This window comes from Lolium perenne, chromosome 5 (genome assembly GCF_019359855.2).
Source record: "Lolium perenne isolate Kyuss_39 chromosome 5, Kyuss_2.0, whole genome shotgun sequence".
Taxonomy (NCBI): Eukaryota; Viridiplantae; Streptophyta; class Magnoliopsida; order Poales; family Poaceae; genus Lolium; species Lolium perenne.
The window spans coordinates 90,234,716-90,306,804 of record NC_067248.2 but is presented as its reverse complement, the minus strand read 5'-3'; positions in this window follow the sequence as shown (position 1 = coordinate 90,306,804).

Here is a 72,089-nt window from a genome sequence, read left to right as displayed (position 1 = left end):
GGCTGCAGGACTACTCCACCGCAGTCGGCATCGCCCAGGGCAACAAGCGCTGGGCCGTGCGCTACTCCCCCCTCATGCTGCTCGGCTCCGCCCGCACCTGGCTCAACAACCTGCCAGCCGGCAGCATCAACGGCTGGCTCGACTTCGAAGACGCCTTCATCAGCAACTTCACCGGCACCTACCGCCGGCCAGGTCGCCCCCAACAGCTTGAGATGTGCAAGCAGGGCGCAGACGAGACGGACCGTGCGTACCTGACGCGCTGGTGCGAGATGCGCAACTCCTGCGAGGGCGTGCACGAGATCCAGGCAGTCGGCTTCTTCATGGCCGGCTGCCGGCCCAACACCATGCTGTGGCACAAGCTGCACCGCAGCGACCCCAAGACGATGGCTGCCTTGATGGCCATCGCAGACAAGTACGCGCTGGCTGATGGAACCAGCAGCACGCTGGCTGAGATTTCGCCGGCTCCATCCAGGCGGGACAACAACAAGCCGGCTGAGCATAAGCCGGCCGAAGGCGGCCATCACGGCAGCCGGCGGGACAATTACCGCGGCAAGAGGCACAGCGACCAGCCGGACCGCCGGTACGGCTCCGCCCATGTGGCGGCAGTGTCAGACCACACGGCTGGCGCAAGCCGGCGCCAGAAGCAGACGGACCGGCCCTGGAAGCCGAAGTACACCTTCGAGCAGATGCTCGACTCGCCGTGCAAGTACCACAGCGGCAAGAACCCCTCCAACCATTCCACCCGCGACTGCCACTTCATGAAGCGGCTGACGAGCGGCGAGCCCCTTCCGCCTCCACCCCCACCACCAGCCGGCGGGCCGGGTGGCCAAGCCGGCGCAGAAGCCAACAACCTCGAGCACCACGAGGCTAACCAAGTGCACCATGGCGGCCGGTACCTGGCTGAGGATGCCACCTACATCATCTTCACCTCCGAGCCCGAGGACAAAACGAGCCAGCAGCGCCGTTCCCTCGAAGTCAACGCGGTCATGCCGCCGGTCCCCCAGTACCTACACTGGTCAGAGCAGGCCATCACTTTTGATCGCCGCGACACACCGGCTGTCCTACCAAAGCCGGGCAGCTACGCCATGGTCCTCGACCCCACCATCGGCACAACCCGGCGCAGCGTGCGCTTCTCGCGCGTCCTCATGGATGGGGGCAGCAGCATCAACATCCTCTACCGCGACACCGCCCGCAAGTTGGGCATCCAGGAGGCCGAGTTGCGCCCCACCCCCACCGTCTTCCATGGCATCGTGCCAGGCCACTGCTGCCAGCCGATCGGCCGGATCACCCTGGAGGTCATGTTCGGCAAGCCGGACAACTTCCGCACGGAGAACATCGAGTTCGAGGTGGTGGACCTCGTGAGTCCCTACCACGCGCTCCTGGGCAGGCCTGCCCTGACAAAGTTCATGGCGGTGCCCCACTACGGGTACCTGAAGATGAAGATGCCTGGCCCTAAGGGGGTCATCACCGTAGCCGGCGACTATCGCCGCTCCATGGACTGCGCCACGCAGAGCTCCAAGATGGCCCAGACGCTGGTCATCGCCACCGAGAAGCAGCTCATCCACGACGCCGTCGCCTTGGCTAAGGCCGCGCAGGCGGACATGCCGGCTGTGGGCAACCCGGCTGGGACGACTCACTTCCAGCCGGCCGACAACACCAAGAAGATCCTGCTCGACCCGGCCCAGCCGGACAAGTACGTCACCATCGGTGCCGGCTTGAGCAGCAAATAGGAAAGCGAGCTCACCAGCTTCCTCCGTGAGAATCGGGACATCTTCGCATGGTCTCCAAGGGACATGCCGGGTGTACCGAGGGAGTTGGCTGAGCACCACCTCCACGTCAGGCCTGAAGCCAAGCCGGTGAAACAGCCTCTCAGGCGCTTCGCCGAAGAACGAAGGAAGGCCATCGGTGAAGAAATTGCCCGGCTCCTAGCTGCCGGCTTCATCATGGAAGTACTGCACCCGGACTGGTTGGCAAACCCGGTCCTGGTTTTGAAGAAGAACGGCTCCTGGCGCATGTGTATCGACTACACCAGCCTCAACAAGGCGTGCCCGAAGGACCCCTTCCCCCTGCCGCGCATAGATCAAGTCATAGACTCGACTGCCGGCTGTGAACTGTTGTCTTTCTTAGACGCCTACTCAGGCTACCACCAGATTCCTTTGAATCCGGCTGATCAAATAAAGACTTCGTTCATTACCCCGTATGGGGCTTACTGCTACACGACTATGCCATTCGGCTTGAAAAATGCAGGCGCCACCTACCAAAGGTGCATGCAAAAGTGTTTGCAGGATCAAATCGGCAGAAATGTTCACGCATACGTGGATGATGTCGTTGTAAAAACCAAGGAGATGCCTACCCTCCTTGATGACTTGAGAGAAACCTTCACCAATCTGCGAAGATTCCGGATGAAGCTCAACCCGGCCAAATGCACGTTCGGCGTGCCAGCCGGCCAACTCCTGGGCTACCTCGTCTCTCAGCGAGGAATCGAAGCCAACCCGGAGAAGATCAGTGCCATTGAGAAGATGGAACTGCCGCAGTGCCTCAAGGACGTCCAGAAGTTCACCGGATGCCTGGCCTCCTTGAGCCGCTTCGTCAGCCGGCTGGGGGAGAAGGCACTGCCCCTGTATCAATTGATGAGGAAGTCGGACAAATTCGTCTGGTCACCGCAGGCGGATGAAGCCTTCCGTGATTTGAAGCGCGTGCTCTCAACCGCGCCAATCCTTGCAACACCGGGTTCAATGGAGCCGATGCTGTTGTACATCGCAGCCACCAACCGAGTGGTTAGCGTTGTCCTGGTGGTGGAGCGCAAAGAAGCAGCCAACAGGGAGCAGCTGGTTCAGCGCCCAGTCTACTACCTCAGCGAGGTGCTGTCCCAGTCGAAGCAAAACTACCCCCACTACCAGAAGGTCACCTATGGCGTGTACATGGCGGCCAAGAAGCTCAAGCACTACTTCCAAGAGCACCCCATCAGAGTGGTGGCCACAGCGCCCTTGGCGGAAATCATCGGCAGCAAGGATGCCAACGGCCGGGTTGCCAAGTGGGCCCTGGAGCTAGCCGCCCACACCATCCTCTACGAGCCGCGCACAGCCATCAAGTCGCAGATCCTCGCGGACTTCTTCGTCGACTGGGCCGAGATGCAATACCTGCCGCCGGTGCCCGACTCCACGCACTGGAAGCTGCACTTCGACGGCTCGAAGATGCGAAACGGCTTGGGAGCCGGCATCGTCGTCACCTCTCCCAAGGGGGACCGGCTGGACTACGTCCTGCAGATTCACTTCGCCGCATCCAACAACGTGGCGGAGTATGAAGCGCTCATTCATGGGCTGAAGCTGGCCAAGGAGATTGGCGTGCGTCGCATACTATGCTTCGGCGACTCCGACTTGGTCATACAGCAAGCATCTGGCGACTGGGACGCGAAGGACGCTAACATGGCCTCGTACCGCTTCCATGTCCAGCAGCTATCCGGCTTCTTCGACGGCTGCGAATTCCACCATGTGCCACGAGCAAACAACGAAGCGGCTGATGCCCTATCCAAGATTGGCTCGACCCGGCAAGCCATTCCGCCGGGCGTCGCCTTGGCGATTCTCAAGAAACCGTCCATCATACCGTCACCGGACTCGGATTCCATATTCGTGCCGGCTGACCCGGGGGCTTCTCAGCCGAACCCGGGGGCTTCATTGCCCAAGTCGGGGGCTCACCAGCCAAACCCGCCGGCTTCTCAGCCGAACCCGGGGGCTTATCGGTCCAACGCGGGGGCTTCTCAGCCAAACTCGGGGGCTTATCAGCCAAACCCGCCGGCTTCACAGCCGAACCCGGCGACCACGCAGTCGAAACCGGAAGCTCCGAAGATGGAGGCCTTGGTGGTTAGCGTGTTTGAAATAAAATGCGTACCATCATGGGCACAAGAATTCCTCTCCTACCTCACCGAGGGTGTGCTGCCCAATGACAGGGTTCAAGCTAGGCAGATTGAGAGAAGGGCCAAGGCCTATACAATCATCAACCACGAGCTGTACAAACGCAGCGTAAGTGGGGTGTTCCAGCGGTGCGTCGAGCCGGCTGAAGGGATTGAACTCCTACGGGAAATCCACCAGGGAGAGTGCGGCCATCACGCCTCCTCCAGAGCCATAGTGGCCAAAGCCTTCCGGCACGGTTTTTACTGGCCGACTGCGCTCAGGGACGCAGAAGACCTGGTGAAGAAGTGCAACGGCTGCCAGCGCTTCGCAAAGCAAAGGCAAACGCCGGCTTCCGCCCTAAAAACCATCCCCATCACCTGGCCGTTTGCCGTATGGGGCTTGGATATGGTAGGCCCATTCAAGACAGCTCGAGGCGGCATGACACATCTCTTGGTGATGATTGACAAATTCACTAAGTGGATCGAGGCAAAGCCGATCAAGAAGCTGGATGGCTCCACAGCCGTCACATTCCTCAAGGAAATAATCACGAGATATGGCTACCCGCATAGCATCATCACCGATAACGGCAGCAACTTCGCCGAAGGCGTTTTCAAGCGCTACTGCGGGGAAGTGGGGATCCGAATGGACCTGTCGTCCGTGGCGCACCCGGAGACCAACGGCCAAGTGGAGAAGGCTAACGGCTTGATCCTAGCCGGCATCCGGCCCCGGCTGGTGGAGCCGCTTGAGCGCTCAGCCGGCTGCTGGATTGAAGAGCTGCCCAGCGTGCTGTGGAGCTTGCGCACAACGCCCAACCGCTCAGTCGGCTTCACACCCTTCTTCCTCGTATACGGGGCCGAAGCCGTCCTGCCGACTGATATCGAGCACGACGCGCCAAGAATCAAGCTGTATACAGAAGCTGAAGCCAAAGAAGCTCGCGAAGATGGAGTCGACCTGGTTGAAGAGGTCCGGCTGATGGCCGAGTCCAGGTCAACCGTATACCAGCAGAGCCTCCGTCGCTATCACAGCCGGAAGGTTAAGTCCTTAGCATTCCGAGAAGGAGACCTAGTGCTCCGGCTGATCCAACGGACAGCCGGACAGCATAAACTAGCATCCCCATGGGAGGGTCCCTTCATCGTGAGCAAGGCAGTAGGCAATGATTCCTACTATCTCATAGATGCCCAAGAGGCTAAGAAAAACAAGCCAGATAAGGCTGACGAGGAGACTAAACGTCCGTGGAATGTCAGGTTACTCCGCCCATTTTACACATGAGAGGAGGAATGTATGTATCCCTTGTATCCCTTTTATGAGTTATGAAAAAGCTTGCGCCAAGAGCGCCGTTTCCGACAAGTTTTCGCGTACTTTACCTTGTTTCGCCAATTGGCTTGAACCCTCTCACGCGGTCGGCTCAGTAACGTGATCCGGTTTCCGACAGCCGGCTTCCGATCCAGCTACAGACCGCAACCCGGCTGTCCGGCTGGCGGGAGTAAGGCCTAGGGAGCCGGCACGCGAAAAGCGAGTTGACTTGCAACCTTTCATAAAAGTGCCGGATTGCCGAATTCAGCTCGTTCGACTGAAATACTGTCAGCCTCACCCAGCGGCACGCTCTTGATCCGGCGACGGACCGCAAGTCGGACGTACGACCGGCAAGGGCACAGCCAAAGAGTGGGGCGGATGGGAAAAAGCGAACGAGTCGGAAGAAAGCAACTCGGCACACAAATGATTAACAAACACATTAAAAGTGCGACATAATTAAAGGGCTATAATATTCATACATCTGCACCCGGCATCCCGGGGATTTAATAAATTGTCTTGGCAAGAGAACAACTGAAAAGCAGGAAATCTAAGCCAGAGGGGCATCAGTGGAGCCAGCTGCCGGGTCGTCCTCAGGCACGTCCTCCGCCTCCTCATCGTCCATATAATCTTCATCGGACGGAGGAGGGTTCGGGTCCGCGACGAAGACGGTCTTGTCGACGAAGTCGGCGATGGTGCTGGCTCGAGCAAGGCGGGCGGCCTTGAGATCGGCTGGAAGCTTGGTCTCCACGCCGGCTCGCCGGAACTCAAGCTGCCCCAGGTCCACCTCATTGTACCAGGAGAGGACAAAGGACAGCGCCATGTCGGCACCGGCGCGCGTGGCCGACTCCTTCCAGTCGAGGAAACGGTCCGGCGCCCGCTCCATCGCGGAGACGAGGCCGGAGATATCTTGCGGCACCGCCTCTTCAGGCCACAGCATGGGCACCAGCTCTTCAGCCGCCTTCCGAAGCTCCCAGCCGAGCTTGGTGATGGGATCGACGCGGGCAGCCATGGACGCCAGGTGGTCCTCCACAGAGAAATACTCCGAGATGGAGATTCCGAAGTCCTAAAGTAAGACTGGCGGCAGTCGGAGCGAACCGACTGCCCCCAGCCCGAAGATGGAGATTTCGAAGGATCAAAGCAAAAGCCTGGCGGCAGCCGGCACGAACCGACTGCCCCCAGCCCGAAGATAGAGATATTGAAAAAGATAAGTTTCTGCTGCCGGCTACCAACCTAGGCCGACAGCCGACAGCCGAAAGCCGGCAAGGGGGAGGAAACATAGACGCACTCACCCGCCAAGCCGCGATCAAGCGCGCCAAAACCTTCGGTCCAGCGTTTGGCGGTAGCCGTCAGCTCTGTGGACTTGGCGGTAACCTCCTCCTGCAGCGCAAGCCGCTGCTTCTCCACCTCCGTCAGCCGCCGGCTCAGATCATCCACCTTCTCCTTCTCCGCCGTCCTGAGGGAGTTGAGCTCGATGAGGTGATTCTGCTCCAGCTGGCGCAGCCGCGTCAGCTCCTGCTCAGCCAGCTTGAGCTTGCGGGCGGCAGACCGGCCCGCCTCCTCGCTCTCGCCGCACTGGGCGCGAGCGGCTCGGAGATCCGACTCCAGCTGCGGGACCTTGGCGGCTTCAACTACGAGGCGGCCAGAAAGAAATGTCAGACAACCAAGACTAGAAAGAAGATAAGACATCAAGTCGAAAGAAGCATAGAGCTTACCCTTCACGGCTTCCAGCTCGCGGGCCAAGTCGATCCGGTCCAGCTTGGCCTTGTGGTAATGGGTGACGGCGCGATTATACAAAGTAGTGCGCCGGTCCATCACAGCCTAAGGAGAAGAAAAAGTTAGTCGATCAGGCGAAACCCGTGCCGGCTCCAAGCAGCCGGCCCATGGGCTACCAAGATAATAATCAGATCAAAAACAGTCGAAGCTTACCTTGCCGGCCTCCTCTACCTTGGCGACGTTAGCCGCGGCCTCAGCTGCCCTGGCCTTGAGATTGGCCTGCAGGCTGGAGAAGAACATCTCCACCGACGTCTGGCCGGTGGTCCCCTCCCGGCTGGTCACCTCGTAGGAGTCGGCACTGAGCCACGCCTGCTCCATAGTGGCAGCCGAGCCGAGGCTGGCGTCGGAGGCGGACGGCACCTGAAGAAGAAGTGCGCCCTTGGCCACGTGCAGGCCCTGCGGCGATGCCGATGAGGCTCCCGTCCTCACCAACGCGCGCGAGTCGGCGCCCTCCGTGCGCGCCGGCTCGTCCCTCGCCGGCTCCTGCTGGGTCGGCTCCTCCGTCGTCGGTTGCGGCGGCGGCGTCGCTCCAGGCGCAGCAGATGGCCCGGCCGGCCCAGTCGTCTCCGGCGCCTGGGGTGCCCCCTCCGGGCTTTCGTCCAACACCACCGTGGGCGGCGCAGCCCTGCCGGCTCCGGTTCCAGTCGCGGGCGGTGCGGAGCTGTCGGCTCCAGCTCCGGTCGACGGCGGCATGCCCAGGCCAGCCCCAGCAGCCGGAAGACGAGTCCGGCCCGGGAACATGTCGTCCAGCGTCATCTGGCGGGCCGGCTCAGCACGCGTGCCGCGATCAGGCGCTGAGGCCAGCGGCACGGCGAAAGAAGGCGCTCGCGGGCAAAGCGGAGTACTCGCAGGCGGCGGCGGCGTAGGTGCGCGCGAGGAAGGCTGCGGCGTCTGCTCCCTCCTCTGGCGGGGAAGCGGCGACACAACGCGCGGAGCTTGCCGGGAGCCGCCGCCCTGGGCAAACCTAATAGGAACCCTAGCCGGATAAACAGAGAGATAATAAGCATAAAAGTAAGGAAAGAAAAGGAATCAAACAAGAAGGAGAGAAAGAGCTCACCCGGCCTGCTCCGGGACCGTCTTCGGCTGCTGCCGGCGCTGCTTCTTCGCCTTCGCCTCCAAGGCGGCTGTGGAGCCGCCTCGCTTCGTGCCCTTGGGCGCCGAAGTCGCCGTGGTGCTTGGCGGCCTCGTACGCAGAGGCACGGCGGGGATGGGCCCCGTGCCGGACGTCGCCGGCTCCTCCTCCTCTTGCTGCTCCGGTGAAGGGGGCGGATTGCGCTCCCCCTGGCCGCCTAGATCAGGCGCCTGCGGCAGGTCGTCGTCGCCGGCCGTCTCGCCGGTTTGGTCAGCCGGATCGACGTGATCCGGCGTCCACCTCCTCGTCGCCAGGTCGCCATCCTCGACGCCCTGGCGCTCAAAAAGCTAGAGAGACAGAAAAAACATGAACATATGACAAGCCGGAAGTCGGCCCAGCAGCCGCAAGCCGGAAAATGGCAAAGACACGAGGCTTACCCGCGCCGGTGGATGGTCCCTGTCGCAAGGCGCCAGCCCGTAGGTCCAGTCCTCCGACAGGTTCGCCTTGGTGATGTGGTTCACCCGGCTGGCCACCTGGGCCTTGTTGAGCAGCACCTTGGACGTACGGTTCGGATCGAACCGGCCGGACATGTGCCCGATCTTGTGAGTACGCATCTGGAGCGGCAGCACCCGGCGCTCGGCGATGGTGCAGAGAAGATCTTCGGCTGTCAGCCCGCCAGTGGCAGCTGTCGCCAGGAAGTCCCAGAGCAGGTTCACCTCGGCGTTTTGATCCGTCGAGCGGGTGTTGTGGCTCCAGTTGATCCGGCCGACTGGGGGAGCCGGGTTAAACTCCGGCAGGTTGATCCGGTCGACGAGCCCCCCCTCGTTGCGCACATAGAAGAATGACATTTGCCAATTCTTCACCGAGTCGACGGTGGGGATTTTGGGGAAAGGCGTACCAGGCCGGGTGTAGATCGAGGCGGCGCCGCAGGCCCGCAGGCGGCCGTCGTTGGTCTGGGCCTTCAGGTAGAAGAGCCGGCTCCAGAAGTCGATGTCGGGCCACAAACCGGCGTAAGCCTCCATGAACGCTACGAAGCAGCTCAGGAGGACGCACGCGTTGGCCGGCAGGTGATGCGGCTGGAGACCGAAGTGGTCGAGGAAGCGCCGGAAGAACGCTGAAGCCGGCAGGCCCAGCCCGCGATCGAGGTGCGCGCCGAAGACGACGCGCTCGTCGGGCTCTGGTGTGGGCTCCAACTCCCCGCCGGGCGCCCGCGTGATCACCGACCGCGGGACCCGCCGGAGGCGCACCAGGCGCTCGATGTCGTCCTCCCGCATGTAGGAGCCCCTCCACGATCCGCTGGGAGACGCCATGGACGAGGACGAGGAAGAAGACGACCAAGAGAGGCTGAACGGCGAGGAAGAACCTTGCGACCGCGGCGGCGACAACGGCGGTTGAGGACGCTCCGTCGAGACGCGCGGCCCCGTGGCGCCGGATTGATGAAGTGGCGGCGGCGGATCGGTGAAGAATCGTCCGCCGGAGTTCGCCAGCGGGAAGCGTTCACCAGAGCGACGGCGAGCTCGAGCGCGCGGAGAGAGATGAAAGCAGAAGCGCGAGGAAGAAGAAGAGGGCCAGTGGACGCCTCGATGCCTCCCCCGCGGCATTTATAGCCGCCTGCCGCGGGCGGTTGGCCTCCAAGTGGCAGTCGTGGGCCACGTCCCCGGATTTACTGCGCCGTAACTCCTCCCACGTCCGCAACGGTTATCGAAAACGGCCACACCACGTCGCCCACTGCCGCACCAGATCCGGGGGGACATTGATGTGACCAGACGAACCGACGGCCGGGCCAGGCGTCAGACCGGTCAAGTCGGGCGCAGAACCCGAGGCGGCGGAGACCCCGGCGCACGGCAAGCCGGAGCCGGACAAAAAGTTCCACTCGAATCAAAATTCATCAGTAAGGCGGAGGCGCCATCAAATCTTGCGAGAAAGCGAAAACTGTAAAGTGTAAAACAGCAGCCGGCTGGAAGCATCCGGCAAGAGCGAGCCGGATGAGGGCGCAGCCGGCTGAATGAAAATTCTCAGTCGGCCCCTCCAAGTGCCGCCAAGTACATTCGAGAAGCCATGAAAACCTGCCTAGGTCCTTCTAAAACGCAGGACCTTGCCAGCTTCGGGGGCTAATGTCGGGGGGAAGACCCCGGGTAGGGCAATGGACGCGGAGCAGCCGGCTGACCACTGGCCGGCTCGCGGCAAAGGCCGGCTGAGGAGCAGCCGGCTGACGCCGTAGCCGGCTGGTCTGGAAGTCGGTTGGCTCCAGGTCCTAGTCGGCCTGGTTACGGCCGCCAATGCTGTAGCTGGGCCGGCTTCTACAAGCCATATCCGACTGGGGGTCTGTACCTCAGACCGACTCGAGGCTGGCGAGTCTTGCACTAGAAGGAACCGGGTTGGTGATCCGGGTTCCCAAAGTCCACGCTGACTTCATCTTCCGTAAAGCGCGGGGCACTGTGGAGCAATAGTGCCACGCGCCGGACAGGCCATCATGGCTTACGACGCGCCGTACAGGCTACAGTGGCTGACGGCGACAGAGACGCTTCCTCTCCATACCGCTGACCGTGGCAGCCGGATGGGACAGGCCATGACGCCTCAACGGCTCCTGACGTCACCGCCTCGGGAAGGAGCGGAAGCCGAAGCCGGCCAAGCCGGCCAGTAGACTATAGGGTCTTATATGTAAAGTGCCGGTGCCTATATAAGCCGCACTACCCCCTCTCGTGGAGGGGATCGATCAGTTACCATTCACTAGTCTTAGAGCTGCCCTGAGAGAGAGAGAGACCTTCGTCCACCTCAGAGCAGCCGGATACAGCTCAAGGAGCACCATTGTACCTTGTTACACATCATATACACTCATAGCAGGAGTAGAGGTTTTACCTCCACCGGAGGGCCTCGAACCTGGGTACGTCGCCGTGTCGTTCGTGCCCATACCCGCTTCCGGATACCGCCGTGAGATCTCTCAGGAGCCCCTTCGATTAGCCACCCTATGGCATATGTCATGACGATACCACGACAGTCGTTGATGCGCTTGAGGACCTTGAAGGGACCATCACCTCGGGGCTTGAGCTTGGAGTTTCTTTCTTGAGGGAAGCGGTCCTTGCTAAGGTGTATCCACACTAGGTCGCCTTCATTGAAGATCCGTGCCTTTTTCTTCAAGTTTAGTCTTGTGGCTTGACGGAGAACTTGTTGCTCGATCGGTGCCCTTGTGTCTTCATGGAGTTTCTTCATGTATTGTGCTCGCTTGTCGATGTCCATGTTCACTTGCTCATGTAGCGGAAGAGGTAGGAGGTCAATCGCCGTAGGTGGTTCAAACCCGTAGACGACCATGAATGGGCTTCTCATTGTTGTGGAGTGCTTTGCGCGGTTGTAGGCAAACTCCGCATGTGGGATGCAATCTTCCCATGCTTTCAAATTCTTCTCGACAAGGACTCGTAGTAGTGTGGAGAGGCTTCGGTTCACCACTTCGGTTTGCCCATCGGTTTGGGGGTGTGAGGATGATGAGAACAAAAGCTTGACGTTGAACTTGGCCATTAGTGTCTTCCAAAGATAACTCATGAACTTGACATCTCGGTCGGAGACAATGCTTCTTGGTACACCGTGGAGTCTCACAATTTCCCTAAAAAACAAGGAGGCAATGTGTGAAGCATCATCCGTTCGGGAACATGGTATAAAATGAGCCATTTTTTAGAATCTATCCACTACCACAAAGATTGAATCATGACCATATTTAGTTCGAGGTAATCCTAGTACAAAGTCCATGCTTATATCGGACCAAGGAGCATAAGGAATAGGCAACGGTGTATAAAGACCATATGGATTGGAAGAGGACTTAGCTTGTAAGCATGTTGTACACCGGCGGCAAAGGCGTTCCACGTCTCGGTACATTCTTGGCCAATAGTAGTGAGTGGATAGCATGGCATATGTCTTCTCTCGTCCAAAGTGACCCATGAGACCACCACCATGCGATTCTTGTAAGAGCAAGAGGCGAAGCGAGGACATTGGAACACAAAGTTTGTTGCCCTTAAACAAGAATCCTTGGTGCAAATAGAAATCATCGATGCCCTTTTCAACGAAACACTTTGCAAAAATTGGGCCAAAGAAAGTATCGGAGGCATATTGTTCTTTGATTTCATCAAGACCCAACACATGGAAATCCAAACGAGTGAGTAAAAGGGTGAGCTTGCGGGAAAGGGCATCCGCAACGACATTGTCCTTGCCCTTCTTGTATTTGATTACATATGGAAAGGACTCAATGAACTCAACCCATTTTGCATGTCTTTTGTTCAAAGTGTGTTGACTTTTCAAATACTTCAAAGATTCATGGTCGGAGTGAATAATGAACTATCTTGGCCAAAGATAATGTTGCCAAACTTCAAGAACACGAACCAAAGCGTAAAGTTCCTTGTCATAAATAGGATAGTTGAGGCGTGCGCCGTCCAACTTCTCACTATAATATGCCACGGGTTTTCCATTTTGCATGAGGACACCACCGATTCCAAGGCCACTCGCGTCACATTCTATCTCAAATGTTTTAGCAAAATCGGGAAGAACAAGTAGTGGTGCCTCGGTGAGTCTCTTTTTCAATTCATCAAAAGCTTTTTGTTGTGCTTTGCCCCAAACAAACGGAACATTCTTTTTAGTAAGCTCGTTTAAAGGGCAAGCGATGGTGCTAAAATCTTTCACAAAGCGGCGGTAAAATCCGGCGAGTCAATGGAAGCTTCGAACTTGACCAACATTTGTGGGAGTGGGCCAATTGTGGATGGCCTCAACCTTGGAAGAATCAACTTCAATCCCGTTGGCGGAAACCACAAAACCAAGAAAAACCAATTTGTTTTGAGCAAAGGTGCATTTTGGGAGGTTGGCATAGAGCTTCTCGTGGCGTAGTATGCATAAGACTTCTCTCACATGGTGAACATGGTCCTCGAGATTTTTGCTATAGACGAGAATGTCATCAAAGTAAACAACCACGCTCTTGCCAATGAGTGGTCTCAAAATGTGATTCATAAGACGCATGAAAGTCGAAGGAGCATTAGAAAGACCAAATGGCATGACAAGCCATTCATATAGACCAAGCTTGGTCTTGAATGCCGTCTTCCATTCATCACCAATTGCCATGCGAATTTGGTGGTAGCCACTACGCAAATCAATCTTAGAGAAAATGGTGGCACCACTCAATTCATCAAGCATGTCGTCTAAACGCGGAATGGGATGGCGATAACGGACGGTAATGGCATTGATGGGGCGACAATCCATACACATCCGTTGCGTCTCATCCGGTTTAGGCACAAGAATCACGGGAACGGCACAAGGGCTAAGGCTTTCTCGAACGTACCCTTTGGCGAGGAGGTCTTGTATTTGGCGTTGAATCTCCTTTGTGTCTTCGGGGTTGGTGCGGTAGTCGGCTCGGTTTGGAAGGGGAGCGCCGGGTATGAGGTCGATGCGGTGCTCGATGCCCCGAAGCGGTGGTAGTCCATGAGGTAGCTCGTCGGGGAAGACGTCTTGGAATTCCTTCAAAATAGACAACAAAGACGAAGGAATGTTTGTTAAGTCGTTAGTCTCCTCCGAGGGGCCCTTGCAAATGAGCACGTAGTGTAGGGTGGTGGATGGTTTGTGGTGCACTTCTCTCATCTCACTCTTGGTAGCTAGGAGGACACTCTTTATCTCACTCACATATGGTTTGTGGCGCTCACTCTCTTTTTGGTGGATCACTCTCTCACCTCTCAACTCACTAGTGATAGTGGCTTCCTTAGCCCTCGCTAAAGCCTTTGCATTGTTCGCAATTACTTGGCTAGGAGTCATTGGGCGTAGGATGTAGGTCTTGTCGTTGACCTTGAAACTATAGGCATTTGTGTAGCCATCATGGTTGGCTTTCTTGTCATATTGCCAAGGGCGACCAAGTAACATGTGGCACACCGTCATAGGCACGACGTCACAATCAATGGTGTCTTCATAAGCGCCAATCTTGAAGGATATCGTGACGGTGTGTTGGATCTTCACATTTCCATTGTCGCTTAGCCATTGCACATGGTAGGGATGGGGGTGTTTCCGGAGCGGGAGGTTGAGCTTGGTGCATAGTTCGGTGCTTGCAAGATTGTGGCAACTCCCTCCATCGATGATAACCTTTATTGACTTGCCATTGATTCCGGCTCTTGTTTGGAAGATATTGCCCCTTTGGTCTTCATTGGGAAGTGTATGGGTTGTCAACACTTTGGTCACCACAAGAGAAGGGCTTGCATCATGCACACATAGGACTTGCTCTTGGTCTTCTAAGTCATCATCTTCATGAGAGGTTGCGGCTTGTACCAAGGCTTCATATTCACCTTCACTCAAGTACTCCACATCTCCATCATCTCGAGTGATCATAACTCTTGTGTTCTTGCATTCAAAGGATTTGTGTCCTTGAGCACCACACTTGAAGCAAGTGATGTTACTAGATCCGGTGGAAGCTTTGGAGGACATGGTTGATTGCTCCGTCTTGAAGCTTGTTGTCTTGATGGCACTTCTTGCTTGCTTTGGAGGATCCTTGGAGGCAAGTGCACTTGTGTTCTTGATGCTTGAGGAGGCATTCATGGCATTTCTTGCGGCGAAGAAGGTCTTTGTCTTTGCACTTGCTAGGTCTTCTCGCACTTGGCGTTCGGCCCTTGTTGCTTGGTGGAGTAGCTCAACCATGTTTTTGTAAGGCAAGAATTCCACTATTCTCTTGACGGGGATGTTTAGTCCATTCAAGAATCTTGCCATAGTTTGCTCTTCTCGCTCATCCACATTTGCACTGATCATTGTCATGTGCATCTCCTTGTAATATTCCTCAACGGACTTGTAGCTTTGCTTGAGTTGAGTGAGCTTGTTGAAGAGGTCACGCTTGTGGTGAGTTGGTACAAAGCGGGTGTGCATGACTTCTTGCATCTCTTCCCATGTGTCAATGGGTGCTAAGTCTTCCTTCTCACGCTTCTTGTTTACCTCTTCCCACCAAACATTTGCATATCCTTCAAACACAAGTGATGCCATGGCAACTTTCTTTGCTTCGGAGAAGTTGTGGATGCGAAATATCTTGTCAACCTTGAGTACCCAAGACAAGTATGCGTCGGGATCTTCCTCTCCTTGGAACTTGGGCATGGTGAATTTTAGCTTCCCAAAGATTTCTTCCTCATTGCGGTCATTGCGTCTAGGAGGTGGTCTTTCTTCACCATGAGCTTGACGTTGTTGAGGTTGAGGTTGTGGACCTTGAGCATCTTCATTGTTGTTTCTTTGTTGTTGAGGAGGAGGTGGTCTTCCATGACCTTCATCTTGATCATCATTGTTGTGGCGTTGATGAGGCCTCACACTTTCTTCACTTGATGCTTGGTGATGATTTGAGTCTTCCTCCATCTCAACATCCCGTGCTTGATGAGGTGGTCTTCTATCATGAGGGCGATCATCATGATGACGACGGTTGTCTTGACCTTGACGGCGTGGTGCCCTATCACGAGGAGGTTGATCAACATTGATGATGCGGCGGTCTTGGTTCACTTCTTGTTCGGCATTATGGTGGTGCCTTTGAGCATTGGCCACTTGAGATGGGCGAGGTTGCCCTTGATGATGACGTGCGTCTTGCTCTTGGCGGAGCCTTTCTTGCTCACTTGCATGAAGGAGATCTTGATCATGACGAAGACGTTGTTGTTCCTCTTGGAATTGAGCATGGAGATGTTCTTGTTGAAGGCGTTCTTCTTCAAGGCATAGACGTTCTTGGACAAGTCGAAGTCGTGCTTGCTCCGCTTCTTGAGCTTGTTGTTGAAGCACTTGAGCATCCACATTATGGTGGCGTGGGTCTTGATTGGAATCATGATGCGACGATGTAGGAGCTCATGACCTTGAGCTATGAGAGCGCGAAGACATTGAATGGTGTCTTCTATCTTCTTGACGGTTGAGTGTATGGAGGATGTTGTCCAATGCCGTCTTCATTTCTCTTGTCTCTTGACCTTGCATGGCGAGTGTTTGCTTCAACTCATTGCCTTGAGTTTCAATCTTCTCATTGAGTTCTTGAACTTGATTGTTGAGGTCAATCCTTTGCACTTGAGTTCTTTCTTCATAGCGGACGTTGGTATCCTTGAGCATGGCTTCAAATTGATTGAGCTTGGCGTGGACGGCTTGAGTAGCTATCCAATGTTGGTGCCGCGTCATCGGTAGTTGGTTCCCTTCTCCACTAGACATGGTTACAACTAAAACAAGAACTATGTGGTGGGTGGTTAGGAAAGACTACCAAAAGTGTCAAAACTTGCAAACCAAAATCGAAAAGGTGTTTCAAGTCGAGGAACAACCGATATGTATGCACACACACAAAACAAAAACTCTATATGGTGTTGGGTATGGATGTGGAAAGCCAAATGGAAGAACCAAACGAAAAGTCTATTGTCAAAAGTGGGTAAGATCCAAAAGTCACAAGTCAAAGGCGGTGATCACAAAAGGCATACACAAGGTAGAACACACACGTGGGACAAAAAGGGGTTAGCGCGACGGAAAATGAGCACGAACAAAAATGGTCCTAACGAAGACTACTAGCTTGGTGTCACGCTAACGCAAGAGAGACCGTGGCTTGGTTGCAAAATTGAGAAGCAACAAGATTTGCGCAAGACGCCTCTCTTCTCTTTTCTCCTCTTTTGCTTATAAGCTTTGGACTCTTTTGTGTATAGGTGTCACTCACACTCTTTTTCTTTTTCTTTTTCTCCCTTTTTTTTGTATGCTTAGAAGCTTTCTTTTTCTCACTATCTATGTAAGTATGTCACACTTCTTTTGCCTATCTTTTCACACGAGCTTGCTTCGTAGCTTTGCTCAACACACGCACACCCTCACGGTCGGGACGCTTGCGCAATGCTTCGCAACACTAGAAAGCCACTCTCGATAGGAAAGGTACGCAAAGGAAGCTTAGGCTACAAGTTAGGGGGCAAGTTATACCACTTGATGACGGTGGCCGACGATGTTGAACTTGCTATGGTGGAAGGTGTCAAATGAACCGCTTGGATCCTCGGGGTGCCGTCGTCGTAGTTGATGTTGCGGAAGCTTAGTGGTAGCTGAAATGGCACACACAACGAAGTCCAAACACAAGGGGTTAGTGTCAAAACGAAAAACAAAGAATGCTGTCAAAATTTCGGCCAGGCGGAACTTCCGGTCCTGAGGGGCGGAACTTCCGGTCCCGGGCGGAACTTCCGGTCCTGCGGGGCGGAACTTCCGGTCGCAATCAGATCTGCGGGCTGTTCTTCGATTTGGGCGGAAATCCGGGCCGAAAATCTTTGAATTCGTGGAAAATTTGGCACTAAGAGCGGTGGGAAGGTGGGGGAATTGCAGATCAACACCAAAGACAAGTTTCTATTGGACCAAAACCACCAAAAACTCAACAAATCGCGAGATCCAACCAAGGCCAATTTGGGGCTATTTTTTGGGAAAAAAATTTGGAATTTTTTTGGGCGAAATTGGTGGAATTGGTGGGTGTGGGGGCCAAATCCGTGGCAACCAAGGAGCTCTTGATACCATATGATAAGGGCTAAGCCCGGGGTTGTGCCCGATCTTCACGGATTTGAAGGGATTCGTGGGGGATGGTGGATGAACGCGATGAACACGTGGGGGAAACGCGGGGATACAACACACACACGCACACAATTCGAGTTTTCCCTCGTTGGCTCGAAACACCAACTCGATAGAGGTTGCAGGAAAAGACCTTCCGGTAGAAGTCCCGCAAAGCGATCGACAAATCAAAGCTCGGGAGATCTAGAAGGGCGAAAAGACCGGAAGGTTTGATAGAAGTGCAAGCAAAAGACCAAATAAGGTAGAAGTGCAAGCAAAATATCAAAAAAACGGTAGAAGTCGCCAAAGAGATCTTCACGAGTTGATAAGGAGCCCGGGTAGGGATACAAGATCATAGATCTAGGTAGGGTTCCCACAAGGGTGAGCTAAGCTCAGGTTTTCTTTCAAATCAAGTCTGATCTCAGATCTGAGCCAACTAGCCTATTTATAGGTAGGGGGCGAATAGTTAAGTTACACGCTGAAAAGTAGTGCTGTGCTGAAGTTCGCGGTGGCGGAAGTTCCGGCCGACTTGGGCGGAAGTTCCGGTCAGGGGCGGAAGTTCCGGCCCGGCCGGAAGTTCCGGCCAAGTTCCGGTCAAGTTCCGAAATTAGCCCGTTTCCTTGCAGTAACATCCAGGGGCGTTTTGACGGACTTTCGGAACTTGGGCGGAAGTTCCGACCGGGCGGAAGTTCCGGTCCCTCGGGGCGGAAGTTCCGGTCCGATGCTTTTTCCTGCGCGCTGGAGGGCATCTTGGGGGTATCTTTGGGGAATCTGGCCGGAAGTTCCGGTCCTGGGGGGCGGAAGTTCCGGCCTGGGCGCTGTAGCTCCATCTTCATCGTTTCCAGCTCTCTCTCCAACGTCTTGGTCTCCATGGCTTGTGTCTTGGTCGATGTACCTGATTGAACATAGGGTATTTGCATGAAGTAGCAAGCCATCCAAGGGGGTGTCAAAGTCATAGGTAGAGAGGAGCGAATTCACCTCTTGGCGTAGTGCTTGGGCTCGAGCTCGTGTCATTGGACCACGAGGAGGGCTTGTCGGTCTTGAGGCGGCGGTGTCCATAGGCCACCCCGTATCACACCATATGCACCTTGTGCCACATGTCACACCAAAAGTTGCTCTCCTTTGGATTTCTCATTTCATCTTTGGCAATTACAATGGATTCTTTGACACTTGAGGATACCCATAAGAGGCTCACGCCAACCATACTTTCCCAAGCTAGATGTCTCCATAGCTTTGCCATTGCACATAACAATTTTGCCGCCGATTCTTGCCTTTTGATTGTTCCATTTGTGTGGGACAATGCTATAAACAACATTTTTGACACCTTCCAAAGCAAACTTTTACTTGCACAAATTTTTGTCCTACCACATTTTGGATATATCGAAACTCTTTTGATCACCATTTTTGCAAAATGCCTCTTGGAGAAACGACTTGATGCTTCGTATTTGATTGAGAGCATAATACAAGTTCGTTCAAGATCGAACCCGGCTCTAATACCTTTCCCATGCTTTGCATTGAACATGCCGAACAATTTCTCTTTCTTATGGTTCTTTTGCAAGCATGATGATGTGATTCTTACCGTTGGTGTTGCCTCAAACAAGTTGACCAATTCCTATTTCATTTGGTTTGTTGGCACACACGGTTGTGTAAATGTTGTTTTGATGAATGTTTTGGAAGACATGTTGTGTGGTGCACCAAATAGGAGGACCAATTTCTCTTTCCAATGGTTTGTGTGCACACATGTTGATGACATTTTGGACACTCTTTCGTATGTGTTTTTGCCAAATTCTCCACTTGTTGCTTCAAGGATGTTGAACAATTTCTCTTTCCGATGCCTTGAGAGCAACAATGAAAATGACTTTCTACATGAGATGGACACCACGGTTGTCTCACAATTGGGAGTTTTTGTGTTTCCACATTTGGAAGATGTTCACAAGGAGTTCTTCCACATTGACCTTGCACATGCCTTATTCTTGATATATTTGTGTTGTGCTAACGGTGTTGTGAACATGAATGGACATGTCGTTGATGATATGCTCCTCTATCACGCACACATATACTTTGCTTGGTCTTTGTTGTGTGAAGATACAAGTGACTTGTGGACGAGCATCAACGAATGGGTTCAACCCCACACTTCGACTACACAAGATCTCTCCATGAGAGCACACCGACACTTTGATAAGGTGACGTCCTTCTACATAAGGCCCCTTGCTAAATCCGTTGAACATTGGCTATGCTTTGAGTGTTCTCTTGCTTCTCTTGTGCTATTGATAGGGCTCTTGACAAGTGACGACACATTCAAGCGTGGTTGTCATCTACCTCCTATACAAGTTTGTGAAGAGCTATCGTCGAGGACGACTCTTTTTCAAGTGGGGGGAGATGATATGGGGCGACCTTCGGTCTTCACCGCATCATGTGCTTCATCGCCAAGACGGCACGCCAAGGTGAATCTTCTCCTTTACGCGTGCCTCGAATCGCCTATTTGGGACGATATACTACTTCATACTCCGTCATGTCTTGATGATAGGAACTCGACGACAAGTACGGAGGGAAGAGAGGATGCCATGGAGACCCGAGGACGCAAGGCCGATGTCACGGAAGCATGGAAGAGAAGGAGAAAGAGGAGCTGGACGCTCCAGGCCGGAACTTCCGCCCCACCGGAACTTCCGCCCCCAAGGACCGGAACTTCCGCCCAGATGCCGCCAGGATGCCTTCCAGCGCCCAGAGAAATGGAGCAGGCCGGAACTTCCGCCCCGAGGGACCGGAACTTCCGCCCACCCGGAACTTCCGCCCAAGTTCCGCCCAAGTTCCGAAATTACGCCAAAACGCCCCTGGATGTTACTGCAAGGAAATGGGCCATATTCGGAACTAGGCCGGAACTTGGCCGGAACTTCCGGCCGGACCGGAACTTCCGGCCCCCAGGACCGGAACTTCCGCCCAAGACAGCCGGAACTTCCGCCACCGCGAACTTCAGCATAACAACACTTTTCAGCGTGTAACTTATCCCTTCGCCCCCACCTATAAATAGGCTAGTTGGCTCAGATCTGAGATTAGACTTGATGTGAAATTAAACCTGAGCATGGCTCACCCTTGTGGGAACCCTACCTAGATCTATGATCTTGTATCCCCACCCGGGCTCCTTATCGACTCGTGAAGATCTCTTTGGCGACTTCTACCGTTTGTTTGATCTTTTGCTTGCACTTCTACCTATTTGGTCTTTTGCTTGCACTTCTATCAAACCTTCCGGTCTTTTTGCCCTTCTAGATCTCCCGAGCTTCGATTTGTCGATCTCTTTGCGGGACTTCTACCGGAAGGTCTTTTCCTGCAAACTCTATCGAGTTGGTGTTTCAGGCCAACGAGGGAAAACTTGATTTGTGTGCATGTGTGTGTTGTATCCCCGCGATTCCCCCACGTGTTCATCGTGTTCATCCACCTACCCCCACGTATCCCTTCAAATCCGTGAAGATCGGGCACATCCCTGGGCTTAGCCCTTATCAGGGAGACTAAGCTCAAAGTTGGTTTAAGCTCAAAATTATGTCTAATCTCAGATCTGAGCCAACTAGGCTATTTATAGTAGGGGGCGAAGGGGTAAGTTACACGCTGAAAAGTATTGTTGTGCTGAAGTTCGCGGTGGCGGAAGTTCCGGCCGTCTTGGGCGGAAGTTCTGGTCAGGGGCGGAAGTTCCGGCCCGGCCGGAAGTTCCGGCCAAGTTCCGGTCAAGTTCCGAAATTGGCCCATTTCCTTGCAGTATCATCCAGGGGCATTTCGGCGCACTTTCGGAACTTGGGCGGAACTTGGGCGGAAGTTCCGAGTGGGCGGAAGTTCCGGTCCCTCGGGGCGGAAGTTCCGGCTGGCTCCTCTTCTCTGGGCGCGGGACGGCATCTTGGAAGCATCTGGGAGGCATCTGGCCGGAAGTTCCGGTCCTGGAGGGCGGAAGTTCCGGCCTGGGCGCTGTAGCTCCATCTTCATCATTTCCAGCTCTCCCTCCATTGGCTTGGTCTCCATGGCTTGTGCCTTGACCGATGTACCTGATTGAACATAGTGTATTTGCATGAAGTAGCAAGCCGTCCAAGGGTGTGTCAAAGGCATAGGTAGAGAAGAGCGAATTCACCTCTTGGCGTAGCGCTTGGGCTCTAGCTCGTGTCATTGGACCACGAGGAGGGCTTGTTGGTCTTGATGTAGTGTCGTTGGCGAGCGGGGCTACATCACAAAAGAGGTGTGACATACTTACATAGATAGTAGTTTTCCATAGTGAGAAAAACAAAGCTTCTAAGCATACAAAAAAAAAGATAAAAATAAAAAGAAAAAAGAGTGTGAGTGACACCTATACACAAAAGAGTCCAAAGCTTATAAGCAAAAGAGAGAACAAAGAAGAGAGGCGTCTTGCGCAAATCTTGTTGCTTCTCAATTTTGCAACCAAGCCACGGTCTCTCTTGCGTTAGCGTGACACCGAGCTAGTAGTCTTCGTTAGGACCAATTTTGTTCGTGCTCATTTTTCGTCACGCTAACCCCATTTTGTCCCACGCGTGTGTTCCACCTTGTGTATGCCTTTTGTGATCACCGCCTTTGACTTGTGACTTTTGGATCTTACCCACTTTTGACAATAGACTTTTCGTTCGGTTCTTCCATTTGGCTTTCCACATCCATACCTAACACCATATAGAGTTTTGTTTTGTGTGTGTGCATACATATCGGTTGTTCCTCGACTTGAAACACCTTTTCGATTTTGGTTTGCAAGTTTTGACACTTTTGGTAGTTTTCCTATCCCCCACAACATAGTTCTTGTTTTAGTTTGTAACCATGTCTAGTGGAGAAGGGAACCAACTACCCATGACGCGGCATCAACATTGGATCGCTACTCACGCCGTCAACAAGAGAATACATGACCTCACGGCAAGGATAGATGAGACCGTCTTACGCTATGAAGAGCGAGCTCAAGTACAAAGAAGGGACCTCAATGTACAAGTGCAAGACCTCCATGACAAGCTTGATGCTCAAGGCCATGAGTTGACGGCCACACTCGCTATTCAAGGTCAACAAAACATGGAAAGCATGAGAAGACAAGAAGAAAGGTTGGCAAGCCTTGAACAAGCCATTGCCAACATCGCCAACAATCGAAGCCAACACTCAAGGTCTTCGAACTCTCATAGCTCAAGGTCACGAGCTCCTACACCATCGCATCATGATTCCAATCAAGACCCACGCAACCATTATGTGGATGCTCAAGTGCTTCAACAACAAGCTCAAGAAGCGGAGCAAGCACGTCTTCGACTTGTCCAAGAACATCAACGCCTTGAAGAAGAACGCCTTCAACAAGAGCTTCTCCATGCTCAATTACAAGAGAAACAACACCTTCTTCGTCATGATCAAGATCTCCTTCATGCACGTGAGCAAGAACGTCGTCGCCAAGAGCAAGAGGCACGTCATCATCAAGGGCAACCTCGCCCATCTCAAGTGGCCAATGCTCAAAGGCACCACCATAATGCCGAACAAGAAGTGAACCAAGACCGCCGCATCATCAATGTTGATCAATCTCCTCGTGATAGGGCACCACGCCGTCAAGGTCAGGACAACCGTCGACATCATGATGATCGCCCTCATGGTAGAAGACCACCTCATCAAGCACGAGATGTTGAGATAGATGAAGACTCAAGTCATCACCAAGCATCAAGTGAAGAAAGTGTGAGGCCTCATCAACGCCACAACAATGATGATCAAGATGAAGGTCATGGAAGACCACCTCCTCCTCAACAACAAAGAAACAACAATGAAGATGCTCAAGGTCCACAACCTCAACCTCAACAACGTCAAGATCATGGTGAAGCAAGACCACCTCCTCGACGCAATGACCGTAATGAGGAAGAAATCTTTGGGAAGCTCAAATTCACCATGCCCAAGTTCCAAGGAGAGGAAGATCCCGATGCATACTTGTCTTGGGTCCTCAAGGTTGACAAGATATTCCGCATCCACAACTTCTCCGAAGCAAAGAAAGTTGCCATGGCATCACTTGAGTTTGAAGGATATGCAAATGTTTGGTGGGAAGAGGTAAACAAGAAGCGTGAGAAGGAAGACCTAGCAACCATTGACACATGGGAAGAGATGCAAGAAGTCATGCACACCCGCTTTGTACCAACTCACCACAAGCGTGACCTTTTCAACAAGCTCACTCAACTCAAGCAAAGCTACAAGTCCGTTGAGGAATATTACAAGGAGATGCACATGACCATGATGAGTGCAAATGTGGATGAGCGAGAAGAGCAAACTATGGCAAGATTCTTGAATGGCTTGAACATCCCCGTCAAGAGGATAGTGGAATTCTTGCCTTACAAAAACATGGTTGAGTTACTCCACCAAGCAACAAGGGCCGAGCGCCAATTGCGAGAAGACTTAGCAAGTGCAAAGACAAAGACCTTCTTCGCCGCACGGAATGCAATGAATGCCTCCTCAAGCATCAAGAACACAAGTGCACTTGCCTCCAAGGACCCTCCAAAGCAAGCAAGAAGTGCCATCAAGACAACAAGCTTCAAGCCGGAGCAATCAACCATGTCCTCCAAAGCTTCCACCGGATCTAGTAACATCACTTGCTTCAAGTGTGGTGCTCAAGGACATAAATCCTTTGAATGCAAGAACACAAGAGTTATGATCACTCGAGATGATGGAGATGTGGAGTACTTGAGTGAAGGTGAATATGAAGCCTTGGTACAAGCCGCAACCACTCATGAAGATGATGACATGGAAGACCAAGAGCAAGTCCTATGTGTGCATGATGCAAGCCCTTCTCTTGTGGTGACCAAAGTGTTGACAACCCATACACTTCCCAATGAAGACCAAAGGTGCAATATCTTCCAAACAAGAGCCGGAATCAATGGCAAGTCCATAAAGGTTATCATCGATGGAGGGAGTTGCCACAATCTTGCAAGCACCGAACTATGCACCAAGCTCAACCTCCCGCTCCGGAAACACCCCCATCCCTACCATGTGCAATGGCTAAGTGACAATGGAAATGTGAAGATCCAACACACCGTCATGATATCCTTCAAGATTGGCGCTTATGAAGACACCGTTGATTGTGACGTCGTGCCTATGACGGTGTGCCATATGTTACTTGGTCGCCCTTGGCAATATGACAAGAAAGCAAACCATGATGGCTACACAAATGCCTATAGCTTCAAGGTCAACGACAAGACCTACATCCTACGCCCAATGACTCCTATCCAAGTAATTGCGGACAATGCAAAGGCTTTAGCGAGGGCTAAGGAAGCCACTATCACTAGTGAGTTGAGAGGTGAGAGAGTGATCCACCAAAAAGAGAGTGAGCGCCACAAACCATATGTGAGTGAGATGAAGAGTGTCCTCCTAGCTACCAAGAGTGAAATGAGAGAAGTGCACCACAACCCATCCACCACCCTACACTACGTGCTCATTTGCAAGGGCCCCTCGGCGGAGATTAACGACTTAACCAACATTCCTTCGTCTTTGTTGTCTCTTTTGAAGGAATTCCAAGACATCTTCTGATACGGTGAATCCAAGCCGATCCACCTAGATTGATGCCCGATCTTTCACAGCGAGAACCTGGGGTAGTAAATCCTCCCAACAACGCGATGAACGCAGCCTGGAGAAGAGGGAACGAATCCAGCAAGCAACGGATCGATGAACGACCGCCTCAAACCAAGAGCTAGACAATCCTTGATGAACACAAGAACCTTCGCAGCGGATAATAATAGATAAACGGCAGCGCCGTACCCCCTGAGGGATGATACACGTGAACACACGCAATGGGAAAACCCTAATCTTTAGTCTAAACTTGTCTACCTAAACCCTAGCCGTGCCTCCACCTTATATGAGAGGATGGAGTGGCCGGCCAGCCCTAGTGGGCCTCTCTACCTTGGTTTGGACAGGCCCAAACCAAACTGACTCGATTTATTAAAAACCCTAATTGGCCCACATATGACCATTACCTAAACTAAGATAATTAAGCTGGTGGAGTCCTGAATCTGGGCTCCACATAGGCCTCCATGCCCGTATCATCCTCCCCCCTTCAAGAAGCGTTGTCCCCAACGCGTGAGGGTCTTCTGGAAAAGGTGACGTGATATGAACATGACACGTCCTCGCCGTCTTCAAGTCTTGCTTGCCTTCCACACCACATCCTCCCTCGCGGCCTGCTTGACTTGATACAACACTTGGCGCCTCCTTTCGTCTCCATATGAGCTTGTACTTTGGCGCCAACTCCTTCTTCTTGCGAGGTTTTGATGGACCCTTGTGTCGCTGCACATGACCCTGCACAAGATGTGTAATTCCTGGGCCACATAGATGTCTCACACGTCCATCCTTTCCTCGATGCATCCGCGGTGTCGCGGAAAACTGGACAGTACTCCTAGCACGATAGTGCCGCTGCCCACTGTCTCCACTGACGCGCTCGGCCACAACCGGTCTAGGCGCCGGTTGACCGGACGGTTGACCGGCCCGGCCGGTCCTGGAGCCGGTCGGCCGGCCCTGGCACCGGGCTGAAACACCATCAGCAATGGCTTCTCTAAACTGCTCGCCTCCCACTCCTCCCACGCGCATCTGCGCCATATGCACTGAAACACCATCAGCGCACCCATCATCAGTCTGTGTACTGACATCAACACAAACTGGAACTGTAGCACATGCTGTAACATCCACATCAACAACAAGTGTAGCTTCATCCGGCTTGTCACCAACAAGAACTTGCTTGTCATCTACAGGCTTGGCTGAAACATCACCAACATCAATGCTCGGAACATCATGCACCTTATGCTGCACATTAGGCTTGTGCAACTTCTCCTTACGCACTACTAACTCCACATCGGACTTGATATGATCATCACCCAATGGCTTCAAAGTCCGCTGTTTGCCACCATGCATAAAAGAATATGTATTTGCTCGCCCAACATGTGTCACATTGCGATCATACTGCCAAGGACGCCCAAGTAGCAATCCACACACCTCCAATGGCAACACATCACAATCGATCTCATCAACATAATCACCAACTATAAATGGCACAAGCACCTTGTGAGTAATCTTCAGCATACCACAGCTATTCAACCACTCAAGACGTTTAGGTTCAGGAAGACGCCATGTAGACAACCCCAATGCTGCCACCATCGCCTTGCTAATGCCATTAGTACAGCTACCACCATCAACCATCAATTTGCAAGCCTTGCCCTTGATAAAGCACTGAGTCTGAAACAAACTCCACCGCTGAACCTTGTCAACTGTCTTGCAAGCATCACCCTGTACCTTCTTGAGTTGCATATTCAGCCCGCTCAATGGTACATCCTCCTCAACAGTCACAGCAACGCTCTTGGTATCAGAGCCAGGTTTCCTCTCCTCTGAAGATTTCACCTCGACCTTAGTGACTGTTGGTAGTGGAACAATCTCCTTAATAGGAACTATGCACTTGTCCACTTTCTCTATTGCATGTACAACTCGGGATGGCTGCACACTCTCCTCCATGTATGGTACCACGAAACCACTACGAAGAAAAGTTTTGTAATCTTCCCAAGTTTCAGCAAATTCACCTCTGTCCACCGCATCTTCCCAACAACGTTCTAATGCCTCGTCCACACGCCGTATAGCAAGGTCAAATGCATAAGAACTGTTGAACTTCCTCTTGTATGTGCGACATCGAGCAAAACCTAATTCCATGTTCCTTTCCCAATCTTCATACTCCTGAACTGTCGCAAGACGGTGTAGATACCAACGAAGACTGGATGGTGGACGCTGCTCTCCCTTCAAACAATCCAGATAGTCATTGAACACATAACTAGACTTCTTCGAAAGAGTACACTTCATGCCCAGAAAGCGTCGGAGAAAAGACCGCAGCAACACCGGTTTTCGTCGCCGAAGAAACAGACATAGCAGCAGGCTGCCCGGCCCAGGGCCCGGTTGGACCGGCCTGTGGACCGGCCTGTCCGGTCTGTGGCCCGGTTGACCGGCCGCCAACCGGATGCATCGTACCGGAACCAAACCGGACGAAATTTTGTGAACTTCCCGGTTTGCAGCCCGGTTGACCGGATTTTACGCCAGGCTGCCCGGTCACTGGCCCGGTTGGACCGGATTTTACGCCAGGCTGCCCGGTCACTGGCCCGGTTGGACCGGATTTTACGCCAGGCTGCCCGGTCACTGGCCCGGTTGGACCGGATTTTACGCCAGGCTGCCCGGTCACTGGCCCGGTTGACCGGATTTCTGACCGGAATTTTCCTGGTCGCGAATTTTCTTCTTCTTCCCGATTCTGGTCGCGATTTTTCGCGATTTTGACCTCCGAAACAGCCATGGATGACCTCCAAACTGCCCCAAACAACTCCAAACTTCCTCCAACCAACCTCCTTCGACCGAGAGCCAAACTCCTCCGATCTAAGAGCCAATCATCTCCGCAGCAAACCGATCAAAGAGATCGATCAACAAAACCTCGCCGTGAGCAACCCAGAAAGCTGATACCACATGATACGGTGAATCCAAGCCGATCCACCTAGATTGATGCCCGATCTTTCACAGCGAGAACCTGGGGTAGTAAATCCTCCCAACAACGCTATGAACGCAGCCTGGAGAAGAGGGAACGAATCCAGCAAGCAACGGATCGATGAACGACCGCCTCAAACCAAGAGCTAGACAATCCTTGATGAACACAAGAACCTTCGCAGCGGATAATAATAGATAAACGGCAGCGCCGTACCCCCTGAGGGATGATACACGTGAACACACGCAATGGGAAAACCCTAATCTTTAGTCTAAACTTGTCTACCTAAACCCTAGCCGTGCCTCCACCTTATATGAGAGGATGGAGTGGCCGGCCAGCCCTAGTGGGCCTCTCTACCTTGGTTTGGACAGGCCCAAACCAAACTGACTCGATTTATTAAAAACCCTAATTGGCCCACATATGACCATTACCTAAACTAAGATAATTAAGCTGGTGGAGTCCTGAATCTGGGCTCCACATAGGCCTCCATGCCCGTATCATCTTCCCCGACGAGCTACCTCATGGACTACCACCGCTTCGGGGCATCGAGCACCGCATCGACCTCATACCCGGCGCTCCCCTCCCAAACCGCGCCGCCTACCGCACCAACCCCGAAGACACAAAGGAGATTCAACGCCAAATACAAGAACTCCTCACTAAAGGGTACGTTCGAGAAAGCCTTAGCCCTTGTGCCGTTCCCGTGATTCTTGTGCCTAAACCGGATGAGACGCAACGGATGTGTATGGATTGTCGCCCCATCAATGCCATTACCGTCCGTTATCGCCATCCCATACCACGTTTAGACGACATGCTTGATGAATTGAGTGGTGCCACCATTTTCTCTAAGATTGATTTGCGTAGTGGCTACCACCAAATTCGCATGGCAATTGGTGATGAATGGAAGACGGCATTCAAGACCAAGCTTGGTCTATATGAATGGCTCGTCATGCCATTTGGTCTTTCAAATGCTCCTTCGACTTTCATGCGTCTTATGAATCACATTTTGAGACCGCTCATTGGCAAGAGCGTGGTTGTTTACTTTGATGACATTCTCATCTATAGCAAAACTCTCGAGGACCATGTTCAACATGTGAGAGAAGTCTTATGCATATTGCGCCACGAGAAGCTCTATGCCAACCTCCCAAAATGCACCTTTGCTCAAAACAAATTGGTTTTTCTTGGTTTTGTGGTTTCCGCCAACGGGATTGAAGTTGATTCTTCCAAGGTTGAGGCCATCCACAATTGGCCCACTCCCACAAATGTTGGTCAAGTTCGAAGCTTCCATGGACTCGCCGGATTTTACCGCTGCTTTGTGAAAGATTTTAGCACCATCGCTTGCCCTTTAAACGAGCTTACAAAAAAGAATGTTCCGTTTGTTTGGGGCAAAGCACAACAAAAAGCTTTTGATGAATTGAAAAAGAGACTCACCGAGGCACCACTACTTGTTCTTCCCAATTTTGCTAAAACATTTGAGATAGAATGTGACGCGAGTGGCCTTGGAATTGGTGGTGTCCTCATGCAAAATGGAAAACCCGTGGCATATTATAGTGAGAAGTTGGACGGCGCACGCCTGAACTATCCTATTTATGACAAGGAACTTTACGCTTTGGTTCGTGTTCTTGAAGTTTGGCAACATTATCTTTGGCCAAGAGAGTTTATTATTCACTCTGACCATGAATCTTTGAAGTATTTGAAAAGTCAACACACTTTGAACAAAAGACATGCAAAATGGGTTGAGGTCATTGAGTCCTTTCCATATGTAATCAAATACAAGAAGGGCAAGGACAATGTCGTTGCGGATGCCCTTTCCCGCAAGCTCACCCTTTTACTCACTCGTTTGGATTTCCATGTGTTGGGTCTTGATGAAATAAAAGAACAATATGCCTCCGATACCTTCTTTGGCCCAATTTTTGCAAAGTGTTCCATTGAAAAGGGCATGGATGATTTCTATTTGCACCAAGGATTCTTGTTTAAGGGCAACAAACTTTGTGTTCCAATGTCCTCGCTTCGCCTCTTGCTCTTACAAGAATCGCATGGTGGTGCTCTCATGGGTCACTTTGGACGAGAGAAGACATATGCCATGCTATCAACTCACTACTATTGGCCAAGAATGTACCGTGACATCGAACGCCTTTGCCGCCGGTGCACAACATGCTTACAAGCTAAGTCTACTTCCAATCCATATGGTCTTTATACACCGTTGCCTATTCCTTATGCTCCTTGGTCCAATATAAGCATGGACTTTGTGCTAGGATTACCTCGAACTAAATATGGTCATGATTCAATCTTTGTGGTAGTGGATAGATTCTCAAAAATGGCTCATTTTATACCATGTTCCCGAACGGATGATGCTTCACACATTGCCTCCTTGTTTTTAGGGAAATTGTGAGACTCCACGGTGTACCAAGAAGCATTGTCTCCGACCGAGACGTCAGGTTCATGAGTTATTATTGGAAGACACTAATGGCCAAGTTCAACGTCAAGCTTTTTTTCTCATCATCCTCGCATCCACAAACCGATGGGCAAACCGAAGTGGTGAACCGAAGCCTCTCCACACTTCTACGAGTCCTTGTCAAGAAGAATTTGAAAGCATGGGAAGATTGCATCCCACATGCGGAATTTGCCTACAACCGCGCCAAGCACTCTACAACATTGAGAAGCCCATTCATGGTCGTCTACGGGTTTGAACCACCTACGGCGATTGACCTCCTTCCTCTTCCGCTACATGAGCAAGTGAACATGGAGATCGACAAGCGAGCACAATACATGAAGAAACTCCATGAAGACACAAGGGCAACGATCGAGCAACAAGTTCTCCGTCAAGCCACAAGACTAAACATGAAGAAAAAGGCACGGATCTTCAATGAAGGAGACCTAGTGTGGATACACCTTCGCAAGGACCGCTTTCCTCAAGAACGAAACTCCAAGCTCAGGCCCCGAGGTGATGGTCCCTTCAAGGTCCTCAAGCGCATCAACGACAACGCCTACGTCGTCGACATACCAACATCCAAGTAATTGGTGAGCAACACATTCAATGTGTCCGACCTTTCACCATATCATGGAGACGAGGAGAACATAGAGTCGAGGACGACTCTTTCCCAAGGGGGGGAGATGATACGGGGTGGCCTATCGACACCGCCGCCTCAAGACCGACAAGCCCTCCTCGTTGTCCAATGACACGAGCTCGAGCCCAAGCACTACGCCAAGAGGTGAATTCGCTCCTCTCTACCTATGCCTTTGACACCCCCTTGGATGGCTTGCTACTTCATGCAAATACCCTGTGTTCAATCAGGTACATCGGTCAAGACACAAGCCATGGAGTCCAAGCCAATGGAGAGAGAGCTGGAAATGATGAAGATGGAGCTACAGCGTCCAGGCCGGAACTTCCGCCCTCCAGGACCGGAACTTCCGGCCAGATGCTTTACAGATGCCCCCCAGATGCCATCCTGCGCCCAGAGAAATGGAGCCAGCCGGAACTTCCGCCCCGAGGGACCGGAACTTCCGCCCACCCGGAACTTCCGCCCAAGTTCCGAAATTACGCCAAAACAACACTGGATGTTACTGCGAGACAATTGGCCAATTTCGGAACTAGGCCGGAACTTGGCCGGAACTTCCGGCCCCCAGGACCGGAACTTCCGCCCCTGACCGGAACTTCCGCCCAAGACGACCGGAACTTCCGCCACCGCGAACTTCAGCACGAAGCACTTTTCAGCTTGTAACTTATCCCTTCGCCCCCACCTATAAATAACCATGTTGGCTCGGATCTGAGATTAGACTTGATTTGAAAGAAAACCTGAGCTTAGCTCACCCTTGTGGGAACCCTACCTAGATCTATGATCTTGTATCCCCACCCGGGCTCCTTATCGACTCGTGAAGATCTCTTTGGCGACTTCTACCGTTTGTTTGATCTTTTGCTTGCACTTCTACCTATTTGGTCTTTTGCTTGCACTTCTATCAAACCTTCCGGTCTTTTCGCCCTTCTAGATCTCCCGAGCTTCGATTTGTCGATCTCTTTGCGGGACTTCTACCGGAAGGTCTTTTCTCGCAACCTCTATCGAGTTGGTGTTTCGAGCCAACGAGGGAAAACTCGAATTGTGTGTGTGTGTGTTGTATCCCCGCGATTCCCCCACGTGTTCATCGCGTTCATCCACCTACCCCCACGAATCCCTTCAAATCCGTGAAGATCGGGCACATCCTTGATGATACGGGGCGACCTTCGGTCTTCACCGCATCATGTGCTTCATCGCCAAGACGGCACGCCAAGGTGAATCTTCTCCTTTACGCGTGCCTCGAATCGCCCATTTGGGACGATATATACTACTTCATACTTCGTCATGTCTTGATGATAGGAACTCGACGACAAGTACGGAGGGAAGAGAGGATGCCATGGAGACCCGAGGACGCAAGGCCGATGTCACGGAAGCATGGAAGAGAAGGAGAAAGAGGAGCTGGACGCTCCAGGCCGGAACTTCCGCCCCTGATGGCCGGAACTTCCACCCCACCGGAACTTCCGCCCCCAAGGACCGGAACTTCCGCCCAGATGCCGCCAAGATGCCTTCCAGCGCCCAGAGAAATGGATCAGGCCGGAACTTCCGCCCCGAGGGACCGGAACTTCCGCCCACTCGGAACTTCCGCCCAAGTTCCGCCCAAGTTCCGAAATTACGCCGAAACGCCACTGGATGTTACTGCAAGGAAATTTTCCATTTTCGGAACTTGGCCGGAACTTGACCGGAACTTCCGGCCGGACCGGAACTTCCGCCCATGACCGGAACTTCCGCCCAAGACGGCCGGAACTTCCGCCCTACCGAACTTCAGCACAACAGCACTTTTCAGCGTGTAACTTATCCCTTCGCCCCCAACTATAAATAGGCTAGTTGGCTCAGATCTGAGATTAGACTTGATTTGAAAGAAAACCTGAGCTTAGCTCACCCTTGTGGGAACTCTACCTAGATCTATGATCCTGTATCCCCACCCGGGCTCCTTATCAACTCGTGAAGATCTCTTTGGCGACTTCTAACGTTTGTTTGATCTTTTGCTTGCACTTCTACCTATTTGGTCTTTTGCTTGCACTTCTATCAAACCTTCCGGTCTTTTCGCCCTTCTAGATCTCCCGAGCTTTGATTTGTCGATCTCTTTGCGGGACTTCTACCGGAAGGTCTTTTCCTGCAATCTCTATCGAGTTGGTGTTTCGAGCCAACGAGGGAAAACTCGAATTGTGTGCGTGTGTGTGTTGTATCCCCGCGTTTCCCCCACGTGTTCATCGCGTTCATCCACCTACCCCCACGAATCCCTTCAAATCCGTGAAGATCGGGCACATCCCTGGGCTTAGCCCTCACCATATGGTATCAAGAGCTCCTTGGTTGCCACGGATTTGACCCCCACACCCACCAATTCCACCAATTTCGCCCAAAAAAATTTCCAAATTTTTTTCCCAAAAAATAGCCCCAAATTGGCCTTGGTTGGATCTCGCGATTTGTTGAGTTTTTGGTGGTTTTGGTCCAATAGAAACTTGTCTTTGGTGTTGATCTACAATTCCCCCACCTTCCCACAGCTTCTAGTGCCAAATTTTCCACGAATTCGAAGATTTTCGGCCCGGATTTCCGCCCAAATCGAAGAACAGCCCGCAGATCTGATTGCGACCGGAAGTTCCGCCCCGCGGGACCGGAAGTTCCGCCTGGGACCGGAAGTTCTGCCCCTCAGGACCGGAAGTTCCGCCTGGCCGAAATTTTGACAGCTTACTTCGTTTTTCGCATTGGTACTAACCCCTTGTGTTTGGACTTTGGTGTGTGTGCCATTTCAGCTACCACAAAGCTTCCGCAACATGGACGACGACGACGGCACCCCGAGGATCCAAGCGGTTCATTTGACACCTTCCACCATAGCAAGTTCATGATCGTCGGCCACCATCATCAAGTGGTATAACTTGCTCCCTAACTTGTAGCCCTAGCTTCCTTTGCGTACCTTTCCTATCGAGAGTGGCTTTCTAGTGTTGCGAAGCATTGCGCAAGCGTCCCGACCGTGAGGGTGTGCGTGTGTTGAGCAAAGCTACGAAGCAAGCTCGTTGTGAAAAGATAGGCAAAAGAAGTGTGACATACTTACATAGATAGTAGTAGCCTTGCATAGTGAGAAAAAGAAAGCTTCTAAGCAGAGAAAAAAAAAGAAATAGAAAAAGAGTGTGTGAGTGACACCTATACTCAAAGGAGTCCAAAGCTTCTAAGCAAAAGAGAGAAAAGAGAAGAGAGGCGTCTTGCGCAAATCTTGTTGCTTCTCAATTTTGCAACCAAGCCACGGTCTCTCTTGCGTTAGCGTGACACCGAGCTAGTAGTCTTTGTTAGGACCATTTTGTTCGTGCTCATTTTCCCGTCGCGCTAACCCCATTTTGTCCCACGTGTGTGTTCCACCTTGTGTATGCCTTTTGTGATCACTGCTTTTGACTTGTGACTTTTGGATCTTACCCACTTTTGACAATAGACTTTTCGTTTGGTTCTTCCATTTGGCTTTCCACATCCATACCTAACACCATATAGAGTTTTTGTTTTGTGTGTGTGCATACATATCGGTTGTTCCTCGACTTGAAACACCTTTTCGATTTTGGTTTGTAAGTTTTGACTTTTTGGTAGTTTTCTTCCACCATATATACACCAATCCTAGAGGCTAACATGGATAGTGAGGATGAACCTACAGAGGACGACATGGAGTACGATGAGGGTGATAGCTCCGCAAGCACCGCGGATATGGAGGACCATGTGGAGCTCGACACCGACAATGGCTCCGCAAGCATTGGCGACATGACCGACATCGAGCATCTCTACACCGACCATGACTCGCCAAGCATGGACAACATGGTGGACCACCACTCCGAGCTTGACTACAACATCGACGACATGGTGGAGCACTACCTCGACTACGACTACGACACCATGATGGAGCGCCGCACAGAGCACCACCTCGACTACGACTACGACACCATGATGGAGCACCGCACCGAGCACTACCTCGACTACGACTATGACACCATAATGGAGCACCGCACCGAGCACTACCTCGACTATGACATTGACACCATGGTGGAACCTAACTTCAACACCACCTTGCACAAGACCGGTGCCTACAAGTTCCCCACCTTGGCCAATGGAACTACTTATGACGGTTGCGGACCTTCAAGACGGCGCCACCATGAGAGTGCTTACGCACATGATCATCTACATCGAGCTCGTCCTTTGGAACAACAAGAGCGTCCCCGCCATGATCGCCATCGACACTCTCCTCCGAGCTCAAGAAGGCGCCACAAGCAAAGTGCCAAGCTACATGAACCATCATCTAGGCATGTTGAGGATCGTCATCGACACTCGTCACCTCATGATCGTCGTCGACCATCACCACCTCATGATCACCATCGACATGCGTCACCACATGATCATCGCCGACACAAGTCACCTCATGTTCGCCATCGACCAACACCTCCCAAGGATCTTCGACGACACCCCCCAAGACATGAAGCGGCCAAGGCTACAAAGAACAACAACACCAACCATATGGTGTCCACAAAGCCTAGCGCCACCACCAAAATGGCATCTCCAAGACCGCCTACACATGAGAAGATCTCCAATGGTGCGAGACAAGACGCTACATCAACAAGGAAGATGGTGGCAAGTGCAAATAGAGAGGAACCACGTCTCATGGTGCCTCCCCCTCCTACCGCCACCACCACAATGGCACCTACAAGAAGCTCAAGCCCCAAGAAGAAGACCGTGGAGTCTACACTTCAAGATGAAGGACGATCTACCCATCTTTATGCCAACATGACAATGGTTCGTCCTCCAAGACCACGTAGCTCCCAATGCTTTCGTTGCACACAAGACGGTAATCATCTTTGGGAATGCCCCAATCTCCATTGTGATGTGTGCACATCCAACAAGCACATGACATGGGAGTGCAACACACCTCAATCCCACAAGCTCTACTTCGCCCAATTGGATGCCCAATTCGCCAACATGACACTTCAAGATACCATCGTGTTCAAAGAATGGTGCAAGGAAATGGACAAGATGACGACTATGAAGCCCACACTTCAAGATGAAGCACGAGAAGGCCAAGACAAGAGTGACGTTGATTCGAGCCTAGCTCTCAACAGCACCATAGCGCCATCAAATGATGTCAACATGGGAAGCGATGGAGTTGAGAAGGTTGAGCATGGGATTTTCCCTTCAACCAAGGAGGCGAATGGAGTTGGTGAGCATGGGATGATCCCTTCACCAATGGAGGCGAATGGAGTTGAGAATGGTGAGCATGGGATGATCCCTTCACCAATGGAGGCGCATGGAGATGACAAAATCGAGCCTACTCCTATATGCTTGAATGATGAGTTGGTACCAACCCCATGTGAGCATGAGAGCCACTTAGCCCACTTGAGCGAGAGTGATAGTGAGTTGAGTGACTTCCACCCCATATGTGAGTTTGAGTGCTTTCATTTGGAGGACATGAGTGATACACAAAGTGAGTTGAGAGAGGTAGATGATAGGTCCATGGAGGACATCGCATTTGCTAACACATTAACCTCTCCCTCGTTTGTGTCTTCTTATGTTGCACTAGGTTCCACGGAGGACGAGTTCCCGATCATGGAGAAGATGTACATGGTGCATGAAGATGATGATATCACACCATGCTTACAAGAAATCAAAGATGTCGACCACATGGATCCTACCACTTCCACAACACCTACCTCAAATGAGTCGGACTACAAAGGTACCTATATGGGTGTTCATGATGCCATGATCCCACTAGTGGACATGATGACTTATGAGTGCATGCATGATCTTGAGGATACAATTGCTATGCCACATGCTTCGTTCATTCCTCCATGTGATGCTTTGCTTGATAACATTGTTGATCATGTGGGTATGCTTGCTTGTGACAATATGGTCATGCCATGCTATGAGAGTTTCACTTTCTCTCCTATTGCTTGCAATATGTCGAACAATTGCTCTTTACCATGTATTGCTTGCAATGAAAATGATGATGCTAATGCTTTTGTTGTGACACCCTTGATGAACAATTGCTCTTTCCATAGGGTTGTCGACAACAATGATAACATGTTAAACATGCTTTGCCCAAAATGTGTACACTATTCCATGTTCCTTGCATCCAAGATTATGAATAATGACTCTTTCTTATGCTTGGTATGCAAGAATGATTATTTCATTGTCCATGAGATGGCCCCCACAGCCTTCTCAATTTTTGATGATCCTAAGTTACCACATGCCATGAATGCACCTTCTTGCCATATGCACCATCACCATGCATTTCATACTATCTTGCTTGACACTAATGGTGATGTGCACAAGACATGGAACATCATGATGGATGATGTATTCATCTACCATGCACACACGCTTTTTTGCTTTCTCCATTGTGTGTATAGGTACCCGAACGAGAACATCCACCGCCACGGAGCATGAGCTGACGACACGTGCCATCGAGAGCTACCCCACCAAGGACAAACTCCATCACCAAACCCGCGGGATTCAAACCAAAGGGTATGTTTCCCAACGCCTTCGCCATCATGTGTTTCCAATTTTTCTTGTCGAGCTTCCGGTTTGGCCCAATTCCTCGTCACCTCTTTTGCTTTTTATGCAACATATCTTGAAAGATCTTGTTGGCACAATGGTTGTTGTATGTATTGATGATATCATCATACGCTCCGAGAACCTGAAGGATCATGTCATACATGTGAGAGACACATTATGCACCTTGTGCCACATGTCACACCAAAAGTTGCTCTCCTTTGGATTTCTCATTTCATCTTTGGAAATTACAATGGATTCTTTGACACTTGAGGATACCCATAATAGGCTCACGCCAACCATACTTCCCCAAGCTAGAAGTCTCCATAGCTTTGCCATTGCACATAACAATTTTGCCCCAAATTTTGCCGCCGATACTTGCCTTTTTATGGTTCCATTTCTGTGGGACAATGCTATACACAACATTTTTGACACCTTCCAAAGCAAACTTTTACTTGCACAAATTTTTGTCCTACCACATTTTGGATACATCGAAACTCTTTTGATCACCATTTTTGCAAAATGCCTCTTGGAGAAACAACTTGATGCTTTGTATTTGATTGAGAGCATAACACACGCTAGTTCAAGATCGAACCCGGCTCTAATACCTTTCCCATGCTTTGCATTGAACATGCCGAACAATTTCTCTTTCTTATGGTTCTTTTGCAAGCATGATGATGTGATTCTTACCGTTGGTGTTGCCTCAAACAAGTGGGCCAATTGCTCTTTCATTTGGTTTGTTGGCACGCACGGTTGTGCAAATGTTTCCTTGATGAACTTTTTGGATGATATGTTGTGTGTTGCACCAAATATGAGGACCAATTTCTCTTTCCAATGGTTTGTGTGCACACATGTTGATGATATTTTGGACACTTCCTCTTATGCGTTTTGGCCAAATTCTCCACTTGTTGCTTCAAGGATGTTGAACAATTTCTCTTTCCGATGCCTTGAGTGCAATAATGCACATGAGTTTCTACATGAGATAGACATCATAGTCGTCTCACAATTTGGAGTTTTTGTGTTTCCACATTTGGAAGATGTTCATATGGAGTTCTTACACATTGACCTTGCACATGCATTATTCTTGATAAATTTGTGTTGTGCTAACGGTGTTGTGAACATGAAAGGACATGTCATCGATGATGTGCTCCAATATCACACACAAACATATTTTGCTTGGTCTTTGTTGTGTGAAGGTACAAGTGACTTGTGGATGAGCGTCAACGAATGGGTTCAACCCCACACTTCGACTACAAAAGATCTCTCCATGAGAGCACACCGACATTATGCTAAGGTGACCTCCTTATACTTGGGACATATTGCTAAATCCATTGAACATTTGCTACGCTTTGAGTGTTTCTTTGCTTTTCTTGTGCTATTCATAGGGCTCTTGACAAGTGAAGGGACATTCAAGCGTTGGTGTCATCTACCTCCTTTACACATTCATGAAGAGTTATCGTCGAGGACGACTCTTTTTCAAGTGGGGGGAGATGATACGGGGCGACCTTCGGTCTTCACCGCATCATGTGCTTCATCGCCAAGACGGCACGCCAAGGTGAATCTTCTCCTTTATGCGTGCCTCGAATCGCCCACTTGGGACGATATACTACTTCATACTTCGTCATGTCTTGATGATAGGAACTCGACGACAAGTACGGAGGGAAGAGAGGATGCCATGGAGACCCGAGGACGCAAGGCCGATGTCACGGAAGCATGGAAGAGAAGGAGAAAGAGGAGCTGGACGCTCCAGGCTGGAACTTCCGCCCCTGATGGCCGGAACTTCCACCCCACCGGAACTTCCGCCCCCAAGGACCGGAACTTCCGCCCAGATGCCGCCAAGATGCCTTCCAGCGCCCAGAGAAATGGATCAGGCCGGAACTTCCGCCCCGAGGGACCGGAACTTCCGCCCACTCGGAACTTCCGCCCAAGTTCCGCCCAAGTTTCGAAATTACGCCGAAACGCCCCTGGATGTTACTGCAAGGAAATTTGCCATTTTCGGAACTTGGCCGGAACTTGACCGGAACTTCCGGCCGGACCGGAACTTCCTGCCCCGAAGACCGGAACTTCCGCCCATGACCGGAACTTCCGCCCAAGACGGCCGGAACTTCCGCCCTACCGAACTTCAGCACAACAACACTTTTCAGCGTGTAACTTATCCCTTCGCCCCCACCTGTAAATATGCTAGTTGGCTCAGATCTGAGATTAGACTTGATTTGAAAGAAAACCTGAGCTTAGCTCACCCTTGTGGGAACCCTACCTAGATCTATGATCTTGTATCCCCACCCGGGCTCCTTATCAACTCGTGAAGATCTCTTTGGCGACTTCTACCGTTTGTTTGATCTTTTGCTTGCACTTCTACCTATTTGGTCTTTTGCTTGCACTTCTATCAAACCTTCCGGTCTTTTCGCCCTTCTAGATCTCCCGAGCTTTGATTTGTCGATCTCTTTGCGGGACTTCTACCGGAAGGTCTTTTCCTGCAATCTCTATCGAGTTGGTGTTTCGAGCAAACGAGGGAAAACTCGAATTGTGTGCGTGTGTGTGTTGTATCCCCGCGTTTCCCCCACGTGTTCATCGCGTTCATCCACCTACCCCCACGAATCCCTTCAAATCCGTGAAGATCGGGCACATCCCTGGGCTTAGCCCTCACCACTTGGGCTTAGCCCTTATCACCTTGTGTCCTTATGGATGCTCGTCGTAGTGCGGGCGTCTTTGTTGTAGTCCATAATAGGTCTCCCATGTAGTGGTGGAGGGACAAAGTCTCGGTCGAAGAATGACGTGAGGAAAAACAACTTGCAAAAGGAAAGCTTGTGGATGCCAACTTGGTGACCGGCGAACAAGAGGCTCTCAATCAAAAATGAAGTATCAAGTCGTTTCTCCAAGAGGCATTTTGATGTGATCTGAGATCTAGGATTTGGCCCGATCTCGCGATTTGACCCAAGATCCAAGGGGAAAAGGTGGGAGAGCGAGAGGAACGCGAGGAACACGATGAACACCGGTACTCACGCACGCACACCAACCCGATACACCCGATGCTTACCCCCGTGGCTCGATGGACCACGCCAATAGAATCTCCAAGGAAGAGGCACGCGGCAGAATTCCCGGAGAGAGATTGGTGTTGGAGAAAAGGGAATTGCGGAGGGAGAGAGAGTGCCTTGCACTAGAATCTCACTCAACAATTCACAAATCAACAACAAGAGTGCCTTGATTACAGAGGGATGCTTGTCCAAGAAGGATGCTAACCCTAGGGAGACTAAGCTCAAAGTTGGTTTAAGCTCAAAATTATGTCTAAGGGGTAAAGGAGGGGCACTGGGTCCTTATATAGGCATACATGGCCAGCAAGGCGAAAAGGTACGAAAACAGGATAACTTAAGCAGTTTGTTGGTGAAATCCCGACGGATCCGGTCCTGGGGCCGGTCAGACCGGGCCTGGCGCCGGGCGTCCGGTCATGCGGCCGGTCAGGCCGGGCCTGGCGCCGGGGCGTCCGGTCGTGAGGCCGGTCGACCGTTCGCCAACCGAGAACTTCGCAGATTCTCCTCCGGTTGGCGCCCGGTACGATGCACGGTCTTGACCGGGGGATATCCGGTTGGCAGCCGGTTGACCGGGCCTGGGGCCGGACGGTCCGGTCGTGAGGCCGGTCGACCGGGTCCTGCGCCGGCCAGCTTCACGTCTTTCTTCGTGCGCTTCGATTGTCTTCGGGTCTAGCTTCTTGGGCATCTTCTCGACCAGCTGCTCCTCTCCTTCCCTTGACCATGGCGTTTCATCCTCTCCGGGGTCTTGATGCTCCACGTACCTAATAACACAAAGCGTTTCGGCATGAGGTAGCATTCCATCCAATGGGGTACCGAGGTCGAGGGTAGTGAGGAGCGAGTTCACCTTGTCATGTATCGCTTTAGCTCGAGCCCGTGTCATTGGTCCACTTGGGGGACTTGTTGGCCTTGATGTAGTGTCGTTGGCGAGCGGGGCTACATCATCTCCCCCCCCCTTTGGGAGAGAGTCGTCCTCGACTCTTGTTCCTCCTCATCTCCATGATGTGGGGATAGATCCGAGATGTTGAAAGTGTTGCTCACCAAGTACTTGGATGTCGGTATGTCGATGACGTAGGCGTTGTTGTTGATGCGCTTGAGTACCTTGAAAGGCCCATCTCCTCTTGGCTTTAGCTTGGAGTTGCGTTCTTGAGGGAACCTTTCTTTCCTTAGGTGAACCCAAATGAGGTCTCCTTCTTCAAACACTCGTTCTTTCTTCTTGGCGTTGAGGCGGGTAGCTTGGCGAAGGACATGGTCTTGTATGGTTGCTCTTGTTTCTTCATGTAGTTTCTTCATGGCGGTGGTGCGCTTGTCGAAGTCCATGTTCGTCCTTTGATGAAGAGGTAGTGAAAGGATGTCGAGTGCCGTTGGAGGTTCGAATCCATAGACGATCATGAAGGGACTCCGTAATGTTGTGGAACGCTTGGATCTATTGTAGGCGAACTCCGCGTGGGGGAGGCAATCCTCCCATGACTTCAAGTTTTTCTTCACAAGTGTGCGGAGGAGTGTTGAGAGGCTTCGATTGACCACTTCGGTTTGTCCATCGGTTTGAGGGTGCAAGGATGATGAGAATAAGAGCTTCACTCCAAACTTTGCCATGAGCGACTTCCATAGATAACTCATAAACTTGACGTCTCGATCCGACACAATGGTTGCCGGTATTCCGTGTAAGCGAACCACTTCCCTGAAAAACAATGAAGCAATGTGTGAAGCATCATCGCTCTTATGACATGGTATGAAATGAGCCATTTTTGAGAACCTATCCACTACCACAAAGATTGAATCATGCCCATGCTTTGTTCTTGGTAAGCCTAACACAAAGTCCATGCTTATATCCGACCAAGGTGCATATGGAATGGGTAAAGGTATGTAAAGACCATGGGGATTGGATGTCGACTTAGCTTGTAAGCATGTGTTGCAACGGTTGCAAAGGCGCTCCACGTCTCGCTTCATGCGTGGCCAATAATAGTGTGTGGATAGCATCGAGAGAGTCTTGTCGCGTCCAAAATGACCCATGAGACCACCTCCATGTGACTCTTGCAAAAGCAACTTACCAAGAGAAGACTCTGGTATGCAAACTTTGTTAGCTTTAAACAAGTAGCTATCATGCAAATAGAAATCATCAAATCCTCGGTCAACGGAACACTTTGCAAAGATTGGTCCAAAGAAAGAGTCGGAAGGGTAAATTTCTTTGATCTCCTCAAGACCCAAAATGTGAAACTCCAAGCGGGTGAGTAGAAGAGTATTCTTGCGGGAAAGGGCATCCGCAACCACATTTTCCTTGCCCTTTTTGTATTTGATAACATAAGGGAAGGACTCTATGAACTCAACCCACTTGGCATGTCTCTTGTTTAAATTGTGTTGACTTTTCAAATACTTCAAGGACTCATGATCCGAATGGATAACAAACTCTTTTGGCCAAAGGTAATGTTGCCAAACTTCAAGAACACGAACCAAAGCATAAAGCTCCTTGTCATATATAGGATAGTTGAGGCGTGCGCCGTCCAACTTCTCGCTATAGTATGCCACGGGTTTTCCATTTTGCATGAGGACACCGCCAATTCCAAGGCCACTCGCATCACATTCTATCTCAAATGTTTTAGCAAAATCGGGAAGAACAAGTAGTGGTGCCTCGGTGAGTCTCTTTTTCAATTCATCAAAAGCGTTTTGTTGTGCTTTGCCCCAAACAAACGGAACATTCTTTTTAGTAAGCTCATTTAAAGGGCAAGCGATGGTGCTAAAATCTTTTACAAAGCGGCGGTAGAAACCGGCGAGTCCATGAAAACTCCGAACTTGACCAACATTTGTGGGAGTGGGCCAATTGTGGATGGCCTCAATCTTGGAAGAATCAACTTCAATCCCGTTGGCGGAAACCACAAAACCAAGAAAAACCAATTTGTTTTGAGCAAAGTTGCATTTTGGGAGGTTGGCAAAGAGCTTCTCGTGGCGCAAAATGCACAAGACTTCTCTCACATGTTGAACATGGTCCTCGAGAGTTTTGCTATAGATGAGAATGTCATCAAAGTAAACAACCACGCTCTTGCCAATGAGTGGTCTCAAAATGTGATTCATAAGACGCATGAAAGTCGAAGGAGCATTTGAAAGACCAAATGGCATGACGAGCGATTCATATAGACCAAGCTTGGTCTTGAATGCCGTCTTCCATTCATCACCAATTGCCATGCGAATTTGTTGGTAGCCACTACGCAAATCAATCTTAGAGAAAATGGTGGCACCACTCAATTCATCAAGCATGTCATCTAAACGCGGGATGGGATGGCGATAACGGACGGTAATGGCATTGATGGGGCGACAATCCATACACATCCGTTGCGTCTCATCCGGTTTAGGCACAAGAATCACGGGAACGGCACAAGGGCTAAGGCTTTCTCGAACGTACCCTTTAGCGAGGAGGTCTTGTATTTGGCGTTGAATCTCCTTGGTGTCTTCGGGGTTGGTGCGATATGCGGCGCGGTTTGGAAGGGGAGCGCCGGGTATGAGGTCGATGCGGTGCTCGATGCCCCGAAGCGGTGGTAGTCCATGAGGTAGCTCGTCGGGGAAGACGTCTTGGAACTCCTTCAAAAGAGACAACAAAGACGAAGGAATGTTGGTTAAGTCGTTAGTCTCCGACGAGAGGCCCTTGCAAATGAGCACGTAGTGTATGGTGGTGGATGGGTTGTCTTTCACTTCTCTCCACTCGCTTTTTGTGGCTAAGAGGACACTCTTTCTCTCACTCATATGTGGTTGGTGGCGCTCACTCTCCTTTTGTTGGGTCGCTCCCTCTCCTCTCAACTCACTATGGTGGGTGTGGTGTTGTGCCCTCGCTAAAGCCTTCGCATTGTCGGCGATGATTTGGCTAGGAGTCATTGGGCGAAGCTCGAACTTCTTGTCCTTGACCTTGAAGGTGTATGCATTGAATAACCATCATGTATGGCCTTCTTGTCAAATTGCCATGGGCAGCCAAGCAACATGTGACACACGGTCATGGGTACCACGTCACACTCAACGGTGTCTTCATAGGGGACTATCTTGAAGTTGACGGTGACAGTGTGTTGTATCTTGACATTGCCCTTGTCACTCAACCATTGGACATGGTATGGATGAGGATGTTTGCGAAGTGGGAGGTTGAGCTTCTCGCATAGCTCGGTGCTTGCCAAGTTGTGGCAACTCCCACCGTCGATGATGACCTTGATTGACTTGCCACCAATTCCGGCACGAGTTTGGAAGATGTTGCATCTTTGGTCTTCCATAGCTTGGGGTTGATTTGTGAGCACTCGAGTGACCACAAGTGAAGGGCTTGGGTCGTGGGTGCATAAGAGAGGGTCTTCTCCACTTTCTTCATCATACTCTTCCTCATTAGCAACGGCGGCTTGTACTAGGGCTTCATATTCGCCCTCACTTAGCGTCTCTATGTCACCAGTCTCCATAGTGATCATAACCTTGGTGTTCTTGCACTCGAAGGACTTGTGGCCTTGAGTGCCACACTTGAAGCAAGTGACATTGGAGTGTCCCGTAGAGGCTTTGGAGGAGGCGGTGGAGGACACCGTTTGCTTCATGCGACTTTGGATAGGAGGTTGCTTGGAAAGTGTAGAGGATGCGGTTGGCTTGACGCTTGTTGTGGGATTTGTTGTAGCAAGTTTGGAGGCGAAGTATTGCTTGGACTTCGAGTACTTGATGTCCTCATTCACTTGACGCTCGGCCTTGGAAGCTTGGTGAACCAACTCAACCATGTTGGAGTATTGTTGGAACTCCTCAATCCTCTTGATGGGGTAGTTGAGGCCATTGAAGAACCTAGCAATGGTTTGGTTCTCGGACTCTTGGATGTTTGCTCGCATCATAGTTAACTCCATTTCCTTGAAGAACTCCTCAACGGTCTTGGTGCCTTGCTTCAACTTTTGGAGCTTGTTGAAGAGATCGGTCTTGTAGTGTGTTGGGACAAATCGAGCTTGCATCTCCTCCTTCATATCTTCCCAAGTGTCAATTGGAGGTTCACCCTTTTCTTCCCTTTGAGTAACAACTTGTTCCCACCATGTGTTGGCATACTCTTCAAACTCAAGGGAGGCCATGGCTACTTTCTTGGCACCGGAGTAGTTGTGGATGCGGAAGATCTTGTCAACCTTGAGTGCCCATGAGAGGCAGGCCTCGGCATCGTCTTCACCCTTGAACTTGGGCATGTTGAACTTGAGCTTTCCATACATATTCTCTTCATCTTCCAGGTTTCTTCGGCGAGGACGGAAACCTTCATCTCTTGCGGCTTGGGGTGGTAGAGGAGGTCTTCCACGGCCAACCATAGCATTGGGTTGGCGGTGGAGTTGAACACTAGCTTCACTTGGCTCACGTTGATGATGTTGTTGCAGATCTTGACGAGGTTGTTGGCGTTGCCCAATGATGGCCCTCTCATCTTGATCATGTTGTGGTTGTCCTCGGCCCCTTTGGTCATGGCGAAGATGGTTTCGGAGATCACGCCTTGGTGGATCGTGATGACCTTGGTCTTGAGCATCAACATGGGCTTGACGATGAGGTGCAGGTTCCATGTTGTGGAGGACGTTGTCGTGGGGTTGGTCGTCATGCCCATGGTGGGCATGGCGAGCCGCTTGATGACGATCTTGGTGAAGACCTTGTTCTTGTTGAGGACGTTCATGAGGACGAGCATGGCGATGGAACTATCCGCGCCTTGAGTTTGAGCGAGAGTCGTCTTGACGAACATGCGGGCGACGAGGTCGATGATGATCTCCATGCCTTGAGTCGGAGCTTGAGGAGGAATGTCGATCATGGGAGTAGTCACCGTGTGACGAGGTTGATGACGATGAAGAAGTAGAGCGATGGCGATGTCGACGTCCCAAGTTGGTGATGGCGCGCTCGAGGCTATCCATGCGCCGCTCCATGTTTGCATCATTGGCCGTCACTTGGTCATGCAAGTTGTCCGTAGCTTCACGAAGAAGATTCATATCTTGGTTCACTTGGCCGAAGTTGTGGGCCACTTCTTCATATTGCTCGTCGATGCGTGTCTCGAACAAGGTTAGTTGCTCCTTGAACTCTTGGCGTTGCGCCCATAGATTGTGTTGGGTAACCAACCTCTCGGTGTTGCGCGGGACTTCTCCATCCCTTGGCTCATCTCCGCTCCTATCCATGATGGAAAGACAAGAACTATGTTGTCTGTGTTAGTGGAAGGAGACTACCTCGCACTCTTACCGAGGTAAGATAGTATTGAGGCAATCAACCAAGCCAAAAGTAAGACCAAGTGTGTCGGGACACACGCAAAGGCACACGCAAAAGCTAGCAAATATGGTGTTAGGTGTGGATGGTGGAAAGCCAAAAGACGAAATCCAAAATTGAGTATGTTGATAAAAGTGGGTAAGGTCCAAAAATCAAGTGTCAAAGTGAAGATCACTATAAACACGGAAAAATGTGGAACGCACACACGAGATGAGCAGGGTTAGTGCAACCAAGGAACGAGCGGAAAAAGGAAAAACCCCTAAGCAAGGGTGCTCAATGTCACACTAACGCAAGAAGAGATCGAAGCTAGGTTGCATAGAGTAGAAACACCAAGATTCGCACGAGGTCTCTCTTCTCTATCTCTCTTGCTTGCTTAAAAGCTTTTCACTCTTTTTGTATCGGTGGCACTTTGCACTTTGGTTTTCTCTCTTTTTTTTTCACTAGCACACTATGCTCTTACTCTTTTGCTTGCCACTCAGGAGCTCCACTTATGAGCTTTACTCACACAGCGCACACCCTCACGGTCGGGACCTCGTGCGATGTTTCGCAACACTCGAAAAACTTCGCTCGTGGGATAGATCGCAAAAAGAAGAGGGCTACAAGGGGAACTGCAAGTTATACCTGCGATGGTGGAGATGATGTTGGTGGTGGTGGTGTTAGTCGATGTCGAAGACGGTAGCCCGGTCGGTGGGCCGGTCTGACCGGAGCTGGCGCCGGCTTGTCCGGTTTGGGGGCCGGTCGACCGGTCTCTGGGCCGGCTGTCCGGTTGGCGGCCCGTTGGCCGGGTTCTGCGCCGGATGGTCCGGTCTGTGGGCCGGTTGACCGGTTTCGCAACCGGGTTTCACGATTCTCTCGCTTGTTCTTCCCCAAACCAAAACCAAAAGATCAAATCGACGGGAAACGATGGAATTGGAGGCTAAAAGTTGGGGGAATAGTAGATCAAGCACAAAGACACCAAATCCATGGATCAAAACCACTCAAAACTCAACCAAATCACAGATCGGTCCAAAGGCAATTTGGGCTATTTTTTGGAAAATTTTCTAGAAACGAAATCGGGTGGGTGGAGGGTCAAAATCGTGGTAACCAAAGGCTGCTGATACCATATGATGTGATCTGAGATCTAGGGTTTGGCCCGATCTCGCGATTTGACCCAAGATCCAAGGGGAAAAGGTGGGAGAGCGAGAGGAACGCGAGGAACACGATGAACACCGGTACTCACGCACGCACACCAACCCGATACACCCGATGCTTACCCCCGTGGCTCGATGGACCACGCCAATAGAATCTCCAAGGAAGAGGCACGCGGCAGAATTCCCGGAGAGAGATTGGTGTTGGAGAAAAGGGAATTGGGGAGGGAGAGAGAGTTCCTTGCACTAGAATCTCACTCAACAATTCACAAATCAACAACAAGAGTGCCTTGATTACAGAGGGATGCTTGTCCAAGAAGGATGCTAACCCTGTTATCACCAGAATTTGACCAAGTCAGAGGTGGGCCGCGATCAAGATGGACTTGAAGATATACATATAGAAGAGATGTGTGAATCGGCCTTGTTTACCAAGTTTGGGCTAGCTAGCCCGTGTATCTTTATAGTAGGTTACGTAGAGATTAGAGTTTATCTCGTGCACGGTTTAGTGCACGCCCACATTAGAAAGTCCCCTGGACTATAAATATGTACCTAGGGTTTATGGAATAAACAACAACCAACGTTCAACACAAACCAATCTCGGCGCATCGCCAACTCCTTCGTCTCGAGGGTTCCTCCGGTAAGCACCATGCTGCCTAGATCGCATCTCGCGATCTAGGCAGCACGAGCCTACCTAGTTGTTCATGCGTTGCTCGTACTGAAGCCTTTTTGATGGCGAGCAACGTAGTTATCATAGATGTGTTAGGGTTAGCATTGTTCCTAGTATCATATGCTGTCGTAGTGCAACCCTTGCGCATCTAGCCGTCCCTGTACCTCATCATGGGTGCAGGGGCGGCACCCCGCTTGATCGTTATTTAGTAGATCTGATCCGTTACGGTCGCTCCTTGATTCATCAAGGATTAGTTTAATATCTGCAATAGTTAGGCCTTACAAAGGGTTGGAGGATCCAGCGGCATGCAGGGTGTAGTTTGCTGCCCCTAGACAGGACGTTCCGAGGATCAACCTAGTGTTGGTTTTTAGGCCTTGTCTAGGGCTGGCTTACGTTTACCGTGCGTGAGCGCGAGGCCCAATCGTGAGTAGGATGATCCGATTATGCGGTGAAAACCCCAGATCGTCGTGGATCTCATATGCTTTGTCATGATCAAGCAGGACCACCATATATTCGGCCACCTCGGACGAATCATGGGTGGATCGGCTCCATGAGCCGATTCACAGGACAACCTGAGAGCCGATCGAGGCTCGTATTTAACGTGTACGTGTGTGCCCTGCAGGAAATTAAGCGAGGCATCATCCACACCTTCCTGACCAGGTATAGGTTAGGTGGCACGCCCTTGCAACTCGCATCGGCGCGCGACCAGGAGGCTTTGCGGGCCGTCGCTCTGAGGGACTGGGGCCAGCCGCAGCCCTAGTCGTTCCCGGCTCTACGGTGTTGACCAGTCACTGCCCGCCGGTGGGTTTCTGACGTCAACACATTCTGGCACGCCCGGTGGGACAATTTTCAACGACAACCACCTCGCCATCCACATCAGAGATGGCGGAAGAAACTCCGGTCACCTACGAGGAGCTCACTGGCGAGCTCAAGAAGAAGTACGACGAGGTCAAGGTCCTCCTCGAAGCCGACCTCATCGGCTCTTTCCACAGGACCCGCTCCCATGGCATAAGATGGAAGGGGTTCTCACCTGACGGCGCACTCGATGGAGTGGACCTATCCACCCCGTCCGAAGAACGCACCAGGTCGCTGCGTCAGGAGATCAACTTCATGGTGGCTCATTCGCTGCACCGCCATTCTGAGAGCCTGGTGAATACGTTGGAGCGCGTCGCGCTGCGCGTGATCCAGGAGATCATGAGCCATCAGTACTCTCCGTCAGGACCAGCCCTAGAGACTCACCAAGGGGAATTGCTACTCCAGTCCCGTCCGCCGCTGCCGTTTGCGTTGGCAGCGCCCGAAGCGCCGAACTCATCGGCCTATGTCGTCTACAAGATTGGTGGTGACCCCAGTGACTACCAATTTCTACAGGACGCGCCCAAGGAGATCCCGCACGGGTACGCATGCGCATACGTGCCAGACTGCAGCACCTGGGCACCCTCGAACCAGGTTGCTATAGCAGGGACTTCTGGGGCAACAGGAGGAACGTCGGAGGCAGACCCTGAGAAGCAAACGTGGCTAGCTAAATACGCCACCCCGACAAAACTCCCGAGCCCAGCTCCTGCAGTTGGCTCAGAACCAGAGAAACAGGCATGGCTGGTTAAGTACGCCACTCCGACGAATCTTCAGGGTTCGGCACCTGCAGCCATCACCGCGGATCAAATTTGTACGATCCTGAAAGATCAGTTCGGCATGATGCCGAAAAGAAAGGCGATCGGCTATACCAAGCCGTACCCCAACGAGTACGAATTGATCCCGCTACCACCCAAATATCGGCTCCCGGACTTCACAAAGTTCAGCGGATCAGATGGCTCCAGCTCCATCGAGCATGTGAGCCGATATTTGGCACAGCTGGGCATGATCTCAGCGTCGGACGAGCTGCGCGTGAGGTACTTCTCACAGTCCCTCACAGGATCGGCTTTCGGTTGGTACACGTCGCTGCCACCGAACTCAGTCCAGACATGGAAGCAGTTGGAAGAACGGTTCCATGAGCAATATCACTCAGAGGCTTCCGAGGCTGGCATTGCCGATCCGCACAGTACGGCGGCGGGGAAACAGTGTCAGAATACATCCAGCGCTTCAGGACTGTTAGGAACCGATGCTATTCGGTTCACGTAAGCGAAAAAGAAGCAGTCGAATTGGCGGTGGTGGGTCTATCATCACCGATCAAGGACGTGGCCTCCCAAGCGGACTACCCTTCATTAGCGCACATGGTGCAGAAGCTGTCAGCATATGAACAGCGCCACCCAGATGTCTACCAGGACAAATTCAAGCGTGTGGTCACCATGGTTGACGCAGTGGAAGATGAAGGTACTACGGGAGAACGAGAGGTCGCAGTGGCGGAGTGGACTCGAGCTGCAGGCCCAGTAACCTGCAAATGGATAAAGCCACCAGGGCCTCCAAGAGGGTTCGACTTCGACGTGACGAAAACCGAGCAGATTTTCGATCTCTTACTCGCGGAGAAGCACATAAAGATACCCGAAGGCCACAAGTTCCCTACGGTGCAAGAGCTGAACGGAAAGCCATACTGCAAGTGGCATAACACGTTCACCCACACTACTAACGACTGCAGGGTGTGGCGTCAGCAGATCCAAGTGGCAATAGAAAATGGGCGACTAATTTTCAACCAGTATGCCATGAAAGTCGACACACACCCCTTCCCCGCCGTCAACATGGTGGAGTTTACCCACCTGGGAGGGTGCCAGCCTGATTTCTCAGCCAACATCAGCATGGTAGAGCTTGGACACCGCTCTGAGAAGGACGGGGATGACGACAGCTGCTCTCAGAGCAAGGACACAGAGGGGGCCGCTCCCTGCGATCGGCTCCGTCAAGATGGCAAGCGCTATGTCACAGAGGGGGAAGTTAAGAACATAAGATATCAACGACCCCTCTCTGATCACCTCCTCAATAAGTACGTGAGTCGGTATGATCAACGCCGGCAACACGGCGACGATGATGAAAGAGGCCGTATGGCTAGAAACGACAGAAGACATCGTCGGCATAATCACGAGGAGGAGCGGCAGGAGCGCCACGCCAGGGAGCAGGACGATACGGACAGGCATTGGGACTGCCCTTTCTTCAGACACTGCTGGGATTCAGGAATGAGCCGATTACCAACAATCGGCAACTGCCCAGAATGCAACCAGAAAAAGAAGGAGGCAGCCAACGTGTCTGTGTTCGAGCGCTTAGGACCTCTCCCACCGCAAAACAGACGTGCTGAGACCCCTCTGTTGGAAGATCTCGAGGATTCGGAAGACGAGGGGGAAGATGAAGAAGATAGGTGCCACCGTCCAAGGTGGTGCCCTGACGGTCTCAGCCATTCACAAAAACGCAGGGTTCAGCGACTGCGCAGTTTGGAGGAAGCCGAGAGGTTATACTTGCATACGCTGAGGAAGGCACGACCTGATCTGGCTGCGAGAGTCCAGAGGACCCTGGATGAAGAGGGGCTGCCGCAAAGAAAAGAATGGCGCCCCAAGCAAAGGAAAGCCGATGATGAAACATCGGCTGGCACGAACATGGTGCTCGTTCGCCCGGCGGGGTGTAGACCTCCACGATCACACGTTGCACCTGAGGTGGACAACAGCAAGCGCACCAACATGATAAAATCGGAGATTGGGCTGGTTTTGTCCACTAACATGGACGAGTAGCAAGACTACGTCAATAAGCAATGTGGCGAGGCTGATCCTTGCGATCGGCCCTCCGAAACTGTTGAAGGGATATTACAAAACCTTCACCGAGCAAGCAACGTGGAGGCCGATTCCAGCAATCGGCCAAAATCATCCTCACCATCCATTCTGCCTGGGATCAACGTTTGACCCAACAAGGACTATCTGAAGAGCCGATACCATCAATTCTCTTGACAGAATCGGCTCGGGGGGCACCTAGATGGATAAAACACGAGGATATGAGATAATACTATCAAATATGGGGGCCGACACACAAATCGGCCTAAAAAATTCAAAAAAATTTTGAGCGCAGCCGATGCAGCAGACATCGACTTAAGGATACAAGAAGCCGGTACATGGACATCGACTCTAGCGGCGTTATGCGATGTTTATATGCGATGTTTATCGAGTCTTCACCAAATTCAGGCCAACGGTGGTGCCTTCCGTTGCTTCGAGCCGATTTGGATCGGCTTTGGCACGTTTTTTTTGACAGTCTCGCCTCGAGTAAGGCTTGGGGGGCAGCAGGCCTGGTGGATGCTCTGTTTTGCTCTGTTTAAAAAGCCGATTGGGATACCATCGGCTGGTCCTTCATTGCAACCTTCTTCACAAATGATGATTAGTGAGGAACATTATTAGGTTTGGTTGGGAAAGTTCAAAGGTTTTCCTGAAGATACTTTATTTTCTGCCAAATTTAGAAGATCATCGGTTGAAGAAGGGAAGGGCGAATCTTGAAGGACCGATACGGTGCTATCGGCTCATCACGCATTGGCAAAGGGAACGAATCGGCTCAAGTAAACTCAGGAGGAATCGGCAAAATCAGAATTGGGGAAAATTTCTCCATTGATTCGACGAGATTTCTTACATAAAAGAGCTAATTTCTCTCAAAAGGAAAGTACTAGGGGATCTATTGCCCCATCTACTACTACTGGCCTTATTCTAGAGGACCTGTCTATGGGCCATCACTGCCCTCGTCGTCGCCATCGTCGTCATTATCGGCGCTGCTTCTGGTGGGCTCGTCGTCGCTCCAATGGCCGCCGGCTGGGCCCTCGTCGTCTTCATCTTCTTCGTCGGCGTCGTCCTCATCACTGTCGAAGTCGCTAAGGTTGCCCGGCCAAGGGCAGAACCGCTTGGCCGGCGGCTCGTCGGAGGAGCTCTCCTCGTCGTCCTCCCCCTCCTCTCCCTGCTCCCCTTCCTCCCCGGAAGAGGTGAGGTCGCAGGAGAAGCTGTCGTCGTCACTCTCCTCCTCCGCTTCCCCAACGGCGAGGAATCGGAGGTCGCTCTCCCCGTCAGTCAAGGATTTGTCATCCTCGGACCGGACGAGGGAGTCGTGGTCCTCTTTGTCCCACTTCGTTGGGGCGAGGATGTCATACGCCGCTTGCGTGCCCCACGAGGGCGTCGACTCTCGGATGGGAGAGGACACATAAGAAAGACCCGATGAGGAGGAGGAAGAGGAGGACGAAGGCATGGTGGCAGAAGGGGGGTTTTTTGAAAGCTAGTGCGAAGGGGATGAGGAAGAAGACTGTTTGCTGCAGTTAAATAAAAGGGAGCATAGTAAAATTCAATGCCACAACAGTTTTCGAGGAGGTGGTGCCAGAACTGTCTAATCACGCAGAGAAGTTGAGAAGGCAAGTTATCATGATGAAGAACTCTGCGACGGTTCTGCTCTGCCACGACATGACCCTACGAGAGAAAAGCATAATGATTTTGGAAATGTCATTTCCAAAACCAGGGGGGCATGTGTTATCACCAGAATTTGACCAAGTCAGAGGTGGGCCGCGATCAAGATGGACTTGAAGATATACATATAGAAGAGATGTGTGAATCGGCCTTGTTTACCAAGTTTGGGCTAGCTAGCCCGTGTATCTTTATAGTAGGTTACGTAGAGATTAGAGTTTATCTCGTGCACGGTTTAGTGCACGCCCACATTAGAAAGTCCCCTGGACTATAAATATGTACCTAGGGTTTATGGAATAAACAACAACCAACGTTCAACACAAACCAATCTCGGCGCATCGCCAACTCCTTCGTCTCGAGGGTTCCTCCGGTAAGCACCATGCTGCCTAGATCGCATCTCGCGATCTAGGCAGCACGAGCCTGCCTAGTTGTTCATGCGTTGCTCGTACTGAAGCCTTTTTGATGGCGAGCAACGTAGTTATCATAGATGTGTTAGGGTTAGCATTGTTCCTAGTATCATATGCTGTCGTAGTGCAACCCTTGCGCATCTAGCCGTCCCTGTACCTCATCATGGGTGCAGGGGCGGCACCCCGCTTGATCGTTATTTAGTAGATCTGATCCGTTACGGTCGCTCCTTGATTCATCAAGGATTAGTTTAATATCTGCAATAGTTAGGCCTTACAAAGGGTTGGAGGATCCAGCGGCATGCAGGGTGTAGTTTGCTGCCCCTAGACAGGACGTTCCGAGGATCAACCTAGTGTTGGTTTTTAGGCCTTGTCTAGGGCTGGCTTACGTTTACCGTGCGTGAGCGCGAGGCCCAATCATGAGTAGGATGATCCGATTATGCGGTGAAAACCCCAGATCGTCGTGGATCTCATATGCTTTGTCATGATCAAGCAGGACCACCATATATTCGGCCACCTCGGACGAATCATGGGTGGATCGGCTCCATGAGCCGATTCACAGGACAACCTGAGAGCCGATCGAGGCTCGTATTTAACGTGTACGTGTGTGCCCTGCAGGAAATTAAGCGAGGCATCATCCACACCTTCCTGACCAGGTATAGGTCAGGTGGCACGCCCTTGCAACTCGCATCGGCGCGCGACCAGGAGGCTTTGCGGGCCGTCGCTCTGAGGGACTGGGGCCAGCCGCAACCCTAGTCGTTCCCGGCTCTACGGTGTTGACCAGTCACTGCCCGCCGGTGGGTTTCTGACGTCAACAAACCCTAGGGAGACTAAGCTCAAAGTTGGTTTAAGCTCAAAATTATGTCTAAGGGGTAAAGGAGGGGTCCTGGGTCCTTATATAGGCATACATGGCCAGCAAGGCGAAAAGGTACGAAAACAGGATAACTTAAGCAGTTTGTTGGTGAAATCCCGACGGATCCGGTCCTGGGGCCGGTCAGGCCGGGCGTGGCGCCGGGGCGTCCGGTCGTGAGGCCGGTCGACCGGTCGCCAACCGGGAACTTCGCAGATTCTCCTCCGGTTGGCGCCCGGTACGATGCACGGTCTTGACCGGGGGATATCCGGTTGGCGGTCGGTTGACGGGGCCTGGGGCCGGACGGTCCGGTCGTGAGGCCGGTCGACCGGGTCCTGCGCCGGCCAGCTTCACGTCTTTCTTCGTGCGCTTCGATTGTCTTCGGGTCCAGCTTCTTGGGCATCTTCTCGACCAGCTGCTCCTCTCCTTCCCTTGACCATGGCGTTTCATCCTCTCTGGGGTCTTGATGCTCCACGTACCTAATAACACAAAGCGTTTTAGCATGAGGTAGCATTCCATCCAATGGGGTACCGAGGTCGAGGGTAGTGAGGAGCGAGTTTGATGTAGCCCCGCTCGCCAACGACTCTACATCAAGACCAACAAGCCCTCCTCGTGGTCCAATGACACGAGCTAGAGCCCAAGCGCTACGCCAAGAGGTGAATTCGCTCCTCTCTACCTATGCCTTTGACACACCCTTGGACGGCTTGCTACTTCATGCAAATACACTATGTTCAATCAGGTACATCGGTCAAGACACAAGCCATGGAGTCCAAGCCAATGGAGAGAGAGCTGGAAATGATGAAGATGGAGCTCCAGCGCACAGGCCGGAACTTCCGCCCTCCAGGACCGGAACTTCCGGCCAGATTCCTCCCAGATGCTGCCAAGATGCCGTCCAGCGCCCAGAGAAGTGGAGCCAGCCGGAACATCCGCCCCGAGGGACCGGAACTTCCGCCCACCCGGAACTTCCGCCCAAGTTCCGCCCAAGTTCCGAAAGTCCGTCAAAACGCCCCTGGATGTTACTGCAAGGAAATGGGCTAATTTCGGAACTTGACCGGAACTTGGCCGGAACTTCCGGCCGGGCCGGAACTTCCGCCTTCCAGGAACTTCCGCCCCTGACCGGAACTTCCGCCCAAGTCGGCCGGAACTTCCGCCACCGCAAACTTCAGCACAGCACTACTTTTCAGCGTGTAACTTACCCATTCGCCCACCCGACTATAAATAGCCTAGTTGGCTCAGATCTGAGATTAGACTTGTTTAGAACTCAAACCTACCTTTGAGCTTAGTCTCCCTTGGGTATCATCCCTCTGTAATCAAGGCACTCTTGTTGTTGATTTGTGAATTGCTAAGTGAGATTCTAGTGCAAGGCACTCTCTCTCCCTTACCAATCCCCTTCTCTCCAACACCAATCTCTCTCCGGGAATTCTGCCGCGTGCCTCTTCCTTGGAGATTCTATTGGCGTGATCTACCGAGTCACGGGGGTAAGTATCGGGTGTATCGGGTTGGTGTGCGTGCGTGAGTCCCGTGTTCTTCGTGTTCCTCGTGTTCCTCGCGCTCCCCCACCTCTTCCCCTTGGTTCTTGGGTCGAATCGCGGGATCGGGCCACATCCTAGATCTCAGATCTCATCATATGGTATCAGCAGCCATTGGTTACCGCGATTTTGACCCTCCACCCACCCGATTTCGTTTCTAGAAAATTTTCCAAAAAATAGCCCAAATTGCCTTTGGACCGATCTGTGATTTGGTTGAGTTTTGAGTGGTTTTGATCCAATAGAAACTTGTCTTTGGTGTTGATCTGCAAATCCCCCACCTTCCCACAGCTTCTAGTGCCAAATTTTCCGCGAATTCAAAGATTTTCGGCCCGGATTTCCGCCCAAATCGAAGAACAGCCCGCAGATCTGATTGCGACCGGAAGTTCCGCCCCCGGACCGGAAGTTCCGCCCCTCAGGACCGGAACTTCCGCCTGGCCGAAATTTTCACAGCTAACTTCGTTTTTCGTTTTGGCACTAACCCCCTTGTGTTTGAACTTCGTAGTGTGTGCCATTTCAGCTACCATAAAGCTTCCGCAACATCAACTACGACGACGGCACCCCGAGGATCCAAGCGGTTCATTTGACACCTTCCACCATAGCAAGTTCAAGCTCGTCGGCCACCGTCATCACGTGGTATAACTTGCACCTAACTTGTAGCCTAAGCTTCCTTTGCGTACCTTTCCTATCGAGAGTGGCTTTCTAGTGTTGCGAAGCATTGCGCAAGCGTCCCGACCGTGAGGGTGTGCGTGTGTTGAGCAAAGCTACGAAGCAAGCTCGTTGTGAAAAGATAAGCAAAAGAAGTGTGACATACTTACATAGATAGTGGGAAAAGAAAGCTTCTAAGCATACAAAAAAAAAGAGTGTGAAAAAGCAAAAGAAAAAGAGTGTGAGTGACACCTATACACAAAAGAGTCCAAAGCTTCTAAGCAAAAGAGAGAAAAGAGAAGAGAGGCGTCTTGCGCAAATCTTGTTGCTTCTCATTTTTGCAACCAAGCCACGGTCTCTCTTGCGTTAGCGTGACACCGAGCTAGTAGTCTTCGTTAGGACCAATTTTGTTCGTGCTCATTTTCCGTCGCGCTAACCCCATTTTGTCCCACGTGTGTGTTCCACATTGTGTATGCCTTTTGTGATCACCGCTTTTGACTTGTGACTTTTGAATCTTACCCACTCTTAACAACATACTCGATTTTGGATTTCCTCTTTTGGCTTTCCACCATACACACCTAACACCATATTTGCTAGCTTTTGCGTGTGCCTTTGTGTGTGTCCCGATACACTTGGTCTTACTGTTGGCTTGGTTGATTGCCTCAATACTATCTTACCTCGGTAAGAGTGCGAGGTAGTCTCCTTCCACTAACGCAAACAACATAGTTCTTGTCTTTCCATCATGGATAGGAGCGGAGATGAGACAAGGGATGGAGAAGTCCTCCGCAACACCGAGAGGTTGGTCACCCAACACAACCTATGGGTGCAACGCCAAGAGTTCAAGGACCAACTCAACTTGTTCGAGACACGCATCGACGAGCAATATGAAGTAGTGGCTCACAACTTCGGCCAAGTGAACCAAGATATGAATCTTCTTCGTGAAGCTACGGACAACTTGCATCATCAAGTGACGGCCAATGATGCAAACATGGAGAGGCGCATGGATAGCCTCGAGCGCGCCATCACCAACTTGGGTCGCCGACATCGACATCTCTCTACTTCCTCATCGTCATCGTCCTCCTCACATGATGACTACTCCCATGATCGCCATTCGTCATCAAGCTCCGACTCAAGGCATGGAGATCATCATCGATCTCGTCGACCGCACGCTCGTCATGAAGATTCTCGCTCAAACTCAAGGCGCGGAGAGTTCCATCGCCATGCTCGTCCTCATGAACGTCCTCAACAAGAACAAGCTCTTCACCAAGATCGTCATCAAGCGGCTCGCCATGCCCACCATGGGCATGACGACCAACCCCACGACAACGTCCTCCACAACATGGAACCGACACCTCATCGTCAAGCCCATGTTGATGCTCAAGACCAAGGTCATCAAGATCCACCAAGGCGTGACCTCCGAAACCATCCTCGTCATGACCAAAGGGGCCGAGAACAACCACAACATGATCAAGATGAGAGGGCCATCATTGGGCAACGCCAACAACCTCGTCAAGAGCCGCAACAACATCATCAACGTGAGCCAAGTGAAGCTAGTGTTCAACTCCACCACCAACCCAATGCTATGGTTGGCCGGGGAAGACCTCCTCTACCACCTCAAGCTGCAAGGGATGAAGGAATCCGTCCTCGCCGCCAAAACTTGGAAGATGAAGAGAACATGTATGGGAAACTCAAGTTCAACATGCCCAAGTTCAAGGGTGAAGACGACGCCGAGGCCTACCTCTCATGGGCACTCAAGGTTGACAAGATCTTCCGCATCCACAACTACTCCGGAGCCAAGAAAGTAGCCATGGCCTCCCTCGAGTTTGAAGAGTATGCCAACACTTGGTGGGAACAAGTTGTTACTCAAAGGGAAGAAAAGGGTGATCCTCCAATTGATACTTGGGAAGATATGAAGGAGGAGATGCAAGCTCGCTTTGTCCCTACACACTACAAGACCGATCTCTTCAACAAGCTCCAAAAGTTGAAGCAAGGCACCAAGACCGTTGAGGAGTTCTTCAAGGAAATGGAGTTAACCATGATGCGAGCAAACATCCAAGAGTCCGAGAACCAAACCATTGCTAGGTTCTTCAATGGCCTCAACTACCCCATCAAGAGGATCGTGGAGTTCCAACAATACTCCAACATGGTTGAGTTAGTTCACCAAGCTTCCAAGGCCGAGCGTCAAGTGAATGAGGACATCAAGTACTCGAAGTCCAAGCAATACTTCGCCTCCAAACTTGCTACAACAACTCCCACAACAAGCGTCATGCCAACCGCATCCTCTACACCTTCCAAGCAACCTACTATCCAAAGTCGCATGAAGCAAACGGTGTCCTCCACCGCCTCCTCCAAAGCCTCTACGGGATCCTCCAATGTCACTTGCTTCAAGTGTGGCACTCAAGGCCACAAGTCCTTTGAGTGCAAGAACACCAAGGTTATGATCACTATGGAGAATGGTGATATAGAGACGCTAAGTGAGGGCGAATATGAAGCCCTAGTACAAGCCGCCGTTGCTAATGAGGAAGAGTATGATGAAGAAAGTGGAGAAGACCCTCTCTTATGCACCCACGACCCAAGCCCTTCACTTGTGGTCACTCGAGTGCTCACAACTCAACCCCAAGCTATGGAAGACCAAAGATGCAACATCTTCCAAACTCGAGCCGGAATTGGTGGCAAGTCAATCAAGGTCATCATCGATGGTGGGAGTTGCCACAACTTGGCAAGCACCGAGTTATGTGAGAAGCTCAACCTCCCACTTCGCAAACATCCTCATCCATACCATGTCCAATGGTTGAGTGACAAGGGCAATGTCAAGATTCAACACACCGTCACCGTCAACTTCAAGATAGGACCCTATGAAGACACCGTTGAGTGTGATGTGGTACCCATGACCGTGTGTCACATGTTGCTTGGCCGCCCATGGCAATTTTACAAGAAGGCCATACATGATGGTTACTCCAATGCATACACCTTCAAGGTCAAGGATAAGAAGTTCGAGCTTCGCCCAATGACTCCTAGCCAAATCATCGCCGACAATGCGAAGGCTTTAGCGAGGGCACAACACCACACCCACCATAGTGAGTTGAGAGGAGAGGGAGCGACCCACCAAAAGGAGAGTGAGCGCCACCAACCACATATGAGTGAGCGAACGAGTGTCCTCTTAGCCACAAAAAGAGAGTGGAGAGAAGTGAAAGACAACCCATCCACCACCATACACTACGTGCTCATTTGCAAGGGCCTATCGTCGGAGACTAACGACTTATCCAACATTCCTTCGTCTTTGTTGTCTCTTTTGAAGGAGTTCCAAGACGTCTTCCCCAACGAACTACCTCATGGACTTCCACCGCTTCGGGGTATCGAGCACCGCATCGACCTCATACCCGGCGCTCCACTACCAAACCGCGCCGCATACCGCACAAACCCCGAAGATACCAAGGAGATACAACGCCAAATACAAGACCTCCTCGCTAAAGGGTACGTCCGAGAAAGCCTTAGCCCTTGTGCCGTTCTCGTCATTCTTGTGCCTAAACCGGATGAGACGCAACGGATGTGTATGGATTGTCGACCCATCAATGCCATTACCGTCCGTTATCGCCATCCCATTCCGCGTTTAGACGACATGCTTGATGAATTGAGTGGTGCCACCATTTTCTCTAAGATTGATTTGCGTAGTGGCTACCACCAAATTCGCATGGCAATTGGTGATGAATGGAAGACGGCATTCAAGACCAAGCTTGGTCTCTATGAATGGCTCGTCATGCCATTTGGTCTTTCAAATGCTCCTTCGACTTTCATGCGTCTTATGAATCACATTTTGCGACCTCTCATTGGCAAGAGCGTGGTTGTTTACTTTGATGACATTCTCATCTATAGCAAAAATCTCGAGGACCATGTTCAACATGTGAGAGAAGTCTTATGCATATTGCGCCACGAGAAGCTCTTTGCCAACCTCCCAAAATGCAACTTCGCTCAAAACAAATTGGTTTTTCTTGGTTTTGTGGTTTCCGCCAACGGGATTGAAGTTGATTCTTCCAAGATTGAGGCCATCCACAATTGGCCCACTCCCACAAATGTTGGTCAAGTTCGGAGTTTTCATGGACTCGCCGGTTTCTACCGCCGCTTTGTAAAAGATTTTAGCACCATCGCTTGCCCTTTAAATGAGCTTACTAAAAAGAATGTTCCGTTTGTTTGGGGCAAAGCACAACAACACGCTTTTGATGAATTGAAAAAGAGACTCACCGAGGCACCACTACTTGTTCTTCCCGATTTTGCCAAAACATTTGAGATAGAGTGTGATGCGAGTGGCCTTGGAATTGGCGGTGTCCTCATGCAAAATGGAAAACCCGTGGCATACTATAGCGAGAAGTTGGACGGCGCACGCCTCAACTATCCTATATATGACAAGGAGCTTTATGCTTTGGTTCGTGTTCTTGAAGTTTGGCAACATTACCTTTGGCCAAAAGAGTTTGTTATCCATTCGGATCATGAGTCCTTGAAGTATTTGAAAAGTCAACACAATTTGAACAAGAGACATGCTAAGTGGGTTGAGTTCATAGAGTCCTTCCCTTATGTTATCAAATACAAAAAGGGTAAGGAAAATGTGGTTGCGGATGCACTTTCCCGCAAAAATACTCTTCTACTCACCCGCTTGGAGTTTCACATTTTGGGTCTTGAGGAGATCAAAGAACTTTACCCTTCCGACTCTTTCTTTGGACCAATCTTTGCAAAGTGTTCCGTTGACCGAGGGTTTGATGATTTCTATTTGCATGATGGCTACTTGTTTAAAGCTAACAAAGTTTGCATACCCCAGTCTTCTCTTCGTAAGTTGCTTTTGCAAGAGTCACATGGAGGTGGTCTCATGGGTCACTTTGGACGCGACAAGACCCTCTCGATGCTATCCACACACTATTATTGGCCACGCATGAAGCGAGACGTGGAGCGCCTTTGCAACCGTTGTACCACATGCTTACAAGCTAAGTCGACATCCAATCCCCATGGTCTTTACATACCTTTACCCATTCCATATGCACCTTGGTCGGATATAAGCATGGACTTTGTGTTAGGCTTACCAAGAACAAAGCATGGGCATGATTCAATCTTTGTGGTAGTGGATAGGTTCTCAAAAATGGCTCATTTCATACCATGTCATAAGAGCGATGATGCTTCACACATTGCTTCATTGTTTTTCAGGGAAGTGGTTCGCCTACACGGAATACCGGCAAGCATTGTGTCGGATCGCGACGTCAAGTTTATGAGTTATCTATGGAAGTCGCTAATGGCAAAATTTGGAGTGAAGCTCTTATTCTCATCGTCCTCGCACCCTCAAACCGATGGACAAACCGAAGTGGTCAATCGAAGCCTCTCAACACTCCTCCGCACACTTGTGAAGAAAAACTTGAAGTCATGGGAAGATTGCCTCCCCCACGCGGAGTTCGCCTACAATCGAGCCAAGCACTCCACAACATTACGGAGTCCCTTCATGGTCGTCTATGGATTCGAACCTCCAACGGCACTCGACATCCTCCCACTACCTCTTCATGAAAGGACGAACATGGACTTCGACAAGCGCACCACCGCCATGAAGAAACTACATGAAGATACAAGAGCAACCATACAAGACCATGTACTTCGACAAGCTACCCGCCTCAACGCCAAGAAGAAAGAACGAGTGTTTGAAGAAGGCGACCTCGTTTGGGTTCATCTAAGGAAAGAAAGGTTCCCTCAAGAACGCAACTCCAAGCTCAAGCCAAGAGGAGATGGGCCTTTCAAGGTACTCAAGCGCATCAACAACAACGCCTACGTCATCGACATACCAACATCCAAGTACTTGGTGAGCAACACTTTCAACATCTCGGATCTATCCCCACATTATGGAGATGAGGAGGAACAAGAGTCGAGGACGACTCTCTCCCAAGGGGGGGGGGAGATGATGTAGCCCCGCTCGCCAACGACACTACATCAAGACCAACAAGCCCTCCTCGTGGTCCAATGACACGAGCTAGAGCCCAAGCGCTACGCCAAGAGGTGAATTCGCTCCTCTCTACCTATGCCTTTGACACACCCTTGGACGGCTTGCTACTTCATGCAAATACACTATGTTCAATCAGGTACATCGGTCAAGACACAAGCCATGGAGTCCAAGCCAATGGAGAGAGAGCTGGAAATGATGAAGATGGAGCTCCAGCGCACAGGCCGGAACTTCCGCCCTCCAGGACCGGAACTTCCGGCCAGATTCCTCCCATATGCTGCCAAGATGCCGTCCAGCGCCCAGAGAAGTGGAGCCAGCCGGAACTTCCGCCCCGAGGGACCGGAACTTCCGCCCACCCGGAACTTCCGCCCAAGTTCCGCCCAAGTTCCGAAAGTCCGTCAAAACGCCCCTGGATGTTACTGCAAGGAAATGGGCTAATTTCGGAACTCGACCGGAACTTGGCCGGAACTTCCGGCCGGGCCGGAACTTCCGCCTTCCAGGAACTTCCGCCCCTGACCGAAACTTCCGCCCAAGTCGGCCGGAACTTCCGCCACCGCGAACTTCAGCACAGCACTACTTTTCAGCGTGTAACTTACCCATTCGCCCACCCGACTATAAATAGCCTAGTTGGCTCAGATCTGAGATTAGACTTGTTTAGAACTCAAACCTACCTTTGAGCTTAGTCTCCCTTGGGTATCATCCCTCTGTAATCAAGGCACTCTTGTTGTTGATTTGTGAATTGCTAAGTGAGATTCTAGTGCAAGGCACTCTCTCTCCCTTACCAATCCCCTTCTCTCCAACACCAATCTCTCTCCGGGAATTCTGCCGCGTGCCTCTTCCTTGGAGATTCTATTGGCGTGATCTACCTAGTCACGGGGGTAAGTATCGGGTGTATCGGGTTGGTGTGCGTGCGTGAGTCCCGTGTTCTTCGTGTTCCTCGTGTTCCTCGCGCTCTCCCACCTCTTCCCCTTGGTTCTTGGGTCGAATCGCGAGATCGGGCCACATCCTAGATCTCAGATCTCATCAGAGTTGGTACCACATGATGATACCATATGATGAGGTCTAAGACCCCGATTGTGGCCCGATCTCGCGAATGACCCAAGAATCAAGGGGAAAAGAGAGGGAGAGGTGGAAGAACACGAAGAACGCGAAGAACACGAAGAACTCACGCACACCAACCCGATACAATCGATGCTTACCCTCGTGGCTCGATGGACCACGCCAATAGAATCCACCCGGAAGAGACTCGAGGTAGAATTCTGAGAGGAGAGACCGGTGGGGAGGATGAATCAAGGAGTGAGAGAGAGAGTGGGTGCACTAGAATCTCACACATCCAAATCCATACATCCACAAGGGTGGCCTTGATACAAAGGGGATGAAACCCTAGGGAGACAAAGCTCAAAGTTATGTTTAAGCCTAAATCTTGTCTAAGGAGTAAAGGGGATGACCTAGGTGCTTATATAGAGGTACAAGGCGACTTGGGTCGAAAAGGCTCGCGGTTGGTCGACTCGGACCGTTTTCGGTCGAGTCTGTCCCGTGAAATCCGGTCAACCGGGTTTCAACCGAGCTGTAGACCGGGCAGCCTGGTGTAGGGGCCTGTCAACCGGCCGCCAACCGGGAAGTTCGCAAAAGTTTCCCGGTTTGGCGTCGGTACGATGCCAGTTGTCGCAGGGGTGGATCCGTTCTGGGGCCCGGTCTGACCGGCCCTGGGACCGGCCTGGCCGGCCTGGGGCCCGGTTTGGCCGGCCTCTGGGCCGGCTGGGCCTCTTCCTCCCGCCTCTTCTTCCTCTTCCTTCTTCTCTTCTTTCCTTCTTCTTCCTCTCTCTTCCTTGCACCATGGGAGTTCCTTCTCTCCGGTTCCTCGATGACTCTTGTACCTAATGACATGTAACATACCGACATGAGGTAGCATTCCATCCAAGGTATTGACGAGGTCGAGTGTCGAGAGGAAGGAGTTCACCTTGACATATATGGCGGGGGTTTGTGTTGTTGGTCCACTTGGGGGACTCCTTGGCCATGGTGTAGCGTCGATGATAGTCGGGGCTTCACTTGTTGGTCTTGAGGCGTAGGTGTCCAAAGGCCACCCCGCATCATCTCCCCCCCTTGGGGAAGAGTCGTCCTCGACTCTTGCTCCTCCTCACCGATGAGGTAGACGGGAAGGACTTGTATAGGTGCCCTTGTGTCCTTAGGGATGCTCGTCGTAGTGCAGGCGTCTTTGTTGTAGTCCATAACGGGTCTCCCATGTAGTGGTGGAGGGGCCAAGTCTCGGTCGAAGAAGAACAAGGGGAAAAACAACTTGCAAAAGGAAAGCCCTTGGATGCCAACTTTGATACGGGCATGGAGGCCTATGTGGAGCCTAGATTCAGGACTCCACCAGCTTATTTATCCTAGTTTATGTAATGGTCATATGTGGGCCAATTAGGGTTTTTAATAAATCGAGTTAGTTTGGTTTGGGCCTGTCCAAACCAAGGTAGAGAAGCCCACTAGGGCTGGCCGGCCACTCCACCCCTCATATAAGTGGAGGTGCGGCTAGGGTTTTAGATAGACAAGTTTAGACTAAAGATTAGGGTTTTCCCCATTGCGTGTGTTCACGTGTATCATCCCTCCGGGGGTACGGCGCTGCCGTTTATCTATTATTATCCGCTGCGAAGGTTCTTGTGTTCATCAAGGATTATCTAGCTCTTGGTTTGAGGCGGTCGTTCATCGATCCGTTGCTTGCTGGATTCGTTCCCTCTTCTCCAGGCTGCGTTCATCACGTTGTTGAGAGGATTCTCTACCCCAGGTTCTCGCTGTGAAAGATCGGGCATCAACCGTAGGTGGATCGGCTTGGATGCACCGTATCATGTGGTATCAGCTTTCTGGGTTGCTCACGGCGAGGTGTTGTTGATCGATCTCTTTGATCGGTTTGCTGCGGAGAAGATTGGTTCTTAGATCGGAGGAGTTTGGTTCTTGGTCGAAGGAGGTTGGTTGGAGGAAGTATGGAGATGTTTGGGGCAGTTTGGAGGTCATCCATGGCTGTTTCGGAGGTCAAAATCGCGAAAAAACGCGACCAGCATCGGGAAGAAGACGAAAATTCCCGACCAGGAAAAATCCGGTCAGAAATCCGGTCAACCGGGCCAGTGACCAGGCAGCCTGGCGTAAAATCCGGTCCAACCGGGCCAGTGACCGGGCAGCCTGGCGTAAAATCCGGTCAACCGGGCTGCAAACCGGGAAGTTCGCAAAATTTCGTCCGGTTTGGTTCCGGTACGATGCATCCGGTTGGCGGCCGGTCAACCGGGCCACAGACCGGACAGGCCGGTCCACAGGCCGGTCCAACCGGGCCCTGGGCCGGGCAGCCTGCTGCTATGTCTGATTCTTCGGCGACACAGATCAGTGCTGCGGCTACTGATGTTGATGCTGCGTTTTGCGACGCCGATAGAAGTGCCGATGTGTATCATGACTACCTCGGTATGATGACGGGCACGCCGTTTGATGCATCTACAATCAAGTGGCGGTTGCTTAGTTCCGCGACACCGACGGAGTATCAATTTGGGGAATCACACATTGAAGGTGGCTTTGCGAGATGCAAGGAGTTTGATAGTTCTTTTGGTGGCCAGACGGAAATTGCTATTGCATACCGGCGTGTTGATGATGTTGTGACTAGTTGGTACCGTAATGCTCTCATAGTTGCAGGTATCATTGGTCTACAGTCTAGTTGGGCAGATTTCAAGAAGTTTCTGCGTGCTAGATTTAAGTTTACACGGTTGCATAAACCGGTGGTGTGCTCTAACACTACCGTGAAGGAGGTTGTTCCAGCACAGGCAGTCATTGAAGAGAGGAAACCTGGCTCTGATACCAAGAGCGCTACTGTGACTGTTGAGGAGGATGTACCATTGAGCGGGCTGAATATGCAACTCAAGAAGGTACAAGGTGATGCTTGCAAGACAGTTGACAAGGTTCAGCGGTGGAGTTTGTTTCAGACTCAGTGCATTATCAAGGGCAAGGCTTGCAAGTTGATGATTGATAGTGGTAGCTGTACTAATGGCATTACCAAGGCGATGGTGGCAGCATTGGGGTTGTCTACATGGCGTCTTCCTGAACCTAAACATCTTGAGTGGTTGAATAGCTGTGGTATGCTGAAGATTACTCACAAGGTGCGTGTGCCATTTACAGTTGGTGATTATGTTGATGAGATCGATTGTGATGTGTTGCCATTGGAGGTGTGTGGATTGCTACTTGGGCGTCCTTGGCAGTATGATCGCAATGTGACACATGCTGGGCGAGCAAATACATATTCTTTTATGCATGGTGGCAAACAGCGGACTTTGAAGCCATTGGGTGATGATCATATCAAGTCCGATGTGGAGTTAGTAGTGCGTAAGGAGAAGTTGCACAAGCCTAATGTGCAGCATAAGGTGCATGATGTTCCGAGCATTGATGTTGGTGATGTTTCAGCCAAGCCTGTAGATGACAAGCAAGTTCTTGTTGGTGACAAGCCGGATGAAGCTACACTTGTGTTGATGTGGATGTTACAGCATGTGCTACAGTTCCAGTTTGTGTTGATGCTAGTATGAAGACTGATGATGTTTGTGCTGATGGTGTTTCAGTACATATGGCGCAGATGCGCGTGGGAGGAGTGGGAGGCGAGCGCGTCAGTGGAGACAGTGGGCAGCGGCACTACCGTGCTAGGAGTACTGTCCAGTTTTCGGCGACACCGCGGATGCATCGAGGCAAGGATGGACGTGTGAGACATCTATGTGGCCCAGGAATTACACATCTTGTGCAGGGTCATGTGCAGCGACACAGGGGTCCATCAAAACCTCGCAAGAAGAAGGAATTGGCGCCGAAGTCCAAGCTCATATGGAGAAGAAAGGAGGTGCCAAGTGTTGTATCAAGTCGAGAAGGCCGCGAGGGAGGATGTGGTGTGGAAGGCAAGCAAGACTTGAAGACGGCGAGGACGTGTCATGTTCATATCACGTCACCTTTTCCAGAAGACCCTCACGCGTTGGGGACAACGCTTCTTGAAGGGGGGGAGGATGATACGGGCATGGAGGCCTATGTGGAGCCTAGATTCAGGACTCCACCAGCTTATTTATCCTAGTTTATGTAGTGGTCATATGTGGGCCAATTAGGGTTTTTAATAAATCGAGTTAGTTTGGTTTGGGCCTGTCCAAACCAAGGTAGAGAGGCCCACTAGGGCTGGCCAGCCACTCCACCCCTCATATAAGTGGAGGTGCGGCTAGGGTTTTAGATAGACAAGTTTAGACTAAAGATTAGGGTTTTCCCCATTGCGTGTGTTCACGTGTATCATCCCTCCGGGGGTACGGCGCTACCGTTTATCTACTATTATCCGCTGCGAAGGTTCTTGTGTTCATCAAGGATTATCTAGCTCTTGGTTTGAGGCGGTCGTTCATCGATCTGTTGCTTGCTGGATTCGTTCCCTCTTCTCCAGGCTGCGTTCAACTCACTTTGTGTATCACTCATGCCCTCCAAATGGAAGCACTCAAACTCACATATGGGGTGGAAGTCACTCAACTCACTATCACTCTCGCTCAAGTGGGCTAAGTGGCTCTCATGCTCACATGGGGTTGGTACCAACTCATCAAACAAGCATATAGGAGTAGGCTTGACTTTCTCATCTCCATGCGCCTCCTTGGCTGAAGGGAAAATCCCATGCTCAACCATCTCAACTCCATGCGCCTCCGTGGGTGAAGGGAGAATCCCATGCTCACCATGCTCAACTCCATCGCCTCCTAAGTCGTCCTCAAGTGGTGGCATCTTGGAGACTTGTGCATTGAGCTCTTCGAAGTAGAGCTTCTTGGCGCTTGGCGTTGTGCATTGCCATGCCACGTGACCCTTGGCCTTGCACACCTCACATAGGAGATAGGGACATTCCCGTGGAAGGTGGCCTTGTTGCTTGCACTTGTAGCATCGTAGTCCATAGGCATATGACGAGGTAGGGGCCATTGTGGTGGTGGCGCAAGAGGTAGAAGTCGCCTTATGAGGAAGGTCTTCATGTCGAGGCTCTCGTCTTCTTGCCTCATCACCATGTCTTGAGTGGTGTCGTCGAAGATCATGTGTGGAAGGATGTCGATGTAGACCATGAGGTGGTGGTGGTCGACGACGATCATGAGATGGTGTGAGTCGATGACGGTCCTTGCCTTGCCTAGGTGATGGCTCATGTTGGGGGCGCTCTTGATGCTCCATATGATGTCCGTGATGTCGGCGGTATGCATGGTGGGGTCGATGTCGTCCTCGTCGTGGTGCTCCACCATGTCGTCCATGCTTGTTGCTTGAAGATGAACATGGAGGCCACATCAAGCCTACCACTTCCACAACACCTACCTCATATGAGCGGGACTACAAAGGTACATACATGGGTGTTGATGATGCCATGATCCCACTAGTGGACATGATGATTTGTGAGTGCTTGCATGAGTTGGATGATCCTATTGCTATGTCATATGCTTCTTTCACTTTCCCTTGTGATACTTGTGATGCCACCATTCTTGGTCATGTGGAAGTAGTTGCTTGTGACACTTTGACCATGCCATGCTATGAGTGTTTCGATTTCTATCCTATTGCTTGCAATATGTCGAACAATTTCTCTTTCCCATGTATTGCTTGCAATGTTGATAATGATGCTTGTGTTGTGACAACCTTGCCGAACAATTGCTCTTTCCCTAGGTTTGTCGATAACAATGATCAAATGTTGAACATGTTTTGTGCTACATGCTTGCAATATTCTCCCATTAATGCAACCAAAATGTTGAATACTTGCTCTTTCCAATGCTTGGTTTGCAATGATGTTAATATGCTTGTGAATGAGATTGCCCCCATAGCTCTCTCACCTTTTGGAGACTTTGCATATATCCATGTTGAGCTTGTTCCTAAGTTTTCCCCGCATATTCACCATGTTTACTATAATATCTTGCTTACCGCTAATGGTGATGTGCAAAAGAAATGGTGCATCATGATGGATGATGTATTCATATACCATGCACACACGTTGTTCTTGTTGTCTAACATGTGTGTAGGTACCCAAACTCCAATGTCAACCTCGATTGAGCACGAGTTGACAAAAAGAGCTCTTGAGAGCATGATACAAGTGAGCTCCCATGAGTGGTTTTGCCCGCACACTTCCACTACACAAGATCTCTCAATGAGAGCACACCGGCATCTTGCTAAGGTGACCTCCTTCTACTTGCGCTATCTTTCTAAATCCATTGAACTTTGGCTACGCTTTGATTGCTCCTTTGCTTTTCTTGTGCTATTCATAGGGCTCTTGACAAGTGAAGGGACATTCAAGCGTTGGTGTCATCTACCTCCTCTACACATTCATGAAGACTCATCGTCGAGGACGACTCTTTTTCAAGTGGGGGGAGATGATGCAGCCCGACCTACGGTCTTCGCTTCATCATGTGCGTCAACGGCAAGAACCACACTCAAGGCCGAGGTCACGGAGGCATGGAAGAGAAGAAGGAAGAAGAAGCGTCCGAGGTCGCCTAGGAGAGAAGACGCCTTCCACAAGTCAATTCGGGCCAAGGCCCATGTATCCCCTTGTATACCTAAACTACCCCTCCTTAGTGGCTCCCTATATATAGGCTCCCACCTCCCCCTTCATTAAGATAGGAATGAACTTGAGAGATTAGGCTCATGCCTCCACCATCCCTTTGGGATTAGGGAAACCCCCTCCTCTCTTAGACACAAATCTATGAGTTGTACAAGGCACTCCTTATATGATTTATCTTTCGCACTTGTGATTCTACCGCGGTCTCTCACACGTGTGACTCCATAGATCGTATATCGGTCTTTCTCTCGGGGATTCTACCTCGTGTCTCTCCTTTGAGAGATTCTATCGGGATAGTGGTTCGGGCTATCGGCAGTAAACCGGAATTGTATCGGGTTGTGTTGCGTGCGTTCGCCGTGTTCTTCGCCGTGTTCATCCCTCACCCCCTCTTGTTCTTGGTCAATTCGTGAGATCGGGCCACAACCGAGCCCTTAGGGCTTGTTCATATGGTATCAAAGCTTAAACCAACTTTGAGCTTAGTCTCCCTAGGGTTAGCATCCTTCTTGGACAAGCATCCCTCTGTAATCGAGGCACTCTTGTTGTTGATTTGTGAATTGTTGAGTAAGATTCTAGTGCAAGGCACTCTCTCTCCCTCCCCAATTCCCTTTTCTCCAACACCAATCTCTCTCCGGGAATTCTGCCGCGTGCCTCTTCCTTGGAGATTCTATTGGCGTGGTCCATCGAGCCACGGGGGTAAGCATCGGGTGTATCGGGTTGGTGTGCGTGCGTGAGTACCGGTGTTCATCGTGTTCCTCGCGTTCCTCTCGCTCTCCCACCTTTTCCCCTTGGATCTTGGGTCAAATCGCGAGATCGGGCCAAACCCTAGATCTCAGATCACATCATATGGTATCAGCAGCCTTTGGTTACCGCGATTTTGACCCTCCACCCACCCGATTTCGTTTCTAGAAAATTTTCCAAAAAATAGCCCAAATTGCCTTTGGACCGATCTGTGATTTGGTTGAGTTTTGAGTGGTTTTGATCCGTGGATTTGGTGTCTTTGTGCTTGATCTACTATTCCCCCAACTTTTAGCCTCCAATTCCATCGTTTCCCGTCGATTTGATCTTTTGGTTTTGGTTTGGGGAAGAACAAGAGAGAGAATCGTGAAACCCGGTTGAGAAACCGGTCAACCGGCCCACGAGACCAGGACCATCCGGCGCAGAACCCGGCCAACCGGCCGCCAACCG